Source organism: Theropithecus gelada, chromosome 8 (assembly GCF_003255815.1).
Source record: "Theropithecus gelada isolate Dixy chromosome 8, Tgel_1.0, whole genome shotgun sequence".
Classification (NCBI taxonomy): domain Eukaryota; kingdom Metazoa; phylum Chordata; class Mammalia; order Primates; family Cercopithecidae; genus Theropithecus; species Theropithecus gelada.
The window spans coordinates 128209541-128281629 of NC_037676.1; the positions used below are offsets into that span (position 1 = coordinate 128209541).

Below are 72089 nucleotides of genomic sequence, written 5' to 3' on the forward strand. Positions count from 1 at the left end.
TAAATTCTGCAAGACTTCACAGCATATAGTGGTAGAGTTGGCACACAAAACCAGGTCTCTCTGGCCCCAGTTACACATATTTCAACTTAACACACATTTAATCCAGTTGAAAAAGCAGATGTATGTGAAGAATGTGATTCATAGATTCATACCTGATATTTAGATTCCAGGTGCCTTTACCAGTGAGTCTAATCTATTCATTATAGCCGACCTGACAAGACTTGGAAATTAAGATATTTGTCTGAATTGGTTTGTGTCTTTGAAGAAAATGTATTTCTTTAATGGTATCACAAAGTCCAATTTTTCATGAAGTAAAAATTTCTATCAGCCAATTCATCCTCATTACGAAGTTAAAAAAATGTATATGCAGCTGGGTGGGGTGGCTTATGCCTGTAATCCCAGCACTTTGGGAGGCTGAGGTGGGCAGATGACCTGAGGTTGGGAGTTCGAGACCAGTCTGACCAACATGGAGAAACCCCATCTCTACTAAAAATACAAAATTAGCTAGGCGTGGTGGCACATGCCTGTAATTCCAGCTACTCAAGAGGCTGAGGCAGGAGAATTGCTTGAACCCAGGAGGTATAGGTTGCAGTGAGCCGAAATTGCGCCATTGCACTCTAGCTGGCAGCAAGAGTGAAACTCTGCCTCAAAAAAAAAAAAAAAAAAGTGTATGCTTGTATAATATATGTATGTGGGTATTTTGTTTCCCATATACACACATATAAGTCCAGTCTTGAAATTTGATATTTGTTCCTGAATTTTTCTTTTAGGATGGAAAGGAATTTCATTTTCTGAAGATACTGATTTAAAACGTTGGTTTTCAATTTGAGTTTATCTAGCAGCTTGCCTTGTGGCTTTGACTAAGACAATTAATTCCTGGGCCCTCCAGTTGTCCACCTAAAAAATGGGAAGGAAAGCTGTATTACTGTTTTTATATATATTTTTTTCTCATGGAAGTAAAGACTTACAAGTGGATTTTTAAAAAATATATTATATTTGAAGTTCTGGGGTACATATGCAGAATGTGCATGTTACACCTATCAACCCATCACCTAGATATTAATCCCCGCATGCATTAGCTATTTTTCCTGATGCGCTTCCTCCCCCAACCTCCCTGGGAGGCCCTGGTGTGTGTTGTTCCCCTCCCTATGTCCATGTATTCTCAATGTTCAGCTCCCAATTATGCGTGAGAACATGTGGTGTTCGGTTTTCTGTTCCTGTGTTAGTTTGCTGAGGATGATGGCTTCCATTATAAGTGGATTTGACATAACCAATTCTTTGTCCTTGAGTACCTTGTCCTCTCATGGCCTCTGTCACTTGCTATTCAACAGAGATAAATCAATCCTGCTCATGTAAACTCCATACCATACCTACTGTTTATGTCTGTATCTGTAGCATCGTCTTCATGGAGCATCCAGAACTCTCTTTTCCTTATAAATATTTATTTTCCAGAAATATCAGAATATACATAACAAGGAAAACCTAAGGCCATCTGAGATATACCTGTTTTAAGGAAGCTGGTGTAAGTGTCGCTCCAGAGTGCCCACAAGGTGGCAGCGTCTCAGAACATTAGGCCAGCGGAATTACTGGGTCCTGGCCTTGGCGGTTGAACTGGGCTTCATAGCTCAGTTATACTGAGATAATAGGGTCAAGTGTCTGCCAAGTGATAGCTACTGGGAGGTCCACCAGCCTCTAGAAGTCTAGAAAACCAATTTTTGATAGTATTTTCTAAAAAGCAGTAGCAACATCACTCTTCCATTTTAGAGTACTTTATTCAGAAAAAAAAAAAAAAGCTTTCAGAATGCTTTATTTCACTTAAGAATGTAAAACCTACATTGGTGAGAAAAAAAAAAAAAAAAAAAAAGGAGGGAGTGGACTCTTCCTTATATTTTCCTGTCATTCAAAGTCATTGATTCTCAACCTCGACTTTACATTAGAATATTTTGGGGAACTTTTAAATCACTCTCTGGGATAAGGGCCCAGAGATTAATTTTTGAAAGCACTGTAAGTGATTCTAAAGGGCATTCGAGGTTGAGAATCATCTTTTCAGTTCCTCTCCGTCCATTCATTCATTCACTCACCATTTATTGCATACTTCCTCATGTCAGCTTTGAGCAAGGAAATGGTGATGATGTAAAATGAGATTCTACAATTGCCCCCAAAGACCTTGCAAGTAAGTAATTCAATTTAATGGAAGTCAATTCAGCAAACATTTATCAAGCTCCTAGAACATGACAGGTACTGTGCTAGATACTGAAACGGCAGAGATGAGAGCAATTCCAGCTGCCTAGCATTTATATTCTAGTGGACAGTGTGTACAACTTAGTATCAGATGAGGCAGAATGTGGCATTATTCATATTTTACCTTTCTATAACATTTCACAGTAACACAAAACATTTTAACCAACTTATATAACTTAAGCTATATAACCCAATAATTCTTGAGATTTGCAAGCAGCTAGCTATCATTATCTGAAGTTCAGAGAGGAGACTAACATGCTTTGCCAATATGAAGCAGAATAAGTCATCATATCCAAGCCTAGGGACTCTACGATCAGTGCTTACTGCCTCATTTATGCTAGGCGTGGGGCTCAGAAAAGAGTGGTCGATTTTGAATGCATAAGTGAAGGTATTTGTCTTACGGTATATTTGTGCATTTGTCTTGGAGATTTTATTTCTGAGTGAGTAGAGAAGATCATTTCTGTCTACATATTTCCTGAGATACTTCCTCCACCTAATCAAAGGCCTTTTCTGCTCCAGTCTTAATGTATATATTCTTTCTATATGCTCTCCTTCTAACTTTCACCAAAATGGTGAGCTCTAAAATTGCTCTGGATGTCTATTTCTGTGAAGAGAAAACTGAAAACATTTAGTTCTATCAGCAGATCTGGTTGTCATCAACTGCTGTCAATCACAGAGAGCTTTAATGAGGGGAGTGAAAATTAGTCCAAATGTATGTAAAGAAGGCATACGAGTCTTATTTTTCAGAGATCTCCATTCTTTCAGCTAATAGAGTGTGAAGCCAAATGCCATCTGGATTAGGACTGGCACATGAGATAGTTGATCATGAACATGTTTTAAGAATTAACCTCATGATAGATTTGGAGAGTTGACTCGTGAGGGAGTCAAGCATGGGTGAATATCTTCCTTGTGTGGAGAACCAAAATGATATGGGCATCCTTTAGGGTCAATAAGCATAGGAAGATATTCCCGGGTAGCTTGTAGGTTTTATATTCCCACAATAGCAGAGAATCCACTCAGTGGTTGACTTCCAGATGATTCATGGCCTCTCTATTACACAGAAGACTCTTACTAAATATCCCACCATGGCACTGTGGAATTGTCTGTCCTTTCCCTAAATGCTCGGCTTTATTAGGACTGTCAGATTTAGGTGCCATAGCGTAAGAGAAGCACGAATCAATTGGAATATATCCAGCAGAAAACATTCATATGACGAATGTGAATATCATTTTAAAGAACAATTGAGAAGCTGTGAAGTTTTAACCTAAAGCAGCAGAGACCCAGAAATGCAAATGCAAGCACAATAAAGTCAAATGTGCAAACATCTATTTGTGCAAAAGGGGGTTACGCTTGTTCTGTCCAGTTCCAGAGAGAAGGAAAATGACCAGAGATGGAAGTGACAAGGGGGAAAATTCCAGCTTATCTTGATATGGAAGAACATTAGAATTGAGCAGTAGAAGCAGTTGCTTCACAAAACCCCTGTTTTCAGAAGTGTTCAAGAACACTATGTTAAGAATGTCAAAATTCAGCAGGAAAGCCCTTCAGTCGCAAGAGTCAGCAGACCCGGGAATTTGGGAGCCAACTGAGTAATTTTTGGACCCATGAGTTAGAAGAGAATGGCCTTGGCCTTATGCCAACAGGGAATACTTTGAGGACTCCCACTGTCCCTGTTTTGGGCCCTGAAATCCTTGTGTTAGTCATTTTTCTAGTTAGCAACTCTTTGAAGGCCTCAAAGACAGATGTGATAGCAGTCCTTTATCCAGGGGCTGAGACCGATCCCTGCCTAGTCCAACAGTTAGGACTTAGGAGAGGGGACTCTGGTAGATGTGGTCCAAATTAACAAGCATGGCAAAGGCTGATATGAAGCCTGGGGAGGAGGAGGTTCTGCAACTAAGAGCTGCGGGTGCCAAGTACCCACAGCTTGGCCCTAGTTGTCACTCCTGCCATTTGGAAGCTCACCTTTAAGAAGAGATGCTGACATCTTAGCAAGGCTGCAGTGTCCGCTGCTGCTCTCGGAGCTTCGCAATGCTGCCCAAGGACGACAAGAAGAAGAAGGACGCTGGAAAGTCGGCCAAGAAAGACAAAGACCCAGTGAACAAATCTGAGGGCAAGGCCAAAAAGAAGAAGTGGTCCAAAGGCAAAGTTCGAGACAAGTTCAATAACTTAGTCTTGTTTGACAAAGCTACCTATGACAAACTCTGTAAGGAAGTTTCCAACTATAAACTTATAACCCCAGCTGTGGCCTCTGAGAGACTGAAGATTCGAGGCTCCCTGGCCAGGGCAGCCCTTCAGGAGCTCCTTAGTAAAGGACTTATCAAACTGGTTTCAAAGCACAGAGCTCAAGTAATTTACACCAGAAATACCAAGGGCGGAGATGCTCCAGCTGCTGGTAAAGATGAATGAATAGGTCCAACCAACTCTACATTTGGAAAAATAAAACTTTATTAAATAAAAAAAAAGAAGAGATGCTTATGTCTATTAGACTTTTATCATGGTGCATCTGGAAGTTTAGCTTAAAGAAATGATAACTCAGAAGTGGGAGTGGACATATGAGAAAGGCCCATTAGGTAGAAGAAGGGTTAGACTCTCTTCACCCAGCACTAGAGGAAGGAAAATCACCAAGGGTGGATATGTTGAGGGGACCAGGTTTCAGTATAATCAATAGCTGGGGGGACTTTAGAACTACTGAACAGTGGAAATTGCTGCTTTACAATAAGTCCAGTCTGTAGAGATGTTTAGGGACAGGTTTTCACTTCAAGAGGAGGAGCCATCATTCATTCATCATTCGTCCTTATTGAGTAAGAATTGAGATTAAATAAACTCTAATGTAGGAATTTGGATAAAATGTATTTTCTTGAAATTTTGTGAAACTACAGAACACTATTTATTCAACATTCCTGGATGCACTAAAAATAATAGTTCTCCACAGGTATCTATAATTCTGATTGAATTGTCTGTGCCAGAAGACACTGTTATCTCAGCTGAGGGCAGAGACTATGTATTTATTTTTCTCTGAATCCCTAGCCCATAGGACACTGCCTACTATAGAGTAGGTATACAACAAATGTTTGTTGAGTGAATGTCAAATTAATTTTGTTAATTCTATTGCTCAAACTTGGACCGAGTCCCCTCTGGGTGTAAGGTATGGCTACTCAAAATATATTGATAGCTAACATTTATCAAATTCTTGTTATTGGCTAGGTGCCAGGATTTCATACACTATCTCATTCAATCCCTATGACCAACCCTCTTAAAAAGATCAAGTAGATGCTCTCACTACACCCTTTTTACCAATAAGGAAACTGAGGCATGCAGAGACCAAGTAGCTCCCCCATGGTTACACAGAGAGTGACTCGATGATACAAGATTTAAATTTAGGTTGTGTGACTCCGAAGCCAACACAGTTCATTATTACAGTATAGTCTCAGTAAAGGAGTGATCCTTAATAGGGTAAAATATTTTAAAAATATAGCTAACAATTATTGCATGCTTTCTATATGCCAGGTCCTAAGCATTTGTCCATTTATTCCTCACATTAGCCTCACAAGGTAGGTGCTATTATTGTGCCCATTTTACAGATAACAAATCGAGTCTAGGATTTTTGGATTTGGGCTTATCAGACTGTCAAACTTATCCTCCAAATGTTATATGATCTTCTTCCATTTTTAGGGGTACTGAAGGAACAAGTATCCCCCAAAATAGAAGAAGAACAAGACACTGAAGGAGCAAGAACATTTTGGGGGATACCGAAGGAACAAATCATGACTCCTCTTCTGTGAAGTGTGTGTGTTACTTTAAGAAAATTATATTTGGATTTGACCTGTCACTGGATCTCGGCTCATCCAACACTCTGTTAGGATAGGACCATTCCAAATGCTCTTTATGCATGCCTTCTGGGTATCAATTAGCTATGAGTTCAGAGGCAGGTTAGAGGTGACAAGGAAACTCACAAAGAACTGAAAAATTAGGATCAAATGGAGATGGGTTCGGGCGAGGCTCACTATTGCATTAGCTATAGGAATAGCTAATAAAGTCCCATATTTGGAGGTCACTTAACCTCTGCATAGCCTAGTTTCACCATCTATAAAATGGAGTAGCAGGAGTAATTATACCCCTTCCTTCTTATCCATTTTCTAATTAAAACTTGTAACTTTTTAAATGGGAAGAATCAGGTGTATTATAAGACAAATGGAATTAGGTGGAGAAAAACTCGTGCAAGCCTCATTTTGTGATGTAGCCTAACTTTGCTTTATGAAACTAAGTCTACCTCAAAAGGGCATTGAAGCCTCAGAATCCCACAAAATATGGCCCCTGACTCAGAGCTGGAAGAACTCAACCAGATAGATGGGCAGACTTAGATTGTCTTGGGTCTGGAGCTTATACAAATTTTGGACCCTCTTTAGGTAAAAGAATACAAAATTAGACACAAATGAGATTTTGTCACAGATTTTTAATGTGGATTAAATTAAGTCACATAAGAGGTAATTCACTCCTTTTAAAATACCTTCATCTAATCAAAATCAATCATACTTCTGAAATGATTCCTGATCTCATACATTAAGTTGAAATCAAAGGCTGTGGATCACGTTATAATATAACGAGCTTGGCTTTGTGGAAAGAGGCATAGCTTCACTCTTCCCCCATTGGTTTTATATATTTGAGGTCAAAAGCCTTCTTGCTGAGAAAAAGAGAAAAGGGCTGATAAGTGCAAGAGTGCATGTGTGCCTGCAACAGCAGTTTGGTGCAGGGAGTTCTGGAGGACAGCCAGGATGTGAGCCATGGCAGAAAATCAGGAGGAAGCTTGGCGTTCACCACATTAACCTTAGGCATCACCTGGGCAAGTCACTCATCAAGAAAACAATCTACCTCTCTTGGCCTAGGAATCTCTCTTGAGTGCTTCTAGGCTGCGAGTGTCAAATGGTTCTTTAGAGATGCTGAGCAGAAGAGGATTTTCCATTTCACCTTTTGGCCTTCCCTTCTACCTCTTTCAATGAGGACTTGTGCTGCCTCCTGCCGGAGTGTTGTAAGGAAGATTAATTAGCTAATATCGGTTAAGGGCCTTTGATGATGACTGCTAAGTGTTTGCACCATGTAATTGCCATTTTTTCCAAGGAAATACCCATATAGTTACTAATTAGGCATTGTTGGAGCACCTCATGCCCTATTATTTTACAGTTGTCTTGTAATTAACTGGCATCAGTTCCATTTCAAATGACATTTATTGCCCATTTCCCTGGTTTAATTTTTGGAAATTTTATGGGAAGCCTGGGCATTGTTTCTTATTCACTGCAACTTGAATAATTAACAAGGTAAATATGGCTTTGGGTGGTGATATTGTCAACAACAAGAGTTCTTTAGAGATTTTAATTAAGAACACTACTGCTGTACTTTATGTGAAAGTTTATTATGGTGTCTAAGCACTCTAAGCTCTCCTCCATTGTGGATTGTGGCTCATGTCTGAGTGTTTGTGCCTGTGTGTGTGTGTGTGCGCGCACGTGCTTGTGTGAATGTGTAATTTTTATGACAAATTATGTAACATGAGATATGAGAACAAAGTCCTCCTTTGGCTTACCCTTCTCAAAGGCACAAACTGGAGAAGCTGATTAATTAATTTTTTTGCCATTTTCTTGCTATAACCTAGAGACTTGAATTAACTCAAATCAAACATCACTTGTTAAATACTATAGTATCAGTTATTGGACTAGATGTGTTTCATGATTTCTTTAATCTTTACAACAAGTCAATGAGGTCTCTCACAATGACAAGATGAAGATTCAGAGAGGTTAAGTAAGATGTCCAGAGCCACAAAGGTAGTAATAGATAAAGATAGAGCTCAAATTCAAGTCAGCCACACACTGAAGCCTGGGCCCTTTCCGCGCTCTCTCTCAAGAAAAATTACTGAGCTTTCTACTTGGAAGTGAGTCTAGGTCACTCCAAAGGCCAACTCGTGCCTTTTCCAGGAAGTCTTGAATGATCATTTATGTAAGTGCATCTTCTCACCTCTACTCTGATATTACTTTCTATTGCTTTTCATAGTTTGACTTTTATTTAAGCTGTGTGCCAGTGGGAAGGACAATATAATGTGACACTTAGAAAAGCATGGAATTTGGAGACAACTGGAATGTATTCCTTATTCTGCCTTTTCCTATCTGAGTCATTTTGGACAAAATTCAGCACAGCTTAAGATGCATGTTGTTGATGTGAAGATGAAAGGAGAGCATGTGTGGAAAGTTCTCAGAATGTGTCATGGTACATGGGAAGCACACAATATATGGTGGCTAGTTGGATGGATAAAAACAGCATAAATGAAGGAATAAATGGCAGTGACCTTTGCTTGTTTATAGGATCACCTCTTCAACATTGCACTCTGTGTCAGTTCAAAATGTAATTTTAAAAATATAAAAATGAATCTCATAAAGACTTGAGGAAGTCAAGTATATCTGACTGAGTTCCAGACTGCCCCACTGTAGTAGAAAAACCTGACTAAATCACACTAATTATAATGGTGTATACAACTTCTTAAAAATAATGGCCACTAAGACCAGAATATGTTGATTATTAACGAGCTGAAATATGGGATCTATTGTGTTGTGAGTTCCTCCAATCTATTTCAGAATGAAATAGAACAATGGAGGCCAATAGGAGACCTGGACTTGAAATCACAGGGTTCTTATCAGAATTTCAATTCCAATTCTACCATGTGTAATTATCTATGTGACCTCTATACACAATAAGCAGTAAATTTCATGGAACTACCGAGACTCCAGGAAGCCGACTCTGAATTGGAAATATATTTGTGTAAAGTTTATTGGGGGTGTTTTCTGGAGCAGCATATGTCAGGGGGTCAGAGAAGCAGGATTGGGTCATACTGGTTGCAGGTGACTTCCCAGGCATTTCTGGAGTTGGAATAACCCTTCAGGGCCGAATTGAAGAAGGAATGCCAAGACTTTGAAGCCTTGCAGACTGTCCCCAGGAGAAGGGTGTAGCATTAGACAGAGGAGCTCTCTTTGGCCAAGAGAGGACATTTCCTGAGAAGAAACATGGCTGTGAGATATCAACAACCCATAATTCCAGCAGCTGTGGGCATGAGTTTCTCAGTTCTGGAATCTGAGTGCAGCACCACAGCATCCACTACAGTGGTGAAAGAAGCATTGGAACTCAGGAAACCTGACCCCTCATGACTTCATTGTAATTTCTTTCCTTGAAACTCAATGACTATTATCATTTTCACTTCACAGTTCAAAATATAGAACCTCAGAGTTAAGTAACTTACCTAACATGCCAGAGATTGTAGGTACCATGATATACCACTAAAGTCCATGCACATTCCCTAGGACCATACATCTGCCTACTTTGATAGCAAATGAAAAGTCACTCAATAGATTGCTAAATTGTTCAGCATTTAATCATTTGCTAAATCTCAGAAGATGCAAGGGGATTATGTGTGTATGTACTTGCACGCAATGTTTTAGAACAGGCAGATAGATATTAGCTGCTTCCCCCTGGAGGGTGGAAACACTCAAGACTTCAGAGGAGTAGCAGCAGAAAACCATTACAACACACTTCATATCAAGCAGATTTTGCGAGTCAAGTAATTGCTTGTAAACATAACACCATGCAATAAACCCAATATATATTATTTGGACTTCATAAAATAATTCCATATTATTTCTGTAAGTAATTTTTTGTATATCTCTGATGTTATGATGTACTCACTAGGGATATGGAGGTAAATGGAGCTTATAGATTGGTGATAGAGTTGTGTTGGATTTGGACTTGAATATTGCAAGAGGTTTCTGCAGATGTGGTCACCCAGAGAATATTATAAACAGACAGATAATAGTCTTAAAACTTAACCCACTCCATCATTGCAAATCTGAGATAAAAGGAGAGGAAGGAGGGAGGGGATTTACTGAAAGCAATAACTTATTTGCTCCAGCCTGGAAAATGTCCTACAACCTATGGAGCTGTACTAATGTGTGAATGGGCCTCAACATCAGTGCAAATCCCTGCAGGGTTAGTTGGTATAATCATTAGCCTACCCACTCACAGGATGCCAGCTTCTGGGCATCAGGAGCTCATGGAGGCACAGTAGCACCATGAGACTTGTCTTCAAAACAGGACTGGTCCATGCATCCACTTCTTCCTCCTCATAGACCCCATCTGCTGTGGGAAGTTAGGGCTTCACTCTGAGATTCTGTATTTTCAACTGTAAAGTGAAAATGATAATAGTCATTAAGTCTAACCATCTCCATTTTCTTAATATTTGCTCTCATTAGCCTGGGCCACCTCAGGATCTGTGTGTCTGCCTAAAGGCACAAACAGTTCTCCCAGGCCTCTCCCAACTAAAATGTGAGAGCAGAGTCCAGCAGGACACTGCATTTGCAAGTAGAGTGACATGGACATGAGTCATGATTCTATCACTTTGTAACCAGTAGGCTACTCAGTTTCTCTGGAGTTTGATTTCTTCATCTGCAAAATGAGGTTGGATGAGGGATAATAACCATTCACAATTGTGAGGAGCAAATGAGAATATTTGTGTTTTTAGAAGGAATTATATAAAAGTTCCATATAAATAATGATGTTGAGCTGGAGGGCTCTGCAGATGCATTTAGCCTGGGAAGAAGAAGATAAGCCTTTACTTGGAGGACAAGGCAGAATCACAGCTGCTGAATTTGTTCTGAAATGAATACAAGACACCTTTGTGAGCCACACTGACAAATTAGTCTGCCCCACTCCTCACGTGCTGGCTGTCAACTTGTGCCCCACTGCATCCTGTTCCCCATGTTCAAATTCAATGAAGGTCAGAGCAAACAGTCACCCATTGCAATTCTAGAAATCTGTTTTCTCCTATCCATTGCACATCTCAACCCATCACATTAGAATAACACAGTCAGATGCAATTAGCCTCAGACTATTCAATTACCCAATGGGTTTCCATATGTCATTAAGCATCGTCCTTGTGAGATCACAAGGGTGCTGCACACACAGAATGGTCATTTCTTCTACTTTGCACTTTCAGCAAATAAGACTTGAAGTCAGCTTGTCATGATAGTCTTGATTTAACATATCTAATTCCAGTAATTTAGAACTTTCATTGTATCTGAAAATGCTCAGGACCCATCACTGAGTGTCTATTTTGATTTCCCTGGAGGTTGAGAGGAGATGCCTTTCCAGGCTTCTGAGAAAACACATCCTTCTTGGGCCTTCATTTTCTTGCACAGGCTATTCTTCTTGCTATCAATATGTTTCCTTCTTATCTTAATTGGCAAATTCAGAACACAAGCTTCAAATTAGCCTCATGTGGAACTCACCTGTGCGTAAAGGTTTTCCTGAAGTTTGCAAAAGCAGAGAAAGTCACAGTCATGCCCCTTGTTCAAAACCCTTCTAAGCACATCAGCTCCAATTTCCAATTCTGCAGTTATTTGTTTAACTATATCCCTTTCCTGTAGACTGTGAAGTCCTTGAAGAATGGCACTGTACTTTGTTCATCTTTTTGATTCAGAACACTTAGTGTGAAATGAGCCTGAAATTATAAATTGAATAGATGAATAAATATACATGAATATAAAAATAGATACTGTTTTCAAATGTTTATTTTCAACAGAAATATTGAACTCATTGTCTTTTTGTGAGGTGACATTCATTTTTTGAACACCATGCAAAATTATGCTGGCTATTTTCCAAGGAATAAAACAATGGAAAATTATACCAGAAAGATGAGATTTCTTCACTTCCTCCTTTCTCCACTGTGGGTAAGTTTATGATTTTTTTTTTTTATTTCTGCGTTAGCTATGGGCTGCTATAACATGCATAATTATTTAGTGGACTACTAGACTTAATGATAAGGTCTGTCTGATATGCAGAATGATGTCTTGGAACTGTCACAGCTGAGTTGGGAGAAAGATATAGCTCAAGATGAATGGCTGAATTCAGATTAAATCATCACTCTTTGGGCATCTACTAAAGTTGGATATGGTCCTGAAAACATGACCTACATTATCTTAATAGCCAATTGACGCTAGCACTGCCGTAGTGCAGGTGTAGAAAGGGAGGCCCACAGAAGTGATTTAATTTGCTAGAGATGACCCAGCTATTAAGCATATGCTGAGTCCAGATGTCTAGTTTCACACAGACTGGGAATGGGCTAGGATTCAGAGAGGACATGGGAGTGCTTAGCTAGTGGATGTGTCTCCAAGATAGCCAAGTCCGTGCCAACCCTGAGGTTCTGTGATCTGTGTGGCTTGGTGATGACCTCTACTGGCTAAACTTCCTGGGCTGGCAAAATGCAGTGAGGTTGGAGATGGGGGGGAAGAAGGGCAAAGGATCTAAGTTTGAGTATTAGTCCAGTCACCTATTGGATGCATTGGGTATTTCTTGCTTAATGCCACTGTTCTGCCTGTGTCCTTCCATGGCTCCCCAGTGCTCTTTGCACAGAGATCATGACTCTGTCAGTTGCTGCATGGCCTGCCTCTCCTTCCCACTCCAGCCTCAACTCATTCCATACCCTGCTCCCTGCCTTGGGGCTGGGCATACCAGGAGGCTTCAGAGCCTGTTCTCTCTTGCCTTTGCAAGTGCTGTTTATTCTGCCTAGAATTCTCTTCTCATCTCTCTTGTGCCACCTGAAATAAAGCCTTTTCATCTTTTAGCTCTCAACCCAATCGTTTCTCAAGGCAAGCCCTTCTGCTGCCCCAGGGCCAGCTCACCTTCCGCTGTGAGTCCCCGTCTTCCTTTCCTTCAGAGTACCTCACTTGCTTTGCAGGTAGCATTCGCTAATGGATTCGGTAATTAATATTGGTCTTTCCTTTTAGACTGGAATCTCCATAAGAGCAGGGACAGCGTAGCGTGGCTGGCACAGATCGTGTTGTCTACTCACAGGCAGCTACTATCTAAACATTTGCTTGCCCTCTCCGAATCCCAGATAGCCTCCATTCTGTGTGAAACGAGATTATGGTGGTTGGCAAATCAAAATTTGTGATTCACTTTCAAAAAACTATTTGCCATTTCTTCAGAGTACAAACTCTAATTGGTCATAGTGAATGAATGGAGAAGGAAGGAGTAGACACAACTGGTCTTATCATTGCTTAGCTGTCTGTAAGACTTGACAGACTGGATTAAGAAAATGTGGCACATATACACCATGGAATACTATGCAGCCATAAAAAAGGATGAGTTTGTGTCCTTTTTAGGGACATGGATGCAGCTGGAAACCATCATTCTCAGCAAACTATCACAAGAACAGAAAACCAAACACCGCATGTTCTCACTCATAGGTGGGAACTGAACAATGAGATCACTTGGACTCGGGAAGGGGAACATCACACACCGGGGCCTATCATGGGGAGTGGGGAGTGGGGAGGGATTGCATTGGGAGTTATACCTGATGTAAATGATGAGTTGATGGGTGCTGACGAGTTGGTGGGTGCAGCACGCCAACATGGCACAAGTATACATATGTAACAAACCTGCACGTTACACACATGTACCCTGGAACTTAAAGTATAATAATAATAATAATAATAATAATAATAAATAAATTAAAAAAAAAAGACTTGAGCTGCAGAGTTCTTGTTATTATGTGAGTTTTTGACCTCTGGAGGAGAATTCCAGAGCTGGTCTACCTATCTAACTAGGAGCCCATGTTCATAGTAAAATCAATTCTTCATGTAGTATGGAGTTGCGGGATTGGTAAAAGCATTGACTTTGGAACCGGACTGCCGGGATTCTATCACTTATTAGCTCTGTGAATTTAAGTGACTTACTTAACCTGTCTCTGACTTAGTTTTGCCATCTGTAAAGTGGGGGCTATTACAGTATTTATGTTGTATGGTTGTTGTTAAGATTAAATAATTTATATTTATTTTACAAAGTGTTTATAATAGTTCCTGACATATAGTACATGCTATATAAGTAATTTCTATTATTTTTATTGTTTTTGGAGATGGCACATGCTATGCCTTTTCAAGTGCCAGCCCCTATAACCACTTCCTTCCTAGGCATCCTCCCATTTCCCCAGTAGCTATAGCTGTTTCTGCCTCCCTTCTAATCTGAATTGCTAAAAATTGAGGGTGTCTTACTCGTAATCTGTGTTGGCTTATGACAATATTGGTTGCTTTTTCCCTCTATTTCCCATTGCAAAGGCTTAGTTCTCCACTAGTAGGACATGGTCCTGTTGTCTCAATTATACTTGGGCTCTGCCCCAAGAAAATTTGATTGACCAGGTGCAATCAGGCAACAGGAGCAATGCTAGTGGGGGAGAGCTTGAGAAAGGTGGCTTTTGCTGGTTCATACCAGCAATGAACAGTCAATACAGTTCAGCTCCCCTGTGCTAAGTGGAGCTGCAAGTTTCAATGTGAGTCTGTGTGCTCAGTCACTCTCCCCTGATCTCTCAGTGGGCTCCTTAGCTGGCAAGCTGGCATTACACAAACAGGAATGCTAATGAAATGCCTTTCCAAGATGGGCTGCCAGGCAATTTAAACACAGAACTAGTTATTAAGGCTCTCTAATGGCATAAGAGAGTTGAGACTAAAGTCTGAGTTGGCTAAGGCAGAGAATGTTGTCTGGTATGGAAGACAGAATCCAGGCTGTACCAAGTAAGACATCAGTGACCTTAGGGAAAGTCCCTTCCTCTCTGTGGCCTTCCCCATGTGTTAAAGCAAAAAGCTCATTCATCCATTCAACACACATTTATTGAGCTTCTACTATGTTCCAGGCACTGCTGGAGAGATGAACTCTCAGATGCATTATGTTGAAATCATTTTGTGAAATACATGACTGAAAGTTCAAATATGGTGAACCTGGGGACAGGAGCAGATGGACTGCAATATCTTAATCTGTGTAATCAACACGTGGCAGAAAGCGTGGTGCATAAGATGAGCTCTGAAAATATTTGATGTTCTTTTAAAAATTCTGCTTTTGACTTTCTTACTTTCTAAAATGTTTGTATACTATTTTATTGATGTAGTTTTTCATATTGATTATTTTCTTCCTTCTATTTACTTTGGGTTTACTTTGCACTTCTTTTTCCAACCTTTGAAGGTGGAAACATGAACCACTCTTAGTCTTTTATTTTTATAAAGTTGTAAAATTTCCTCTAGCACTGCCTTAGCTGTGAATATTTTTTTATTTGCTGTATTTTTACTATGATTGTTTCAAATATTTTAATGTCCTTTGTGATTTCTTTTTCAACCTATGTGCTATTTGGAAGTGTGTTGTTTAATTTCTAAATATTTGCATATTTTATGTTTTTAGTTATTGAATTCTAATGTATTTCCTTTGTACTCAGAAATAGAGTTGGTAAGCACTGTGGTATTTCCTGCGAGCTCTCGAAGAGACTGGCTCTATATATGTACAACCTAGCTCTGGGCCAAGGATCCACTGAGATTTCCCCATCCAGCATTCTGAGGACTCTTGTCTGAATAGTGCCCTTCTCTTTGTTAATCTGCGTTGCAAATTCCAGTTTGCATTCGCAGCCCTCAACTTTAATCTCTGCCACCCCAGCTGAGCAACACTGCCGTGCTTTCCTTGCGCTCCATCTCCTCGTGACATGCAGATCCCTGAAAATTCCCTACGGCAGAAAGTTGAGAAACATTGATCTCACCACACGTGTTTGCTTTTTTGCTAGCATTGCAGTCCTCCTCCAAAAAATGCTTCACCTATTTTGTTCTGTTTCATAGTTGTTTACCTTTGTGAAGGGAGGAAGAACAGTCTAGGTAACACCCATACTCTGTTGCAGCCAAACCCAAAATATTACTTTTTAATTTAATCTTATTTAAGTTGTTAATATTGACATAACCAGGTGGGTTCTGGAAGTTTAGGTTTTAAAATGCATATTTTTAAATTTCCAAAGTGTGCTTATTTTATTTTTGCCAGGGCCATCTTTTAGGTTTTTAATGTAACTTTTCTTTGCCTATCTAATTGTGATTTATTTCTGTTTATACATTTTGAAGAAAAAATTATTAAATCATCTTTTTTGCCATTTGTGAGCTTCCATCATTTCGAGCAACTAAGTTGTGCCTGCAATTGCTATATAAAACCTCTTTCTAACAATATCTGAACAGTGCTTTTTACTTGATGTTTTTTAAAGACAACATAAAGAACTAGTTACAAATGACTAATTTAATACATAAGATCAACTGTGAATGACTTACTAATTGGTTTACTTAAGCACAATGTCATCATCTCACAGTGAAATGATATCCTGATAAATCTCTAACAGGTCGATGCCTCCCGTCTGTGCCCACTCAGGTGACAGTGAGTACTTTAGTAACATATTCTGGGTAATACTGCTCTCTTGTGCTTGATTAGATGTTCTTACTAATTCATGTCTGATTTTACACATTTTGCTGAATCTCTTCTGTGGTTCATGCTTGTCCATGCCAGGTGTGCCAAATAATTCTGTTTCAGATAAGTCACTACCTTGTATCTGTGTGGAAAGTGTAACTCCAGAGACTTCTCAAATTCTTCATTTGTAATTCCTTATAGAACACCAATTATGAACAGCTTTCATTTATTGCACTTTTACAAAAGCTATTTTTGTTTCTATTGCCTATTGCGTTCATCCATAAAAATGCTGAAATTTAAAGGACTTTTTTCCCTCCTTCAAAGTATACTCTGTAAAAATTACTTTGCTTAAGCTCTTGTTATCTGAGAATGGCTTCTCTCTATAGCAAGGAGAGGGGATTAGGCTGCTAGGGTTTGGATGAAAAAATAATACAAGTTTATGTTATCTTTTAAAAAGCCTGTTTCACTTGGTCAAAGGTTATTGATGCTATACTTAATTCCTGTGTCATATTGTAAAATAATTCCTAGATGTAATCATCTTAGGTTTTGCCTTTACTTATTTAATACTCATTTAAGATGGCAAAAATGATTTAGTAACATTTATTTTGGTTATTTGAAAGCTTTTTTTTCTTACTCATTGATTCTTTCACGTATTTCTAATAGATAAGACTGCTAGTGCAGTGAATTCTTGTAGATAAAGTATTATTCTATCTTCTATTCACTTGTATTGATTCATCCAGCGGATAGAATTTAAAATCACAAGTGCTACGATTTTAGGGAAAATAATCATCCTCCATACTCTGGAGGTTACAAAATAAACAAATTTCCAGTGCTCAAGTTGCTCAAAACATAGATAAAGGTCAGGCAAAGTTACATGTAAAATTAAATGACAACTCAAATTTTTTAAATGGAAAAAATTAAGGAAGTTTTGTAAAAAATTGATGGTTGGGCAAATAATGTAGACAGTTCATAGAAGAGACTGAAGATGGGAGTGGCTAAAAAAGCTTTTTATAGAGATTGTGTTGTCAATTGTATAACCTTTGTATACTTATTATACAGAGAAAAAACCCTTGCTGCTTAAACCCTTTGATTGTGTTTCTGTGCAAAGGTTTAGAAGGCTCTTTGTTCTTTGAAATACAACAGGCCATGCTGTCAAAGTTACCATCATATCTCCATCCTATTTAATTCACAACATCTCATCCCTCTGCTCTCTTTGTTCCAATAGAGAGCCTTGAGCTTTCTAGAGCCCCAACTTTCCACTTTCATTGTTGCCTCCTCACTCGCAAGGCTATCCAAGGTTCCCTTGAGGCCAACAACGGGATCAGCTCCATATTCTAATTCCAAACAAGCTTGCAGGCCACCATGAACTTCTATGTCCAGGTCACAAGTGCTGGGATAGGCTCCAGCCACCCATGACCCTGAACTGAAATAATCGGGTAAATAATTATCTTGTTTTTGTTAATCTTTCATATATATATATATATGAAAGACTATATGTATATATGAGAAAGATTTTTCATATATATGGAAGATTATATATATAAAATAATTTTCATATATTTTTAAAAAATATATATATATATAAAGTATATATGAGACAGAGAGAGCGAGAGAGTGCTCACATTTGTTTCAATGTTTACCATTAGAAGTGCTTTGGTTTTTGTTTAGAAGTTCGGTGATGTTTCTGCGACCAACAATATGCTGTAGGAACTTAACTTTGCTTGTATCAATGAACCTATTTTGTTATAAATCCTTTCACTTAAAGTCACAGTTTTCAAGAACCCGTGGATGACATTGAGGACTTGTTGTATTTTCAATTCATCCTCTTGTTTAATCCACATTATAGCTCCATGGAGTAGATACAGTAATTTTTATTTATATTTCACATATGAGACTCAGGTATTGAATAGGGGAAGGTATAACCCAAGACTTAGGACTTGGATTCTTAGGCTCTTTCTTTCACCCTCTACCTCATTTGGAGGTCTTAAAATTGGAAAACAAGACAAAGAGGATATAAAAGATACATCTTGTATACATCTTTTTTTTTAACATCAAAAAAATTGTCAGAAACAAAACCTTCATTTTTCAATGTGAAGGAAGTTTTTTTTTTGTGTGTGTGTGTTTGTTTTGTTTCCCCATGGTTTTGAGTTTCCCAACTTTCTTGCTTTCTCTCCTGGGCTAAAAATCCCACAAATTTCCTTCAACTGATTTCCAGCTCAATTATGCAAACTCAAGAGACTTGTGTAGCTTGAATGCATTTGAAGATAACCCTTAATTAGCGATGCTTGGGTGAAATCCTTAGGCACTGGTATCTCATTCGTTTTACTGGGGCTCTGGTATTTTACTTAAAGGATCAGAAGTGTGTAATAACAAGGTGAATTATGTGGTCATGACCTGAAACTCATTATAATCATCATAAAACTTTTGATTCTTTCCCCTCCCTTTGCCAAAGTCCTTGGAATAGGGGAATAACTTAGAATGTTAAACCACTGTGCCTCCAGATGTTTTTGACACAAATTCACTCCACAAATATTACCTATGCATGATCGTGAAGCAATGATACTTCTTTTCTTCTGTCTAGGATGTGGTTATAAGGCACTTTGTTCACTAACGTAGGACATGGATGGTTGGAGGTGTCAGAAACAGGAATGGTACCTGCCCAAGGAAGGAGGGAAAGCTGGGGTGGACAGATGGCTGGTATACCTGGGATCTGATAGGGAAGGGCTAGACAGGTGGCTGGTACAGCTGGGATCTGAGTTCAACAGAAAAGCACTGGAATCTACTCAGAGGAAATGATTGAAAAGCCTGTGGGTTAACAGCATCAGGAACAACTGTCCACAAATCATGAGGCCCCAGTTTCTGAGCTGAGTTGAAGGGCAGAGGAAAGGAAGTTAGGAAGGGCTAAAAAGAACAGGATAGTATTACAGGAGTTAGATGATTAAAACAAGAATTTAAAACAAGCTCAAGGAACATGTCAGAGATTCAGTTAACTGGAGTGGAGAATGAGATCCTGGCAGAACCAGTAACAAATATTTCTTTATTCTGTATCTATGTATTAGACGAAACCTGCTCTTATCACATCACAGGTAAGAATAAGTTTATCCATTAGATTCACAAGGGCTTTTTGAGTACTTATCATGTTTGTAGTAGGTGATGGGAATTCAGTAGATGAAACAGAAAGGCATCCTGCTCTCAGGCAGTTTATATCCTAATGGAAGGCGAGAGATAACAAACATAATAAATAGTTGAAGTTAAATAGAGACGACATTTAGTATGTAAAAGGTAATGTGTAATGTGAAAAACGGGGGTAGGGTAAACACTATTGAGAGTGCTAGGTGTTCAATCAAAATCAATGCAGACTTAGGTAAATGGAAACTTAAACAGCAGGGAGAACACTTCCATTTCAGAAATCTCAAGTGTCTCAAAATCAAACAGAAGGGGACATATCTTTTGGAGAGGGGGAGAGGTAAAACTGGCAGGGAAGTTTGTTGGGGCAAAAGGCAAGAGGGCAGTGTAAGAAGGTGGCAAAATCAGGTTGCTTCAGCAGAGAAATTGTTTTTCTTTGTGGTTGGCTGATTCTCGGAATGAGTGTTGAGGAGGATATTCTGCACCTGAGGTGCTTAGTGCTTATGTAAACTTGAGGGCAAGTCAAAACGTAGGGGCCTGCAGGGAGGGGAGAAGTCTTGCTGAAGTTCGGTCAAGCCAAAGTTCATGGGTAATGGTGAGCCCTTGGTCACCAAGGAGACTGTTTATGTGTCATGTTCAGTAGAGTGGTCCAGGAAGAGCTCATCGAGAAGGTGACATAATAGCAGAGTTGAAGTAAGTGAGAGAGCAAAGACTGGAAAGCTGTGAGGAAGCAAAACATACTTATACCAAGAGAAAGGCATTCTAGGCAGAGGGAAAGGCTAGTGCAAGTACTGAGGTGAGAGTGCAGCTGTTGTGTTTAAAGAATAGGATGACGGATTTTATTTCCCAAAGACTTCCCTGATAATATCTTCTATTCCACGTACTCCTTTGCAATGTGATGTTGCCATGTTACCATGAGGAAGTGGAGTTTATTACTCCATGCCCTCAAATTCTGGCAGGTCTGGTAACTGCTTTAACCAGTAGAATATGGTAGAAGTGTTGATGGGCCAGTTCTAAGCATAGTCTTTAACTGGCTTGGTAACTTCTACTTCCTGCCTCCTATAACACTTGCTCTTGGGACTCTGACCCTCAGAACACTGAATGCCATAGTTGCTGTGCTATGAGAAGCCCAAGGCATGTGGAAAGGCCATGGCCAGAGGCATGTAGGTACTCTGGTCCACAATCCCAGCTCAGCTCTCAGCATCAACTGTCAGTCACTGGAGTGATCAAGCTACTGTGGACGTCAGCCCATGGATCCTTCAGATGACTTGAGACTTAGCTGACACTGGACTGTAACCACACAAGAAGTCTTAAAGCACAAATGCCCAAGTTGAAGTCAGTCAATCCACAGACCCAAGAGAGAACACAACAAATCCTTTTAAGCCACTGAATTCTGGGGTGGCTTGTTATGGAACAATAGATGACTAAAATAAACGAAAAGAGGAACATGGTAGCTAGAGGAATGTGAGCAACAGGGAAATTAGCAGGAGATGAAGTCAGAGAGGACTTGGGAAGTTCAATTGGATATTTTCTTGTAACAACATTGAGTTTTGCTTTGAGTGAAAGCGAGAACTGTTCTGGGGTTATGAAAGAGGAGTGACATGATCTGACTTCCATTCTAAAAGGACCCCTCTGGCTGCCATGTGGGGAATAAACTGTGGATACTTTGGTAAAAATTCAGGTAAACAAGGTAAATAACACCTTGCTAGTATTTATGTTTCAGGTTGGACAGGTAGAGGGGTGGGAGGTGAGAAGGTGTTGCTGTCTGTAAATATTTTGAAAGTAGAGCACAACAGTATTTCCTCATGGATTGAGACATAAGAGAATGAGATTGCCAATAATGTTTCAGATACTAGAAAAGGATGTTTCCATTTTGAACTGAGATGGAGAATACTGTTGGAGGGCAGGCTCAAGGAGGCAGACCAGGGGTATATTCATTAGAAACACTGTTGGCCATCTCAGTAGAAACATCAAGTAGGCAATAGGACACCATAGCTTTGGAGCTGGCAAAGGTGTCAAGGTTGAAGGTGTAAATACAGGAGTCAGCAACACGTGGGATTTTTAAAGTCATGAACTAATGAGATCCCCTAGGGAGTGAATGTAGTTAAGAGAAGAGAAGAAGACTGACTGACCCCTAACACATTGCAGAGAAAGCAACTGGGAGAAGACAAAAAGTTGGCAAATTAGACTGAGAAGGAACAGTCAGTGACACAGGAGAAAAACCAAGACAAGGAATATTCTGGAAATCTAGCAAAGGAAGCATTTTTAGTAGGAAGAAGTCATCAACTGGATCAAAAGCATTTAGGTCAAGTAAGAAGAGAACTGAGAATTGACCCCTGTATTCAGCAATGTGTGGTCTTAGCAGAATCATCGAATTTCCTCGGTTTCTCCTCACGCACAACACAATATTTACTGAGCATTTACTACATGTCAAGTACTTCCCAGGCTTTGGGGATAGTAAACCAAATAAAATGTTCCCTCAAGGAGTTTACAACCATTCAATTGATTAAACCATATTTACTGCACAATTACTACGTGTAAGACACTGTACTAAATACTATGAGAGATATAAATATGGTGTAAGATATGTGTTTAACCTAATTGGAAACTTTAGACAGAAACACACAGACTTGTAAATTGCAGTATAAACAAAGCCAACAAGAAATGTCAAAATGAAGTATAAAGTTTCAATAAATGGCAGCATACAAGACTAAATGCTCTGTGATGAAAGGATAAGTAATCTAAATTGCAAAAATGTAGAAAAGCTTCATGAAAAGGCACACAAATAAAAAAGTGCAGGGTTGGGGAGCCTATGACATAGACATTGGAGGTCAATAAATGAGCAACTTTGAGGATAACAGAAAATGAATACAAAAAGTAAGTGAAACAACATGGGTGAACCTGAAGGACATTTTGCTAAATGAAATAAACCAGTCACAGAAGGAAAGATACAGTATGATTTGACTTACACGAATACCTAAAATAATCTCATAGAAGCAGAGAGTGGAAAGGTGGCTTCCAGGGGCTTGGAGGAGGATGAAATGGGGAGTTATTGTTCAATATACATGAAGTTTCAATTATGCAAGAAAAGTATGTTCTAGAGATTGGCTGTACAACATCATGCCTATGGTTAACGATACTGTACACTTACAAATTTGTTAAAAGGACAGGTCCTATGGTAAATGTTCTTACTGCCATAAATAACAACAAAAACTTAATAATTACGAATTTCTTAAAAAGTAAGTAGAGATACATCAAGAATGGATGGGGCCACTTGTATGACTTTGGAATTTGATCTTTTCTGTGCTATGGCAAGGGTGGAGTTTGGGGGATGAAGAGGTTTTAGACCTTTGGATGTATCATCGGGTTTCTATTTTAGGATAATTCAATCTAGTGGTGGAAGTTAAGATGGAGTGTGGATGGGGGTTGACAGGACTCAGAAATAATACCACTGACATGGGTTGCTACTTAGAATAATGTAGGTATTTTAAAGCCTTTTCAATCTCATAGAGGCTTTCCCTCTCCACTGATGGGTGTGTTCTTGTACATTTAGGGTGGGGTATGTGTGTGTTTAAAAAACATCTCTTTCTTGGCCGGGTGCGGTGGCTCAAGCCTGTAATCCCAGCACTTTGGGAGGCCGAGACGGGCGGATCACAAGGTCAGGAGATCGAGACCATCCTGGCGAACCCGGTGAAACCCCGTCTCTACTAAAAAATACAAAAAACTAGCCGGGCGAGGTGGCGGCGCCTGTAGTCCCAGCTACTCGGGAGGCTGAGGCAGGAGAATGGGGTGAACCCGGGAGGCGGAGCTTGCAGTGAGCCGAGATCCGGTCACTGCACTCCAGCCTGGGTGACAGAGCGAGACCCCGTCTCAAAAAAAAACAAAACAAAACAAAACAAAACAAAAAAACATCTCTTTCTTAATGCATTGACTTGTAGGTACTCAGTTTTTGCTGCCAGAAATGGAATCCATTCATTTCACACTCTAGCTGTCACTAGTATTTAAGAATTTAACTGCAGTGCTTGGGGTTTCCTTAGATTCTACAACAAAAAGAGCTTAATTTGTTTTAGTATTTACTTTTATCCTATTTTCTAGTGTCATAATTTTATTACTCACAAGCATTGATAAATCAGTGTCTTCTGTTATAATTTTCACCTCTCTCTCTCTCTTTCTCTCTCTCTCTCCTCTTTTAATGTAATGCTCTGAGCATGGTGCCTAGCACTTATCTCAAAAAATAATACTTTATTCTTATCTTCCCTATCTCTTTTTCAGTGTTTGGAAAAATTGTCCAGTAAATATGCCAAAGTAAGGTAGTTTTATTTTTAAGTAATTATTTACTTTTTGTATTGTTTTAAATCTCTTTTTCTTTTCCTATAACCTAGAACTCTCTCAACATTCTCTTTCATTTAAAAACATTTACAGAACACTTATTATATAGGTAACTGAAACATGAACAGGACCTACCCTCCATCCCACTGAAGGTCTCAATTTCCTAGGAGATTTGGACACTGGTTTAAATCATTGAAGATTGAATAAAATAACAAATGTTATATAAACACAACTAAATTGCTGGGTTTCTTAGTTTTTTATTCCAAATTTTATTAACATATTTCTCAGTGTTTGATAAATTGTTTAAATTCAAATGCATAAATTTCACTATTTTTTTCCAAAGTACTCTTAATATTACTGCTATTTTATCAAAAATTTATTTTATTTTATCTTTTCCTTGTTTTATTTGTGATTTTGTGTTGTTGTCTTCCTTCTCTCTTCTAATGGCTTTAAATATTTATTTAGTATGTATTTTAGTTTGACGGTGAGTTTATTGTGTTAGCATTTCCTTAGTAATAGTAATAGCATAAATTAATATTCTTTTTGCTGGGTGATTACTCAATTAATACTACTACTTTGTATTGTGTGCTTGTTTTTTTCTTTGTAAACATATCTTTGTAGGCTACAATTTATTGTGTTTTATTTTGAAATTTAGAGGAGATCTTTTTTAATAGAAACCACTACGATGTCCACAATAAATGGTTATTTCTGACACATGTTGGATTTTCCTTTTTATCTGACAAGTTTACTGTTGCTATTCCTAGAGTTCTTTTATGTTCTATTATGTATCTTATGTGTAATAGATGCTTTTAAACTCTTCCTCTTTTAAACTCATTTGAAAGATAACTGTAACTCATCTAATTTTCCTTATCCTTGAACATATTAACATTAATATGGGTTTTTAGGGTCAGTTGCAGTGGCTCATGCCTGTAATTCCAGCACTTTGGGAGGCTGAGGTGGGCAGATCACCTGAGGTCAGGAGCTCGAGACTAGCCTGGCCAATGTGGTGAAACCCTGTTTCTACTAAAAATACAAAAAAAAAAAAAAAAAAAAAAAAAATTAGCTGGGCATGGTGGTGGGTGCCTGTAGTCCCAGCTACTTGGGAGGCTGAAGCAGGAGAATTGCTTGAACCCAGGAGGCAGAAGTTGCAGTGAGGAGAGATTGTGCCACTGCACTCCAGCCTGGGTAACAGAGCAAGGCTCCATCTCAAAAAACAGAACAAAACAAAACAAAGCAACATGGGGTTTTAGGACTCTTCATATTTTCCCTCCTAAGTTTTTCTGTTTTAAAATTAGCAGAGTACTTCTACTCTTTGAGGAACAGGAATCTAGGCAGCCTCTTGGCCTACCCTCTGTTAGCAGATGATGTCAATTTTAGCAAATCTGGCTACAGGTGTTCTTACGTCCTTCCAACAACCTTAATGGACACGCCGGCTCCAGATCAATGGAAAATGGGGTTCGAAAATGGGGCTCAGTCAATGATAATTTAAACTGTTTTCCAGCTGTTCTATTTAACACCTAGAGGGCATGTTAATATCACTTCCATTCTGAGTTCCTTTTCAAGGTAAGTGTTATCTGCGGCATTGAATTTCACATTAGCCATATACTTTCACCCATAGACACAGTCCACGTGAAGGAATTCTGGAGAGACAACTGCCTGGCAGCAAAACGGACTGTGCCCTAATTTTACAAAAACTTCTTAGAGGTTACAGAGGTGAGAAAAAAAAAAAGTATGTGTTGCTAGCATGAAGGTTGGTCTAAATGTGAAGTAGCCTTGACATCTGGCAATTTGCAAAGATTTTGTACATTACAGGTACCGTAGTTCAAGGCTGGTCATAGGACCAGTGGACCAAGAAACAGGGATATGGTTTGGGGGGGCCAGGTAGATGCTCTCTAAGAGCAGTCAACTGTTATCAATTTTTTGAAAAGATCAACATCTAAGAGTAAGGCCAGGACAGTACATTTAAGAGTTAACCATGACTTTTCTCAAAAAACGTGACAAAAAAACAAGTCTGAGAAAGTACCTTTTTGTTCTCTTTGTGGTTTGGAGCTAAGAAGTGTAAATGGGTGGAGGTACGCTTGAGGTTTACATCTTCTTTTGTTTTTGCATAAAGATTTTAGTTCTTTATACTCTTGGGCACCTTTTGCTTACATACATCCAGCTCAGCTTTGCCCTGCATGGACAGCAAACCACAGCACATGAAAAGTGCCACCAAAAACAAAGTGAGGCTAATGTCACAGATATCACGAATTCCCCAAAACCTAAAAGGGATGCTTACATTTTCCTTGTCCTTTAGTCTAAAAGGTAGCTTTAGCCCAGAAGTTAATGGGACAAGTTATCTTGTCATGTCTATGAATAACAGAATAAAGTCCACAATAGAGTTTTGAAAAACTGTATAGATACAAAAAATAATAATAACCTCAGGACTATTTGTACAAAAGGGCAAACTACTGGTGTGTCAGCAGCTGTATTTCCTAATGTTACACTGTGCCTACAGTTCTAACTTGTAACTACTAAACAGGAAGGTATTTTTTCCTTTCTCTCAGTTCACTCACCTCCTGTAATTTATCTTACATTGATAGTGAGCAATTACAATCTCCGCAAAAATAAAATGATAGGCCCGTTAAATGTATGTTTTGTATAACCACAACAGAAGGAAGAATCCCTAGTTTCCCCAAGACCAAATATAATTTTATTCCAAGCTTCTCAAACTACCTGTGGGAAAAGGATAATTTTATCTTTTTTAATTTCTAATGCTGATTGTTTCATAAAATAGAATAAAAATCAATTACTACAAAAATTATTAAAAAGGCATAAAATGCAGCTCTTTTTTTATCATTAGATTCAACAGACCTGAAATTTCTTTGCCAAACGTCTATAAAAGTTTCTAAAGACTTACTCTCAATTTCAGTACTCATCTTGTCAGAGATAAACATTTGCAGACCTGCATTGGCCTGTTGATGGCCTTGGAATATAACCTTTCTACAGTTAAATATTCTGCGTGAATATTGTGATCAATATTTTTTTGAATGCCCATTAATTGAAATCTATGTATGTATGTATGTATGTATCTATCTATCTCTATCTATCTATCTATCTATCTATCTATCTATCTATCTATCTATCCATCCACCCACCTGTTTATCGTCTATCTATGATTTACCTATCCATCATCATCTATCTTTACTTTGTATATTATTGCTTACCTAGTTTGAGGTCAAATGCTTAAATGCTATGTTATTCTATTTTCTTTTCTAAATTTGTTTACTTGTGGCTACAAAAACATCTCTCACTAATGGATCCCAAACCAATTGCAAGAAAGCTGGGAAGAATGTGTGTGCTCTGTGTGTGTGTGTGTGTGTGTGTGTGTGTGTGTGTGTGTGTGATGTTGGTTATTTCTATAACAATTTACTGCAAAGTGTTAAGAACTTGTGGGAGAGTAGTCACTTGGCTCTGGTTAGTGAATGTTCTTTTTATGTTTTCTGACTGCAGATTTTTAAGTAAATAATAAAAGTCACATTAAAAAATGAATCTGTTTATATTTTAGGCTTCGTTTCCTTTATTTCTTAATATTAATCTTAAGGGTAATGTTTTGATGGCAGAAATGCTTTTGGATATTCTTGGTTATACCTCAAGGTTTTCACAATGAATAGCTTAACTGACCAATCTTTTTTCTTTTTTTAGATACTTTACTGCTGTTGATTTTTTCGTCATAGCGTTCATTTTTCAAAATTATGTTCTGCTTAGTTTGAATCTTAAATTATTTGTTACTTCTCATTTTTAAAGGTAAAGGACTTAGTTAACAATCTTTTTCAGTCCCTATGTCTTAATTCTGTTTTCTATGACCTGCAGAGACCAAAATTAGCATATCTGAGACCTACCACTCATTGTAATTGCTTTATTCTAGATTTGTGTTGATTTTCATCTAAACCCTTATCTTCTGAAAGTCTAAAAGGCAAAGTCGGAAGCTATTCATCTTCTTGTATCTTTAATATTACTTACCTTCCTCCTGGACTCACGTAAGATTATCCTTGCATTTGGAGGGAAGGGAAAAATATTTTTCTGTCTACTCTCTTCTAGATTCTCAGTTGAAGCTCTGCAACAAAAGATAGATTAATGAGCAAAGAACTAACAGAAGTTTACTAATGTGTATATCTCATATGTACATGAGAGAAACTCAGGGATAAGTAACTTAAAGGTTTGGTTAGAACTCGGACTTACAGAGCAAAGGAACAATAAATTTTTAGAGAAGTGACAAGACAGAGGAAAGGGACTTTTAACCTCTAGGAATAGTAAATTGTGGAAATGCAAATATATGAAAAACTAGTGGTAGACGAAGTGTAGTTGGTAAAGCTTATTCTGCGGATCCTTCTGGTACCATCCCATCTCCAGGCTGACAAGGATCTAAAGTTGTCTCTATGTAAAGGTGATTAACTTTCATCTTTCCTGGTACAGAGGTGAAGAGGTGCACTTTTGCAAATTTACTTGCTAATTTTAGGAAAACAGGTGGAGGGCAGAGCGCTGCTTCTTCCTTTTTTTTTTTTTTTTTTTTGGTATCTATATCTTCACAATTTTTTTACTCAAAATTATTATTATGCCAAAGTGGCATTTTTGCTACCCATGACATTTAAGGTCATAAAACTTGAAAATTAGAGGAAAATTGTTCTCTTCCAATATTGTTTCTAAGAAAAAAATCAATGGCAAATTAAAATTAACGTCCGTATGAGATTTCATATCTGGGATTTTAAAAGTAATGTGCAGTGAAAAATCACATCTCTAGTTATACAAAAATAAATGCAGATCATGGAATAAAAACAAGAGCTAAGGAATAAAGAGAAAAAGGAGATAAAAACACATATGAAAATCTCTTCTGAAACAGCACCTGGATTTGAGAAGAAAATTAAGTTGCTCTCTTGTATAGCACGGTAACTAAGACCATGGACTCTGGAGCCAGATATCTATGTTCAAATCTATCTGACACCATTAATGTAATTGTGATTGGGGTCAAATAACCTCCTTAAGTCTGAAATAAGTGGGGATATAAAGAATACCTTTCTTATGGTATCATGAGGAATAAATGATTTAATATATTTAAAGCATTTAGCATAGTGGCCGAGGAACCATAGGTATCAAGATGAATGTGACACACTTTATGTTCTTTGAGAGCTATCAGTAGCTCCTGTAAGCAAAATATAAAGCAGTGAAAGTTAAATGCTTGAAGATGGACAAATGATGGACAGATAGATGAGCATAGCAGTGTGGGTGTTAGAGTATCAATTCAATAAATAAGGAAACTGAGACCCAAAGAGTTTGTGATCTCTTGGTTAGCAAGATCACAGGCTGAGAATACAACTTCTTTTGCCATCTCCAAGGAGAGAACCAAGGAGGGAGGCTTTTTGTCCTCTGTGCAGCATAAGCTCAATTTCTTTACTTACTAGCTGCGTGGTCTTTGGGGAGTTGTTCAGCTGCCCTGAGCCTTAATTTCTGTATCTATGAAACAGAGATGATAGTAGTACTTACCTCTGAAAATTGCTGAGTATTAAATAAGATGATGTGTGTAAAGGGCTGTGCAGAGTGCCTGGTTTACAGCAAGCATTCAATAGATTTTAACCTCTATTAATAGTAACATTTTATTTCATCTCAATATTATTTGTGGAGAGTAGATTAGATACCTGGAGATACATAGTCAAGATTAGTACTATTTTTATATCAAAGTTTTGCTTCTGAATAGAGAATACAAGACAGGAGCAATCAGAAATAATAAATACGTAAATACTACAATTACAAGGCAAACTCTTCCCAGAAGAAGTAATTAATTGCAAAATGAAGTGACATGAGTTTTCCTCCTTTCCCTTTAAGCTCCCACAAGAGGCTATAAAATGCCTCAAAATATTCCAATGTATGTGCTTCAGAAAAAAAGAGAAGAAAAAAACCTGTGGACAATGCAGTTTATATAAAGTCCCTTGGGCAATTCCTGGCACCCAAAAGGTGTTCAATATAGGTTGAATTGCTTCTTTATGTAAATGTTTCTATGCCTTCTCCACAGATATCCAATATCCCCAAAGTATGTTTGTCAACCTCAAGGTCTGAGTAATGCCAAAAAAGAAAAAAAAAAGAACAAAAATACCCTGTCCGTTGTAGGGGAAAGTTATGGCATTCATTTGCACATAATTTGGATTAATAATAAAGAATCTAGAAATATATGCTTTTAAGGGCTGGTTTTAAAATGTAATAAGGCTAAGCCTCTGAAAGCTATCTTTTTTTTTTTGAAAGATGATTGTGGCCTGAATGATAATGAGTGTCACTGATAACCAAATAAGTTAGAGAACTCTTGGAAGCAAGACTTATGATGAGAAAAATCACAAGTAGTTCTAAGGTGCAGAGGTGCTATTCTGTGAGCCATTCAGTTGCTAATTCAACGTGAGTTCCCTGAGGCCTGGGGACACACAGCAACCTGTGTCAGGCCCTGGAGACAGCCCCTGAAGGGTGGGGCAGAACCCTGTTCAGGTGCCCAGGTTCCCATCAAAAGACGACACATACGCTCACAAGTCAACCAAATTACATTGTCCAAGGTCAATAAACATTCTGTAATGAGGAATTACAATGCAGAATGAGATTCAGGCCAGATGAGAGGCATAAGCAGTAACTTCTTTGAGTTATGGGGACAAGAAGGCACTGAGGAATGCAAGGACCAGGGAAGGTTTTATGGAAGAGGTGAGATCTTGAGCTGAAACTCAATGGATGCTCAGCAGCAGAAGATGCATGAAAGAGCTGAGTTGCCAGGACCATGAGAATAGTCTGCTATATAAGGTGAGCACACAAAATAATGTTCTGCACTTGGGAAACCTACTGGGGCATCTCTTAGAATTATCATGCTATGGCTTGATAAAATGTGGTAACTAGCGACCTAGACTCCTCAGGGAGGGTGATTTTAGTAGCCCCTCCAGGAAGGTCACCTACACTGACAGAGGCACTAGCCAAAGTTTCACAAGGAATCTAAAACAGTGTCAGAGAAGGGAGATGATGACCATCATTTGTGGCCTCAGCTCTAAATGCTACAACAGATTACTTTATTCCACTAAGTTTTCTGTTTATAAATTTTCTCCCAGAAATTGTGACTAACGAGAAAATGTAAGAATCTGTGACAGATGGGACAAACTTAACGTGCCCCACCTAGAGCATTTCAGGGCAGTGTTTCCAATGCTTGATTGTCTATTGGGAATAGAATAACCCAGCTCCTTTGTCTTAAGTCATGACCACCCTAGGGTATATTTTATACTTCAGAGCCTTCTGTAGAACAGGCTGCAGTTGGAGCTTCCTGAGAAATCACACGTCAGCTTGGCTTCTTCCCTTCCCTCTCCTGCTTCCTGCCTGCCTTCTTGTAAGAGAACATCCTTAATACATCATTTATACTGGGATCCCTGCATCAGGATCTGCTTCTGGACCTACAAGAAACATGCATTGGATGTGGATTGAGCAAAAGTTTAAAGGACAGAATCAGCACATTTAATTTGCTTGAGGTAACTGTTCTCATTTAGGTAGAAAAGGAGTGAATGAAAGTCTGAGAATGAGTTTGGAAATCCAGTTATTGGATGGTGTATTGCAGAAACTTAATGAAACTAAATAAATTCATAATTATTTTTTTGCCTGCCTATCAGCTGAGACAGCTTATTACACATGCAACAGCTTAGATTCAACTGAAATGCAATAGAGTTTGTGTTCTTTGTGCTACAAGAACCCATGACTTTCTACCTAAGGGCGCCCTCTGCCATGATAATATGCTTGACCTGATGTCAGGTGGGCTGAAATGCAGGGAATTAATACCCTCAGGACAGCTGTCAACTAATAGCCAATGGGAATTGTTAAATTAAATATTTCAGATGTCTTACTACTCAGGTGAGTCATCTCTGAGGCTGTTCTGCTCCATCTCCTGGAGACTGAGACCTTGTTTCCTACAATGACATTCCCCTTTAGCTTCTTTTTCTTGCCTCTCTCATTCTCCAGCCCCCTACTGATGTTTCTTGGGATCCCATTTCAAATCTATTTGCAATAATCCTGTGTCAGGGTCTACCTCTGGGGGAACCCAAATTAAACCATGCAGTTTCCACCTCAGAGCTTTCCTACTCCTTTGAGTGCCCTCTCCTGAGATACAGCATCTATAAGAGGCAATTTACCTATGGCACTACTCTGTAGTTTTGGGGTGTGCTTCTTCTGAAGTTATTCTACACTTTGTAACTCATATTTATGAATATAGTTAGTAAGGATACATACTTTTGTTTTTTAAATTGTGACTATGATCTTAACAATCTTGAGTGATATTGCAGACAATACATTTGGGATAAAGAAAACCAAGACTCATATTAAGGAAATCATAAACCATCCCAGAAGTGGTGTACAGCTGTTCTGCAAGTCACCAATTCAGGCAGTATCTATCAAGTCTTGGGCATGCTTAGGGTACTGTGTGAGAACCAATATAGTTGTGAGTGTGGATGTGACTTTGAGGAATACGTCCCATAGTCATGAAAGCAAAGAGGATGTTCACATTGGTTAATTAAAAAGGAATGAAACTGATTTCAGTATGCGGCTTGCTCAGAAGATGTCCCAAGAATTAGCTTTTAAGGAGGAATTCTCTCCTGGGTTTGAGTTAAAGAAGTCAATCCTGAAATAAGTGAATATCCAGACCCCCAGAGTGGCTGGTTACTATGTTCTAACATTCATTAGGTTTCATGAGATGTAACACAATTGATTAACATAAATCATTCTATTTCACATTCTACCTCTCAGAGTCTTCAGTTTTTGCTAATTGCTTTATGTGAGTTTGTCTTGTTTCTACAGGATTTGAGATGGGTTCTGTAAATCCAGTGTATTGTACAATTTTAAACATATACGGTGACTTCACCCACTTTTTAATTTCGCAAGAGTTTATTAAGTACTTATAGTGCTCTAGGCACTGCCTTCTGAGAACAGATGCCCACTCACTACTGCAACCCTATGTCTCCCCTTGCCATGAAAAAACAACAGAGAACACATGGTCTTGACCTGTAGGGAGCTCCTGGTCTAGCTGCAGAGACAGAAAAAGAAGGAGGAACTTGTTAAACAGTGTGGTAAGTGTTGTGACTGGAAAGGGTAGGGAATAGAGGAATTTCAACCAGACTCAGCTTCAAGGTGGTAGGGAAGGCTGGGGGCTGAAGTTGGGGCCTGGGATAAATTCAGAAGAGGTATCCTCTAAATTCTTATATACATACATTGGGACTTAGCCAGTTGGAGGGAGGGCATTGGAGGTGAAAGAAAAGGCGCAAGCAAAGTCTTAGACACGGAGAAGCTCAGGGGGTGTAGGAAAGCAGCTGGAGGTTCCGCAGAGCTGGAATGTAGAGTTGGCTAAGGGCTGGCAAGAAAAGGGGGTAACCTGGAACATGAAGGGCTTGAATATTGTGCTATGTAGCATAGGCTTTCCTTGAAGGGTAATAGGGAGAGACAAAAAAATTTTGAACAGGTTAGTAACAAAATCAGATTTTCACTTTTGTTCATTCTGGCTTCTCTGTGGAAACTAAATTGTGAGAAAAAAGAGTGGAAGGAAGGCGGCCATTTTGGAAGGTAGTACAGTAGCCTTGGAGGGATGAGGTGACACACTGATTGAGTCAGCGTGAGTGCAAATAGAGAGGTGTAGAAATGGGTGTTCACAGGGCAAGAAAGGCTATGTGTAAGAAGGTGGGGTGGGGTGGGGCAGGCAGGCATGGGAAGGAAGTGCATCACATGCAAGTAAGTGAGCTACGCTGCAAGGAGGTATGTCTCAGCCTCTTAGCCTTACTTGGGGTGGGGGGGTGGGGGTGGGAATGACCACAACCTCCTTCCTGTTTCTGGTTTTCCTGTCTGATGTTATCTCTGTGTGAAACTCTTCTAGAAGATCTTTGGTCAAGTGTGACAAGACCTACCACAAACTGTACCCTTTCATCTGCTGACAAAACCTGCTGACAAAGCAAAAAATCTACATCCTGTTCTTTGTCTCATAGCTGATTAGCTGAGATAATAACTCTGCTCTCCAAAGCTTACTAACAAAAACCACAACCACTACCGAGAAAAACATCTCCAAATGTTTTGGAAAGTTAGCAAACTGTGACGTCTGCAGTTTGCAAACTGAACAGTGTTAAACCACATCATTTGCATTTGTGTTTACCCCTCCCTATAAAAGCCAAACTGCCTAAGAGGCTGAGCCATTCCCATCATCTTCATATAAGAGTGGTTTCCCTATTGCAATAGCCTAAATAAAAGCAATCTTTTAACTTGTCTGTTTCTTTGACAGGATTGGTGCCATGACTCAAAATGGGACCATGCCTTCAGATCTCCATCTGCTCCACCCAGGTAATAAGGACACTTGGAGCCTTTATGCTCCATTTGTGACTGGCAATACGAGGACCTAAAGGTGAGCCCTATTCCTAATTCAGTGTTCCAGACTCTTGTCTGTTGGTAGCATGGTCGGAATTTAATTTTCATTGACTATGCAGTTGATCTCTAGTGCTGAATTTGTGTGTGTGGTGTGTGTGTGGTGTGTGTGTGTGGTCACTTGGTAATCTCTGTAAATGAATTAAATGGTTTGCAGATATTGTGTCTCTGTTAGGTCAGAAAGATGTCAGAAAATTGGGTTTGTGATTTTTGTTTGTTGTCTATTTTTTCTCTATTTTGAACTCAATCAGGAATTTCTACCCAGTGGAACAAAAAGAGCCCTTTATATAGAAACAGGTGAGTTATGTATTTCTGTGTTACGCCTGACCTATGGCTGAGATTTTAGAATTAAAATGATAAGTCTTCTAGATTGGTATGTATATTTATGTGTCTGTGGGTATGTAATATTTTCCTGCCTCCAGATGGTATTACTAAATTAGACTATCAAAATTTTTAAAGGTACTATTTTCTGATAGACTTAGAGCTTACTAAGGTCTTATATACATAAAATATTCAAAAATTTCTGGAAATTAAGATAATTGCATTTCTACTTTTAATATTCTTATATATACTAGCTCAAATATTCTAAGAATTTAAGTTCACATAATTTAGGTAAATTTTGGCAAATGAGACTAGCTTTATATTGTTGGTTTAATTAAAACAGTTATGTCTTCTGAGTTCTCAGTATTAGGTATTACACAAGCACACAATTTAATCTACTTGGGCACATTCTTCCTCAGCTTATACAGGTTTCTTGGTTTAATAATCTATCATTTTAGTTACTATATATTTATAATTATAAAAATACAAATTTTCACTTAGTTAAATTGAATCACTGTTTTGACAAATGTTAATTCAAAAGTAACTAATTACATTTTATAGTGTGTCATCTTGGCTCAAGACCAAGATTTTTTGATAACATAAAACTTTACACTGATGCCAAATTTGTAAATTAATGGGCATTCATTAGATACCTAGATTATCTAACTAGAATAAAATACTGAAGCATTAATTACTAAGTATAATTTTCTGCTTATAGACTTTTTGCCTATTATTTTTTATATAATACAGACAGTCTATATATTTGGGTGTGTTAATGAATATGTTTATTTTTTTTGCTACAGTGAGTTGTATTATAGGGATGTTTATTACTGCAAAAATTACGAGATGTATATTCCTAAGATGTTAGTCTCCTACGAAATAGTGTGTATGAAAATAGTTCACAATTATCCACTGAAAAAGACTCTTCCCTTGACCAAACTTGAGTCAGGCTCCTTGGAGCATTCTTCCTAAGTAGACTTTGACCTTGGTTTGCCCAGTCCAGTTTTAGCAAAGATTCCTGCTCAGTGAATTTATTAAGAATTTACTAATTCTTGATATTAGACCACTGGATATTTGATCAAGTTTCTCACTCTCCACTCTGGATATCTTAGTTTTAGAAAGTAGTTTTATTATTAATAGTTTTATTAATTAACAGTTTTATTATTAAAAATAATTTTATTAAGTCAGTTTAGCAAGAATCCCTCTACCTTGGATATCTAGTTAATTTTCCATCTGCTTACCACCTTGCTGTACTCCTTGGCTATAAATCCACAACTGTCTTTGCTGTATTAGAAGTTGAGCTCAGTTCCATACAGAAACCTCTCTCCCCTACTGCAGCAGTTTGAATAAGATCTATCTGGCAGTTTTAATACATATCCAGTAACTTTTCTTTTATACCACCTCCAAGGTTTCTCTATGCAATAGGAGTTACTGTAGTTAAAAGTTATAATCGAGGCTGGTCACGGTGGCTCACGCCTGTAATCCCAGCACTTTGGGAGGCCAACGGGTGGATCACGAGGTCAGGAGTTTGAGATCAGCCTAACATGGTGAAACCTCGTCTCTACTAAAAATACAAAAGTTAACTGGGCGTGGTGGCGTATGCCTATAATCCCAGCTACTCAGGAGGCTGAGGCAGGATAACTGCTTGAAATCAGGAGGCAGAGGTTGAAGTGAGCTGAAATTCCTCCACTGCACTCCGCCTGGGTGATAGAGTGAGACTCTGTCTCAAAAAAAATAAAAAAAAACAGTTATAACCAATATATATCAATGAGATGAATGAGACTCTAGTAGAAGTGACTGTGGCAGGAAGGAACATTTTGAGTGCAAGGTATGCAGGATATTTTTTTGTTAAGGAAAACAAGAGTAATTTTTTTCTGAAGTCAAATGAGTAGTTATTCCAGGATGAGAAATGGGAAAGTGTAGGGCAAAACCCTACAAAACCCTAACTAGATAAAGTTGTAGGAGGTTCATGGATAGGAAATTTTATTTCTTGTAATCACAGCTGGCTAAAGCTTAATGGGTTTATTTACAAAATTTTTAATATAAGCGTTAGTATCAAATATGCAGATGCAAAACTAGCATTTGTTTTATTCTCTATTAAAATATTTTATTTGGATTAGTGTATTCTCTTAATAAGAGTTTGTAAAATATTTTTCTTTACCTTCTGAGTAATCTACTTAGAAGATAAACATTCAGAATCTCATCAGAATAATTTTCTGTGCTTTGTACTGACTTTCTCGAGTCCTTGATTGTTTAAGAGAACAGTCTTCATATAAAAGAGATGAAGTTCTTTGCAATTACGTTACCTCCTATATCTACTCTAAAATTATTTTACATCATTTGATTAAATAGATAACCAAGTACTATTTCTCAGTAATCCATTATCCTACTTAATTAAGTATTCAAATTTCCTGACAACGTTTTATATTTTACCTTCTGAAAATCAAATCCTAAATGGTATCTTTTTGCACTGTCAAGGAAAAAAAAATGTACAAATCTGAAGTTAAGTGAGGAAAACATTACTAAGGGAGAATCTTACAATAGAATGATGCTCAAGATCTAAGCCAGGAAAGTCTCAGGCATGCGGTGAGCAAACATAGCTATTATATGCAGAGACCTTGGGAGAGATGCTTATGGAAAGTGGAAGGGAGTTTGATGCTAAGAGCTGGTATATGTGTGTGGGGATGGGGGCGGTGAGGGGGTCGGGGCGGTGAGGGGGTGGGAGACTGTGTGGAGGTGAGGGATGATGCTGAAACTTACTGGGCTACATCAAATATTGGTAGCAGAGAAGTTAAGGCATGAAGATTGGTTTATGGTTAGGCACATGGAGTGGGATTCTGGGTCTAAGACAGAGAAAACAAATTAGAATGCTGGAGGAGGTTCATATAGATTTGACCACCTAGTGGTTTAGGCAAACCAACCTAAAGTTGTGTCAAGGACAGAGTTTAATCGCCCTATCAATCCTCCACTCTTGTTCAAGAAAGGCTCAGAAAAAGTGTCCTTGAACAGAGAGACAAGGAGAATCTCAAGTAGGAGATGGCAGAGTTAAATAGTCCCAGGTCAGGATTGCTCAGTGTTGTTCCTGGAGGACTAGTTAAACCATCTGTTTGGCATGCTGGCAAAGGTCAGTTGTTTTAGTGTCCTTCAGATCAGGCATCTTAAAAGTTGGATGCCTAAAAGGAAAAAAGAGAAATGTTAATATAAAAGGAGATCTTAATGTGAGAAAGACAGAAGTTGAACCCAAGGGTATCCATTCCAGAAGGTTTCAAGAGGTTAGTGGATGAGCCCTTTTGATCATGTAGCATTGATCTTTGAATGTTTTGATGCTCTTGGTAATGCTGCCCAGAGTCTGGGTTACCTCTTCTATCAGAACATGCATGACCTGAGCATTTCCCCATTCTTTTTTTGTGGTCCAGTCAGGGCTTGTCCAGAGAAAAACAGAACCATGCATAATCTGCTAGCAATGATGGATCTTCATAGGTTTGTAACAAGTCATCAGACTTGAGCTTGCAGTAATTCTTCAGAGCCTGGGGGCCAGCCACAAGGCAACCTAGGGTCTCAAATGGGATCTGGATAGTAAGGTTTTCTCAGTGACTATAAATAATAAAAAAGGAGAAACATTGGAAGGTTACTTTAGGGGTTTATGACTAGATATTGAGAAAAATTGGAAGATTTGAAAATTTAGTAAAAGTGCACAATTTGTGCAAGATAACAGATTCAAGTACAATTTATTAGTAGTTACAAAAACTGGTTTTTCCATAGTGTGAGAGAAAGTCAGTTAAATCTCTACCAGAGAAGAGAGAGTCTGCATAACTATCAGTTACCTGCAGTTTACAAAGTGGCACTAAATAGCTCAAACACAAAGTAACAGGATCAGAATCTGATAATCAAGAAAGATGTGCTGTGATTTCCCATGGAAACACAAGTTTTCTTTCTACAGTTACTCCTCCTGTTTTGATCAAAGACAATCTCAAAGAAAGATTATTCTTGATCACAAATTAAAGTTGGTCTCATGAGATTCAGCCTGGTTATTTGCATAGGTGCAGCAAGAGTGGCAATTTACATATAGATCATATTATAGTTGCTTTGCTGGAAGTTTTCATAAAGAATGTCAAATTGGACTTTTCAAAGCCTCTTGAGGATAAGAAGCCAAGCCAACAACTCACATCAGATTACACATGCAGTACCTATCGATTTGGCAGGCATTCCTTTCTTCATGAGATCCCACAAATATCCTAAGATTCCAGAGCCTGCTGGGAAGTGATATTCCTTGCTCACCTACAAAGCTGCGAACCCTGCAAAACCAGGTTTCAAGCCAGTTTTCACGAGAGGAGCTTTGTAAGCATCGGCCCCATAAGGTCAACCTTAGTTCCTAAAAGTGTCTGGTCATATCTGATCAAATAAACGTCATTCTCAAATGTGACATCCAGGCAAAGCCTTGGTTGTATTACCAATGTTTTTGTGCCCTGTTAACAAAGAGGACAGACTCTTATGGAATCTATGCAAATAACCATATTGCCATGAAAATAAGAAGACTCAATGAGAATTTCCAGATTTTGAAAGGGTGAGTCAGGGAAGAAAAGAAAGAAGTTTCATTTCTGTTTACTAGAAATTAGCATAGTCTATGAAATTGTTATGAGTGATGAATACCTTTAAAAAAAGAGGAGGGGTTTTCTTATGTCCAGAAAATAGAATATTAGGCCGGGCGTGGTGGCTCATATCTGTTACCCCAGCACTTCGGGAGGCCGAGGCGGGTGGATCATGAGGTCGAGAGATTGAGACCAGCCTGGCCAACATGGTGAAACCCTGCCTCTACTAAAAATACAAAAATAGCCGGGTGTAGTGGCACTCCCCTGTAATCCTAGCTACTCGGGAGGCTGAGACAGGAGAATTGCTTGAACCTGGGAGGCAGGCAGAGGTTTCAGTGAGCCGAGACCATGCCATTATACTCCAGCCTGGGCAACAGGAGCAAAACTCTGTCTCAAAAAAAAAAAAAAAAAAAAAAAAAGAGAGAAAATAGGAAAATAGTACATTAAAGGAATAGCCCTATTCCAAAAAAGTCCCATAATTATCCATCATCAGTTCATTCACTCCTAAGTAATTAGTTCTTGTCCCACTTGATCACAGATTAGTAGTCTTATGAACCCATCTCTTTTTCAACTAGAGTTCTAGAATTCCTGACTCAGTTCATTGTTTTGGTCCCAAAGTTATTTAAACAACGTAATTAGAAACTTTTACACAAGAGTACCTAGCATAATCCTTTTCCATGTATCTCTGAGTCAGTCCTTTTTTGTTGAAACTAAGTCCTCCATAGATGACAAAAGACTTAAAATTGCCGTGGTTAACATGTTTTTGATAATTTTTGAAAGTAAAAGATCTGATGAAAGTTTGCTATAAAAATAATACAATTGGCAGAAAAATTTAATTGTCATTATGGCACTTAAAGTTGCCACAGAAAGTTTCAGAGAAAATATGTGTAAACGTAATAATTAATTTTATTTTCAAAAAAGGGTGGATATTACATCAAATTTATGAAAGTGGATGGGCATAATTTTTATAGAGAAAACATTTTCAGATATAACATGATTAACTGGGCGCAGTGGCTCATGCCTGTAATCCCAGCACTTTGGGAGCCCGAGGCAGGCGGATCTCAAGCACAAGGTCAGGAATTGGAGATTAGCCTGGACAACATGGTAAAACCCCGTCTCTACTAAAAATACAAAAATTAGCTGGGTGTGATGGCAGTCGCGTGTAGTCCCAGCGACTTGGAAGGCTGAGGCAGGAGATTCCCTTGAGCCTAGCAGGTGGAGGTTGCAGTGAGGTGAGATCATGCCACTGCACTCCAGCCTGGGCGACAGAGTGAGACTCCATCTCAAAAAATAAAATAAAATAAAATAAAATAAAAATAAAAGAAATACATGATAATCATGAGACATAATATGTCATGAATATATCAAACATACAGTTAGAGTATACCAAGAATGCATTTAGATTATCAAGCACAGAGATTCAGTATATTTGTATAAGTTTAGGAAAAAAATACTCAAGTAGAACAAAAATGTATTTTTATAATGTGGACAACTCAGAAGACATAGCTATCTTTATTTATTAAATCAATTATATCAAACTACTCTCACTGGCCAAAGGTTTATCTAAATTTGGTGAACTTGTATTTTTTTTAACATTTTGTTAAGCTTTTATAAAAATACTTTTTTCACACTGATGATGTTAGAAATTTGATTATCCTAATTTCAAGGAAGTTCAAGAATACTTATGTAGGCTCTCATTCATCTCTAAGTCAACCCAAAATGAGCTTATTTAAGGTGTAATATAATTTAATGTGGTAATACCATCTGGAGGTAGGAAAATATTACACAAACGAAATGTATGTGCACATGCACAAACACACATACATAAACATATAGGCAGACATAGCCAACTTACAGCTTTAATTTTTAAATTTTAGCCATGACTTAGGCATAATCACAGAAATGCAAAACTCACTGATTCATATAAAAAAACAGAGTATTGTCTGGGCACAGTGGCTCATGCCTGTAATCTCAGCACTTTGGGAGGCCAAGGCAGTCAGATCATGAAATCAGAAGATCGAGACCATCCTGGCCAACACGGTGAAACACACTGTCTACTAAAAATACAAAAATTAGCTGGGTATGGTGGCATGCACTTGTGATCCCAGCTACTTTGGAGGCTGCGACAGGAGAATCACTTGAACCTGGGAGGTGGAGATTGCAGTGAGCCGAGATCGTGCCACTGTACACCAGCCTGGTGACACAGCGAGACTCCATCTCAAAAAACAAACAAAGAAACAAAGTATCATCATTGCCTCGCCTTTATATTTTTATAAGGGTGATACTTTTGGTAGATGGACAAGTTGAAGTAACATGTTCAATATGAGAACTGAAGCATCTTCACCAATATTTGTGTAGGAGACCTATAAGCTACCCTTGGCTCTGGTGTATAATTCTAGGGAAGTTGTGGACTCAATTTTAAGGGAGGCATAGAGGAGAGACCAAGCAGTCATCTGGTGTCTTCAGAGTTCACCTGAGTGGCTAAAACATTCAGCCTGTTTCCAGTGAGCCTTTTTAGCCTCAGGCTGTTGCTCTCAGTGCCCCTGGGCTCCTCTAGAGCCTCCTATGAAGGGACAGGACTTAAAGCTCAAGTGATTATAAGGAATTGAGGGGCCAGAGTGGGAGAGGAAAGGTCTGGCAGGAGTGGACAGAAAGATGGAGGAGATAGAGGGTTGAAAGAGGAAGCTCCAAGAATTAAAGGGAGCTGAAGGGAACATGGAAGATGGTAGAAAAGAGAGATTGGGGGATAGGTGATGGAAGACACAGGTCACAGGAGGTGTTGGGGAAGGAAGACTGTCTTTGAAAGAAGCAATGGTCACTGAAAAGTTTTTGAGAGAGAGCATTTTTTTTTCTGCCTCTTTGTACCAAATGCCCACCACCATCAACAAAGCATCTATTGCTTCGATGAGCTCTTGGTGGTGCAGGATTCAATCACCCTTTGCAGAATGAGACAATTTAGAAAAATTCTACATTCTCCAAAGAGGCCATTGAAATTTAAGTTGTAAAATATTACCATTTTTTTCCTGAAGAAAGTGGGTGGAATTATTACCACAGTAACACAGAGCATACCCCACAGTTGAGGGGTCTGGAGAACAATAGCCAAATTGACAGTTTCTCATGAAAATGGAAGGGACACCTGCCAGTGCTAGAGGCCTTGGGATTTCAACTCAGGTATGATTCTCAGGAGAGAATGAGGGGCTTTCACCACACTCAAAAAAGGCAGAAGGGAAAGATAGAAAAACAGAAGAAAATGACAAAAATGAGAGAAATATAAGTCAACTTCTCACTGTGCTACAACAGACAGATGTCTGGAACACTGGATTAGAAATCATGACTTACCACTGTGGATCCTGATTTCCCCAGTCACGGAGAGGCACAAGGAGTCCAATAAGGCAGCACTGGGTGAAGAAAGCAGGAGCCAGGGGCAATGGGCATTTTGTCCAAGTCGTGGCATCATTATTGTCAAAGAAAAGAAGCTTAATCTGGACATTAGTCTAGAAAAACTTTCTGAAGAAGGGGAGTATTGCAATAAGAGTGGGGTAACAGCATAACAGAAAGATGCTCAAATCCTAATTCAGAGAAGGGATGAGTGAGCAAAGTTTTTAAGATACCTGTGGGAAGTTGAGGGGAAATTAACAAAACCCTGCTTAAATCTGGGGGGAGGGGAGGGAATTCTTAAAACTTAACAAACATCCTCAAACATTATATGAATAGGAGAATTGAGACAGGAAATGTTGGTTTGTGGTCAGGCACATGGGGCTGGGTCTGCACCCAAAATGGAGCAAACAAGTTAAAGTGAGAAATTAACATAAAGCAGAGGGCCTGTTAGTCCTGTGCAAAACAGCCAAAAGTTGTTTCAGCTAACAATCAAGCACAGTCTTCCTAGCCTCCTCAGTGCCCAAAATTGCCCTTGAGATTTCCCAGAGGATCTCTGAAAGTTGCAAAGATGTGTTCTTTTACTGTGGGAAAAGATGAGAGTTGGAAATAGTTAGGATGATTTGATATGTTATCATTGACAAGATGTCTAGGAAGTATTGTCCAATCAGAAGAGATGCTTAGATTTGCACAGGTTAAATTTGTATGGGTAAAATGTTATTACCATAAACATGTTTAAAACTGTATTCTACATAAGAAGTTTCTGGAGAATTGTGAATGTGTTTTTTTTTTTTTTTCTTAACACTTTTAAGATTACAGTGTTAAATGTTTATCAAGTTACATTTCTACAGCTAGCAGGATAACAAATGTGTTACTGGCACTCAGACTTCATCCAAGGGAACGTTTACTGGGAATTCCCAAGTACACCACAAGCCAAATAACTTCCAGCATTTCCCATCTTTGTACTTTCTTCATTCCCATCTTTGCCCAAGTCATCTGGTTTTTCATGGACCACCATTGTGTGGCCAATGATGGAGTGGCCTCCTGACAGTGAGATCACAGAATGTTCAATAGACACATTGCCGCACCATCTTTTCCAGCAGTCACATTGCCCAGGTGTTCAACATGCCTCTCTTGATCCTTTGGTCCACCATGTTTTGGAGATAGAGGATTAAAGTGAGGACCGGCACTAGTACAGCCTTGTATATTATTTGCAAACTGATGAACATGGAATCTGCTGTCCTTCAGGCAATCCTGTAATGTGTCCCAACACCACAACTTGTCCATTTTCCTTCTGCTTGAAATGGATAATTCTCTGTACCAGGCCTTCGCCCTTCAACATGCACTGATGGGGCCACCCTCCTGTCTGAGTTCTGAGGATTGCCAGGGAAACAGGAAATGCTGTAAGAGATGACAACACAAACCCCAGAATTGTTAATGTTTTCACTGTCCATGATATATTTCTATTTATCGGACTCCTGGTGTTGCTTTGCTTGATGTTAGATAAAAACAGTATAGTGTTATCAGTCATAATTCATTATATTTTCAAAATGTAACTTGGTTAAAACTTTACTTCTTTTATTTGGAACCAATATATGCTAGGCTGGTAGTTTTACACTGGGGATTCACTTCACTTATCTTTGCATTTTTATTAATACTCTAATGTTCAGAATCTACTTCAGATTTACTGACTCTACTTGATAACTGATATATTTTTAGTAAATTCTAATGAAGTGCTAGGTATTTGCGGCATCTAATGTTTCAGTATTTTTATGTTATATATGAAAATGTTTTCTTTGTAAGGTTATATATAAGCATTTTTATAAATTAGATATAACCTCTTTGAAAATATTGCTAATACATTGTATTTATAGATATTTTGTCTAAAATGTTTTTTGGATTGAATTTATTTTATTTTGTACAACAGAAACAACCAGATGTGTTTGTCAATTGTGTTATTCTTATAATGAACTCTATTCAGATTATTCACTTTTGAAAATTATCAATAGGCCAGGCGCGGTGGCTCACGCCTGTAATCCCAGCACTTTGGGAAGCCGAGGTGGGCGGATCACGAGGTCAGGAGATCGAGACCATCCTGGCTAACACCGTGAAACCTCGTCTCTACTAAAAATACAAAAACTTAGCCAGGCCTGGTGGCAGGCGCCTGTAGTCCCAGCTACTCGGGAGGCTGAGGCAGGAGAATGGCGTGAACCCGGGAGGCGGAGCTTGCAGTGAGCTGAGATCGCGCCACTGCAGTCCAGCCTGGGCGATAGAGCAAGATTCTGTCTCAAAAAGTAAAAAATAAAAATAAAATAAATAAAGAAAATTATCAATAATATGTACATGATAGCCATTTTTAGACTTTTATCATCTACTGATAGTTTTGTTTGTTCTGTTTTACACTGATGTTTCCATAAAATCCTTGCAATCAATTATAGGCTAAGGTTTTCTATCTTCAGCAAAAAAGAACAATCTTAGAGTCTGGTGGAAAAGGATCATGCCATACACTCTGGGGAACAGATTTCTGATGGCATTGTTCAAATGACTATGAAACCATACCATTGGACTGAGTCAGGAGTTGCAGACTTCTAATTGAGAAGCGGATGCATTCATGAAACAAGTAACACAAGATCAGGTGGAAGAAAAGTTAATTTTATAGAACTGAATGAGCAGATGGTTATGATTTTTATTTGAAATATTGTTGATGTTTTATTGTTCTATTTTCTGGAAATAACAATTTCTTTTCTTTTTCTCTTAAGCTATCACTCAAACAATTTTATAAACTATGCTAATTTCTTGTAAACAGAAATGAAACTTCTTTCTTTTCTTCCCTGACTCATCCATTCAAAATTTGGAAACTCTCATTGAATCTTCATGGCAATATGGTTATTTGCATAGATTCCATAAGAGTCTGTCCTCTTTGTTAACAGGGCACAAAAACATTGGTAATACAACCAAGGCTTTGCCTGGATGTCACATTTGAGAATGACGTTTATTTGATCAGATATGACCAGACACTTTTAGGAACTAAGGTTGACCTTATGGGGCCGATGCTTACAAAGCTCCTCTTGTGAAAACTGGCTTGAAACCTGGTTTTGCAGGGTTCGCAGCTTTGTAGGTGAGCAAGGAATATCACTTCCCAGCTGGCTCTGGAATCTTAGGATATTTGTGGGATCTCATGAAGAAAGGAATGCCTGCCAAATCGATAGGTACTGCATGTGTAATCTGATGTGAGTTGTTGGCTTGGCTTCTTATCCTCAAGAGGCTTTGAAAAGTCCAATTTGACATTCTTTATGAAAACTTCCAGCAAAGCAACTATAATATGATCTATATGTAAATTGCACTCTTGCTGCACCTATGCAAATAACAAGGCCGAATCTCATAAGACCAACTTTAATTTGTGATCAAGAATAATCTTTCTTTGAGATTGTCCTTGATCAAAAGGGGAGGAGTAACTGTAGAAAGAAAACTTGTGTTTCCATGGGAAATCACAGCACATCTTTCCAGATTATCAGATTCTGATTCTGTTTATTTGTGCTTGAGCTATTTAGTGCTTCTTTGTAAACTGCTAGTAACTCATCAATATGCAACCTTTGTAGCCAAGCTTTCTCTATCATTGTGGAAACTTCAGTTTGGTATTTACCTTGCACAGATTGTTAACCTGGCACAGATTGTCAACTTTTACTAGATTTTCAATTATTCCAGTTTCCTTCAGCATCTGGCTACAAACTAACAGCCTTAAAAACGATTCTATTTTTATTTCTTCCTCTAGACTTGTAGTCACTGAGAACTAAAATCTGACTGCCTAGATACTTATTAGGACTCTAGGTTGCCCTGTTGCTGGTCTTTATCCCCTAGGATTTGAAGAATCACTGCAAGTTCAAGTCTGAGGATTTGTTATAAGCCTAGAAGAACTTATTACCATTCCAGCTAAACATTCATGGTCCAACTATCTCTTTGGATAAGCCACTTTTTGGACTGCTTAGAAAGTCTGGCAAAACGCTCAGGTCATGCATGCCCTTATTGGAGAAGTAACCAACACTGTGGACATCATTACCAATATGATCAACATCTTGTCTTCAAAAACTCAGTAAGTGGTGGGAAAGTGAATATACAATTGCCAAGCCATACGTAAATATACAACTTTGACTATAACTTCTGTAACAACCAGTCTGTGAAGCCCAACCACAACCTCTTCAACATCAGTAAGGACCTGGTCAATAATTGCCAGATTCCCTTTTGCTTGTATTTCTAACTTAGAACCAATCATAGGAAGCCAAATATGCACTCCTAACAAATCACATAGGATGATCCACTTCTAGTTAGCCTGTTTCTGATTTCCCCATGCCAACAGCCTCCAATTAGGCATACCTAATACCTTCCCTTTTTCCACTGTACAGCTTTCCTATCACTTTTCCTGCATTTTAGTCTCTGCCAAACATAAATGATTGGTGACTCTTTTTGTTTAGCAAACTGAATAAATAACATTTGTTCTCATTTGAGTGATTTTTATTTATTTCACAGTTTTCTTTGAAATTCCATCAAGATAAGATCTGCTCTGCCTATCACCACAGACCCTAGCCTTCAACTGGGGCAGAACCCCTTGTGCCTTATTGTTTGCCACTTATCAAGTCCACAGTGATGTTGTCGAGTCAGCACCAGGTCTGAACTCACTCTCTTTGTGGTGAGTTCTTTGACTATTTATTCTGTGTTTGATACCCTGGTTTTGTTATTCTTTACCATTTGTTTGCATTTTTGGCAAAACAAAGCCCTTCTTTTCATCCCTTTTTTGCCCTCATTTGTGTTACTCTTTTGTGTTATGCTCCCTAAAAGTGTAGTTTGTCATAAGGAGAATCACAGGGTAGAACACTGGCATGGGTCTTTTAAGACTATTGTTAGTGCCAGTTTCAGAGACCAGTGAGTTTTAGTTCCTAACTCAACTACCATCTTGTCCTCCATTCTGCCTAACAACATTTGCTTCACTGTTGTGGATCTTTGTTTGGCCTTTCTTGAGTGTGCCTGTAGACTGTAGATCAGGATATACCCTTTTGCCTTCCTCTGGGTAGAACAACAATATACCTAGACATTCATACCTCAGTGGTTCACTGAAGCCCCCTCCTATTTTCCCCAGATCCTCAATCCAAATTTACATGATTCATAAATTTCTTTTGTGATTCTCTTCTGATACAATATGTAGATGATCTCTTACTTTGTTCACTAAACAAGGAGACCTATAAAAAGGATTCCACTTAATTGCTCTCAGCCCTAGCAGAAAAATAACATAGTATTTCGAAGATATATTATAAATTTTCCAGAGCACAGCCCATTATTTGTGGCATGACCCATTTAAGGAGGAAAAAGCATTATCTCCTTTTAGATTATCAAAACTCTTTCTAGACCCTTTTCAAGGTGGCAACAGAGAGCTCCTCTAGATATGACTAGATATTACAGACAATGGGGACCAAATTTTTTCTGTGATTGCAATATCTCTTTACAAATTGGCTAAATCCCGGTCTCTGATGTGGGAGCTCAAACATGAGCAGGTGTTCTGTAATCTGAAGACAGCCCTTCAACAGCCTCCTTCCTTAGTCATCCCTAACTATTATATAAAAAGTCATTCCATTAATTTGTGCATGAGTGTTATGGACATGCCCTTAGGGTTTTAGCTTAGTTTCATGGGATTCATGAAAATCCTATTTATCACCATAGCCTCAATTTTGACTCAGCTGTGGTGGCTTATCCTTCTTGACTTAAGACAACAGGTAACAGCTACAAAACTTTTCAATGCTTGTGCTAAACTAGTTCTAGGCTCTCTGCTTGACCTCATGGTTCCTCATGTAGCATAGACATTACTATTGACTGAGTATATGTAACACTTTTTAGCCAATTTACTAGCATCTAATACTCTATCTTTCTCTCACATTACTATTTATCACTCCGACACACTGAGTCCTACTGCTCTCCTGCCCCACCTAAGTGCAACATCATGATTGTCTAATTTCGGTTAGGGAACTTTATTTGCCTCACTCTGATACATTAAAGATCCTCCTGGGAAACCTGATCTAATTGGTGAATCATATCTCAAAACTGAAACTAGAAGTTAGTAAACAGGATGTGCCATCAATAATTTAAGAAGATAGGTTTTAGAATATAGTCCTCTACTAGAATTAAAATCATCCCATATTGCAGAACTTCTTACACTTACTAGTGTTTGTCAACTAGCTAAATTCCAGAGAGAAAATAAATAGATAGATGAATAGGTGGATAGATAGCAGATAATGCTTTTGGAGTAGTACATGACTTTGGTATGCTTTCATGACAAGGGGGTTTCTTATCTCTGCTTGGACCTTTCTAAAAATGGACAATAAGTGAAGTAACTTTTACATGCACTCCTACTACCTACAGAGATGACTATAAATGTTGGAACTTATGGAAAGAGAGACCACTTAAAGGAAATACTCAAGCAGATCATTATACTCAACAAGCTAAACCCTCAAAGGATAAATCTCTGGTGAAACTGTGAAAACGAAGAGTGGAAAAATTCTAGTTGTACTCTTCATTGATATAATCTCTGAAATGCTCAAGGTGGTTGCTTATGGCACCAGATCATTTCAAGTGGATATTAACTAAATTTCTTCATGAAACTACTCGTCATGGAATATAAAAATTGGTTAGTATTTTTAATCACCGTTAGTGAGAAAACTTTAAAAAGAAGTTGAGGCTATTTTCAGGTTATGTGTCACCTGTCAGCAACATAATCCTGGAAAAAATTATAAAGATTAAACATGGCCAGGACCCAATGTCTCACTTTGAATATCTTCAAACGAATTTTATCCAGCTTACAACCTCTGTGAGATTTAAATTGTTTTAGTTTTTGTATATCTATTTTCAGGAGTGGCTATAGCATGTCCTTGCTAAAAAGCTATAATCCTTATAGACACCAAAAAAGCTGCTGGATTTTGTGTTTTCAAACTGGGACAGCCCAAATTTTGTATCAAGTGATTGAGCACTCCCTTAACAAAAACCATTATAAAAGAACTCTGTAAAACAATATTTCTTACTCAAAAAACAATATTGTCTTTACCACCCACAATCTTCTAGAAAGGTTGAATAGACCAACTACATTTTAAAATTAAAATTAGCAAAACTTTTAAAAATCTTTAAGCTCCCTAGGCCAAAGATACTCCCCCTAGCTCTCAGGGCCATACAGACCACTCACTCAGGAGCACATTGGTTATCTCCCTATGAATTGGTAACCGGAAGGCCTATGCATTTAGGGATTTTACGTCTGTTGCTAGACTTCCTAGTGCATGGTGGCATGGCAAAATATTGTAAGTGGCTCACGTACTATACTCTGTCCTATCTAAAGGATTAAGGATACCCTTGCAGAACGTTTTCCTAAAGTACATTTTTTTCTGATCTTCGAACAGTATACTTCATCTATTGGAAGAGGCATCAGAGGAAAACTTCTCTTGTTCTCATTGGAAGAGACCTTGTCAGGTATTGTCAACAACAAAAACAGTAGTGAGTCAATGTTTGGTGATTCAGATTTTTGTACAATTGGAAGACTGCTCTAACAGGGACTTCAATATGAGGATGCTCGGTGATCCTGTAGATACAGCTGATCTTTGAAAGCAATGACTGACCCAAGACCTTTGGAACAAGCAGATGACTTCAGACGGTGGACAGATTCTGCTCAAGATGCTGGAACCAAGACCTCTTTCTAATTTCTGTTTTGTTTATCTACTTGCTCATAATCATTTTTGTTCTTATTTTCTATAGACCATTGCTTGTCATCTACTCATAATAGACCTTTCCTCTTTATTATAATTGTTAGGTCACAACATACTGATCCTAATGTTGTTCCTAGTTTATCCCAAACAGTAGTCACTGCTCTTAGTCATACTGATGGCTAGATTTTTTATTCATCTCCTGATCCTATTATAAAAGCCTCTGGGAAATTCCTGCCTTATCAAATAAGACCATAAGAAATTATAATTGACAGTTTTTCTACTTGCACCTTCATGGAAAAATGATCTTAAACAAATCAGTCTGTGACTTTACTAATATCCACCTTTCCTAGAAAAAAAACTCAATTGTTATAATCTATTGATCAGATACTATGTAATTCTAATTTTAAATTCAACAACTTTCTGAGGGCAATGGGCTAAATACTTGCTATCTGAAAGAGACAAATAGAAATCCAAATATGTAACCTCTCTGGTTAGCTGGTAATTTCACACCAGTGCTGCTTGTATCAAAAGATTTTTTTTTCACCAACCTCTTGCAACCCACTCAATCCACTCGACTTGTCGCCCTCAGGGTGTGACTCCTGGCTATTTGCTTTAATTCAATCTTTTACATTAACATTTCTCTTTTTCATTTCAGGAATGCTTGTTTAAGACACCTGCACTTCAGGATTCTAAAATAATTGACCTTTTCTAACACTTCTCATCAGATGGTTCAATTTATTTTGCAGAAGGAACACCAACAAAAGCCCTGGAGAGACTGTTTATTAGATCCTGCTTCATCCCACTCAGGAGGTTTATATTTGTCTTTTATTTGCTCAGCAATCTATTATATTTGTTCATCTTGGACAAAAGAAGAGTCTGACACTGTGGAACTTTACCTGAGCTCTGTGTTCCTGGAAAACAGTGACACTGATGATTAAGAAATCCCTCCATCGTTTGTGTTCCTGAGAAAGACTTACTTCAGTGAAAACGTCCTGCTTCATATGACTTAGATAAGTCTTCCTGTCTACTTTTTCTCATGACTCCAGTAAGATTCATGTGTACAGGTGTTTGTGGACAACTGATTTTTGATGAAGGTGCCAAGATCATTCAAGGGGGAAAGCAGTCTTTTAAACAAATGGTTCTGGGGAAACTGAAGAGCCAAAAGCAAAATAATTAAGTTGAATTCTTACTTTACAATATCTTTTTGAAAAATTCAAAATGGACTGAAGATCTAAATATAAAAACTCAAACTATAAAAACTTAGAAGAAAATATAGGAGTAAATTTTCATGACCTTAGATGCAATAATAGATTTTTAGATATGTCACCAAAAGCACAAGCAGCAAAATAAAAATCTAGCAATCGAGCTTTATCAAAATTAAAAACTTTTGTGCTTCAAAGAATATTATCAAGAAAGTCAAAAGACAACCAACAGACTATAGAGATACTTGCAAGACATATATCTGATAAGGAATTTGTATGTAGAATATATAAGGAACTCCTCAAATCAATAATAAAAAAAGACAAATAACCTAATTTTATCAGTGATAAATAATTTAAAGACACATTCTTTCAAGAGAGATAAATAAATGGCCAACACATATATAAAAAGATGCATGGCATCACTACTCATCAAGTAAATACAAATCCAAACCACAATGAGATAAAGTAGTATACCCACAATACCCACAAGGACAGTTAGAATCAAAACATCAGATAATAATAAGAGTTGACAAGAAGGTGGAGAAATTTGAATCCTCATAGACTGTTGCTGGAAATGTAAAATAGTGCAAGAACTTTGGAAAACAATCTGGCAGTTTCCTCAAATGATAAGACATAGATTTACCATAAGACTCAGAAATTTCCCACCTATGTATATAGTCAAGAGAAATAAAAACACAAAATGTAAATAAATGTTTACAGCTCTAATATTCAATACTCATAAAAGCTAAAAGTTGAAATCAACCCACATGCATATCAACTGATGAGTGAATAAACAAAATGTGATATATTTATATAGTAGAATATTATTTGCCCATAAAAGAAATCAAGTAGTTATACATGCTATAACATGAATGAACCTTGATTACATTATGTTAAGTGAAGATGTCAATCACAAAAGGCCATGTATTTTATGACCTATTTATATAAAATGTCCAGAATAAGCAACCTATAGATTTTATCATCTATAGGTATAGAAAGTAGGTTAATAATTGCGTAGAGATGGGAAGGATTAGTGGGTAGTGTGGGAAATGATAGCTAAACGGTAATTTTTTTGAGGTAAAAAAATTTTCTAAAACTATGATGATAGATTCAAAATATATGAATATACTAAAAGCCACAGTATTATATACTTTAAATGCATGAATTGTATGGTATGTGAATTGTATCTCAATATACTTGTTAAAAATAAAAGAAAACAAATGACCCATGTTTGCAGGTGTTAAGCTTTTTGATTGCCTGCTTTCTGAATACAGTAAATTTGAACCATTTTCAAGCTATCTTTGTCCTTTTTAATTCAAACTGCCAGTATTTTTACTGATGAACATTCTCTTAAAAGCTCTGTGAATTTTCCATGAATCTGATAGGCGACTTTCTCTATGCCTCAAAAAACATATCCATAATTATTTTTTAAGTAAAGCCTCCATCTACTTCTGTTGTCTGTGAAAATGCACAGATCATTAGAAATCCTTTTTGTCTGAGAGGGTCTACCAGGCACAGTCTTCAATGTCTAAAGTCTTAATAAAGGGTTTTGTAGTTATCCATTGCTACGTAACGAATCATTTCAAAGCTTAGTGAATTAAAACAATCATTATTTTAAAAAAATTTTAATCATTTTATGGGTCAATTAGGAGAGTCTTGTACAGATTTTTTCTGGATTCACTCATGTGATTCATTATAGCTAGAGATTTGACTAGACTGGCAGGTACAAGATGACCTTTCTGGCCACTGATTCTGTTCTTCGGCTGGGATAGCATGGTTTTTCTCCACATGGCCTCTCATCTTTCAGTAGGTGAATTAAGATTATTTTCATGACTCACTCAGGGAAGTGTTCCAAGAGAACAAAATCAGAAAATGCAAAGCCTCTTAAACCTAACCTCAAAAGTTGCATTTTCAAGGGGGCCAGCCAAGATGGCCAACTAGAAGCAGCAGCGATCAGAAGCTCCCATCAAAAAGAACCATAAGAGCACACGAATTCTGCATTAGCAATTGAGGTATCCTTGTTCTGCCATCAGAACTGACTAGGTGGCTGGTGTGACCCACGGAGAGGAAGGAAGAGCAGTGTGGTGCAGTGGCCCACCTGAGAGCCACATGAGGCAGGGGAGCCACCATCCCCAAGCCAAGGGAGGCGGTGAGTGAGCATGCTACTCAGCCTGGGAAAACGTGCTTTTTCCATGGAACTGTGCAATGGATCGGAAGATCCCACTCGTGAGCCCACACCACCCGGGCCTAGGGTCCCAACCACGAAGCCCTGCAGATTCCCAATAGCCACGGATATAGAATCTGCTTAAGCCTTTCAAGCTCCCATGGGGAGGGGTGACCAGCACCACAGCTGCAGCTGCCTGCTGCCTAAGCTGTTTGAGCTCCTTGCAGAAGGGGTGACAGCCGACACTGGGACTGATAGCCTCCTAATGCACTAAGCTCCCAGGGTGGGGAAAGGCAGCAGTCATCTCTATAGCTCCAGTCTGCACTTTTCCCCTGCTGGAGCTGGGAAGGCTGGATGACTTGGTCCCAAGAGGTATCCCCCACAGCCCAACACATTGGCTGTGACATACTGCAGACAGAGTGCCTCTTCAGGCCTGACCTTGACCCATTTCTCCTCACTAGGTGGGGCCTCCCAAGAAGAACTCAAACAACTCCAGCCAGGGGCTCAGAACCTCCCTGGGCCTGAGCCCCTAGGGGGAGGGGTGGCTGTGGTCTCTGCAGACTAGCAGACTTAGGCTTTTCTCCTGCTAGTTATGAGGAATCCAGGCAACACAGACGAATGGGTTTCTCCCCAGTAAAGCACATCCCCTCTCCCAAGGGATAGTCAAAGTGCTTCATTAAACAGGTCCTGCTCCCTGTGCCACCCAACTGGGTGAGACCCTCCAACAGGGGTTGTCAGACAACCTATACAGAAGCATTCCTACTGGCATCAGATTGGTGCCCTTTGAGGTCAGAGATCCCAGAGGATGGAGCACGCATCCATCTATACTGTTCTCCAGCCTCCTCAAGTTACGTTTCCAGGAGCGGGAATGAATGAGATGAATAGGGCCTGAAGTGAACCCCCAGCAAACTCCTGTAGCCCTACAGAAGAGGGACATGACTGTTGCAAGAGAAATGAACAGAAAGCAGTAACAATAGCATCAACAGCAAAAAAAGTCCCCACAAAAACCCCATCCAAAGGTCAGCAGCCTCAAAGATTGATATAGACAAATTAGTGAAGATGAGAAAGAATCATTGAAAAAACACTGAAAACCCAAAAGGCCAGAATCCCTTTTCTCCTCCAAATGATCACAAAGTCTCTCCAGCAAGGGTGCAGAACTGGACGGAGGATGAGATGGACGAATTGACAGAAGTAGGCTTCAGAAAGTGGATAATAACAAACTCCACTGAGCTAAAGGAACATGTTCTAACCCAATGCAAAGCAACTAAGAACCTTGATTACAGGAACTGCTAGCTAGAATAACCAGTTTACAGAGGAACAGAAATGACCTGATGGAGCTGAAAAAAACAGCACAAGAGCTTCATGAAGCATATGCAGGTATCAATACCCAAACTGACCAATGAGAAGAAGGGATATCAGAGTTTGAAGACTGTCTTGCTGAAATAAGGCATGCGGTCAAGATTAGAGAAAAAAGAATGAAAAAGAATGAACAAAACCTCTAAGAAATATGGGACTATTTAAAAAGATTGAACCTATGATTGATTGGAGTACCTGAAAGAGATGGGGAGAATGGAACCAAGTTGGAAAACACACTTCAGGATATCATCCAGAACTTCCCCAACCTAGCAAGACAGGCCAACATTCAAATTCGGGAAACATGGAGAATACTAGTGAGGTACTCCACGACAGGATCAACCCCAAGACACATAATCATCAGATTCTTCAAGGTCAAAATGAAGGAGAATAGCATAAACACCTCTATGCAAATAAACTAGAAAATCTAGAAGAAATGGATAAATTACTAGACACATACCCTCCCAAGACTAAACCAGGAAGAAGTTGAATCCCTGAATAGACCAATAACAAATTCTGAAATTGAGACAATTAAGAGCCTACCAACCAAAAACAGCCCAGGACCAGATGGATTCACACCCCAAATCTATCAGAGATACAAAGAGGAGTTGGTACCATTCCTTCTGAAACGATTCCAAACAACCATAAAGGAAGGACTCATTTTATATGGCCAGCATCATCCTGATACCAAAACCAGGCAGACACAACAACAACAACAAAAACTTCAGGCCAATATCCCTGATGAATATAAATACAAAAATCCTCAATAAAATACTGGCAAACTGAACCCAGCAGCACATCAAAAGTCTTATCCACCATGATCAAGTTGGCTTCATCCCTGGGATGCAAGGCTGGTTCAACATATGCAAACCCAATAAACCTAATCCATCACATAAATAGCACCAATGACGAAAACCACATGATCATCTCAATAGATGCAGAAAAGGCCTTAGATAAAATTCAACATCCCTTCATGTTAAAAATTCTCAATAAACCAGGTATTGATGGAACATATCTCAAAATAATAACTGTTTATGAAAAATCCACAGCCAATATAATACTGAATGGGCAAAAGCTGGAAGCTTTTGTATAGTGTATAGTAGGTTTCAAAATTACATATAACTCACTATAGTATGACTCTGTGTATGTAATAAATTATATATCACATTTTGCTAAAGCATATGTGATATAAATATTTATCAAGTGAAAGTAAGGAAATCATAATCATAAGCATAGGATTTGGCTGGAATAATGATTACCTTAGGCCAAGGTTGTATGCTACTTTAAAGTTCTGCATTTTCTATATTGTTTTGGGCTCATATTTGCTAATTACATTGACAAAAGAAACAGAGAAAGAAGAAAGATAGTTGTAGACCAAAGATGAGCACATAGCATAAGACAAAACTTGCTCTGAATCTCTGATCCATGAATGTAAAAGATAATAGTAGTCTGTTGTGTGAATATCTGGTGAGATGGATTTGTATGCAGCATTTCCCAAATTTGCTTGCTCTTGAATCATTTGTCCACAGATACGCTTTGGGTAGTACTGAAGAACTTAACATTTCATTGACAGATAAGGACATTTGAGTTGTGAGATGTAAAACAAACTTGTCTTTGTTTCTGATTCCATACTTAATATTTTTCTTTCTTTTGTTTCAGTGGTTTTAAAAATAATTTTATCAATTAGTAAGAATTCAATAACATTTAATAAAGACTGGATACTTTACAAGGTCCTTAATACTATTAATAAAAAATCATAAAAGCCATATTCTAGCATCTGAAGGTGAATTGTCTAATATGGTGTCTATGAGCCACCCAGCACTATTAAGCACTTGCAATGTGGAGAGTGTGACCAAGAAACTAAATTTTAATTTTAATTATTTTCCATTAAATATAACTTTATTGCTTTGGTAGAAGTATAATTTCACTTAAACTATTATAAACCTAGCATCCAAATTGTGATGTGCAATAAGCATAGAATGCTCACTGGATTTTGAAGACAGTATGAAAAAATAGTAAAATATCTCATTAACAATTTTTATATTTATTAGATGTAGAAGTAATAATTTTTGATATATTAGGACAAATAAAATATTAAAACTAATCTCATCTGTTCTTACTATTTTTAATGTGGCTGCTAGAAATTTCAAGTTCCATATTTGGCTCATATTTATTTCTATTTGACAGCACTACTCTAGAATACTTTTATTTCTTGGTTAAAATACAAAGTCCAAACTTTGAAGCACTCTACCTGCTGTGTGATCATCAGAAAGAAGAAAATCATCTATGGCTTTCTGACTTTTAAATTGTTATTGGTCATTGACTCTTCCCAACATGTGAGGTCACAGCCCTGGAACGTGAGGTCTGTTCACACCACTGCAAGTGAGGCTAAGGTATTGGAGGCCAAAGAGGTGCCCTTTCTTTGTGACAGTATAATCCAGACAGATCGGACTTATGACCTATCAGAGGCCTCTGCTTGTTTCAATCTTGAAACTACTTATTTCTTGTTTGGCTAAAAGGTGATGGAGATTATACAGTAATGAAACTTTATCAGTTTTTTCCAGAGCAGAACATTCTCCTCTAGGGCCACAAAAATGCTTGTTTAGATAGGCCAATTATGAGAAAAGCATGAAGCATAGAAGGGAAGAATATAACTGAAAAATGTGAGAGCTCAAAAAGCAGTCCAATAATTTGTCTGCAGCTCAACCTACTCAAAGAGGAGCTCCGAGCCCTCAAACACGTGAAGGAATGACAGGAGAAACAGTCCAAAAAGGAGTGTGTGTATGTGTGTGGTACACACAACATGCGTAATTTTAAAAGATTGTACTTTCCAAACAAGAACCCACACTGAGATGCACACAGTAAATGCATGCATTTCTCCATCTAACAAACATTTACCCAACACCTGACTCAAGCTGACCGATTGGACATAGATGGACAAGGAAAAGAGGAATAAAGAATAAATGCTAGTTTCTGGCCTGGGCAACCTGGTGGTGCTATTTACTGAGATGCAAAAGATTTGGATCCCAGTAGGGTTCACTTGGGTTTCTTTGAGTTATGGAGACAGAATGAAGGGAGCTATTGTGTCCATGTTAGTTTTGAGAACCCTATAATATGTACAAACTGAGGCAATGTAGAGTCCTGGCCCCACCCTGGACCAAAATATATAAAAATTTCTTGAGTGGTGTTCTGGCTTTGGTATTTTTTTAAATTCCTCAAATGACCTTGTGGTGCAGTCAGACACAACTGGAACAGTTTGAGTCAGATGTTGGGTAAATGTTTGTTAGATGGAGAAATGCATGCATTTACTGTGTGCATCTCAGTGTGGGTTCTTGTTTGGAAGGTATGATCTTTTAAAATTATGCATGTTATGTGTACACACACAAATACACACACTCCTTTCTGGAGTTAGAATATGGCTGAATAAATAACCAGGTTTTGAAGGGAAAGAAGATCCATTTCATTTGGACCAGTGAGAATTTAGGAATCCTACATGCTAGCCTCAGCTCTGTAACCTTGGAGAAGTGCCTTTCCCATTGCAGCCTTAGTTTCCTTACCCTTGAGATGAAGAGATTGGACTAAATGAGTTATCTATTGGTCAACTGCTTCCTAAATGACTAGGGGTCCTCAGTCTTTGGCAATATACTCTGAGTGGCTACTGGTTAAAATACAGGAGTTAGACCCCAACGCCTCCATTTCCTAACATTGACTCTGGACACGTCACGTAACTTCTCTTATGACCGATTTCCTTAGAAGAAGTGCCTCACAATACCTACCAACTTGAATCATTATAAAGATTAAACAAATTAGCATCTATAAAGTACTTAGCACAATGATTTCATCTGAAAGTTGCTCATTAAAAGTAAACATTATTATGTTCTTTTACGTTTTCTTGTTTATTTATTTACTTTTATTTTTCCTTAAGTTATTGGGGTACGGGTGGTATTTGGTTACATGAGTAAGTTCTTTAGTGGTGATTTGTGAGATTTTGGTGCATCCATCACACAAGCAGTATACACTGCACCCTATTTGTAGTCTTTTATCCCTCACCCCCTCCCATCCTTCCCTGCAAGTCCCCAAAGTCCATTGTATAGTTCTTAATGCTTTTGCGTCCTCGTAGCTTAGCTCCCACATATCAGTGAGAACATACAATGTTTGGTTTTCCATCCCTGAGTTACTTCACTTAGAATAATAGTCTCCAGTCTCATCCAGGTCGCTGCAAATGCTGTTAATTCATTCCTTTTTATGCTGAATAGTATTCCATCGTGTATACATACCACAATTTCTTTATCCACTCATTGACTGATGGGCATTTGGGCTGGTTTCACAATTTTGCAAATGCGAATTGTGTTCCTATAAACTATGCGTGTGCAAGTATCTTTTTAAAAAAATGACGTTTTTTCCTTTGGATAGATATCCAGTAATGGGATTGCTGGATCAAATGGTAGTTCTACTTTTAGTTCTTTAAGGAATCTCCACACTGTTTTCCACAGTGGCTGTACTAGTTTACATTCCTACCAGCAGTGTAGAAGTGTTCCCTGATCACCACATTCATGCAAGCATCTACTGTTTTTTATTTTTTTGATTCTGATCATTCTTGCAGGAGTAAGATGGTATCGCATTGTGGTTTTAATTTGCATTTTCCTGATCATTAGTAATGTTGAGTATTTTTTCATGTGTTTGTTGACCATTTGTATATCTTCTTTTGAGAATTGTGTATTCATGTCCTTAGCCCACTTTTTGATGGGATTGTTTGTTTTTTCTTACTGATTTGAGTTCATTGCAGATTCTGGATATTAGTCCTTTGTCAGAATGGGAGAATTGTGAAGATTTTCTCCCACTCTGTGGGTTGTCTGTTTACTTTGCTGACTGTTCCTTTTGCAAAAGCTCTTTAGTTTAGTTAGGTCGCAATTATTTATCTTTGTTTTTATTGCATTTGCTTTTGGGTTCTTGGTCATGTAATCCTTGCCTAAGCCAATGTCTAGAAGGCATTTTCCAGTGCTATCTTCTAGAATTTTTATAGTTTCAGGTCTTAGATTTAAGTCCTTAATTTATCTTGAGTTGGTTTTTGTGTAAGTGAGAGATGAAGATCCACTTTCATTCTCCTACATGTGGCTAGCCAATTATCCCAGCACCATTTGTTGAAGAGGGTGTTTTTTTCCCACTTTATGTTTTTGTTTGCTTTGGCAAAGATCAGTTGGCTGTATTTGGGTTTATTTCTGGGTTCTCTATTCTGTTCCATTGGTCTATGTGTGTATTTTAATACCAGGGCCATGTTATTTTGGTGACTGTGGCCTTACAGTGTAGTTAGAAATCAGGTAGTGTGATACCTCCAGATTTGTTCTTTTTGCTTAGTATTGCTTTGGCTATGCAGGCTCTTTCTTGGTTCCATATTAATTTCAGAATTGTGTGTGTGTGTATTTTTCAATTCCGTGAAGAATGATGGTGGTGTTTTGATGTGGATTGCATTGAATTTGTAGATTGCTTTCGGCAGTATGGTCATCTTCACAATATTGATTCTACCCATCCATGAGCATGGGATGTGTTTCCATTTATTTGTGTCATCTATTATTTCTCTCAGCAGTGTTTTGTAGTTTTCTTTGTAGAGGTCTTTTGCCTCCTTGGTTAGGTATATTCCCAAGTATTGTATTATTTTTGCAGCTATTGTAAAAAGGGTTGAGTTCTTGATTTGATTCTCTGCTTGGTTGCTACTGGTATATAGAAGGGCTACTTCTATATGATTTGTATACATTAATCTTGTATCCAGAAACTTCGCTGAATTCTTTTATCAGTTCTAGGCGCTTTCTGGAGGAGTCTTTAGGGTTTTCAAGGTAAATGACCATATTGTCAGCAGTGACAGTTTGACTTCCTCTTTACCGATTTGGATGCCCTTTATTTCTTTCTTGTATCTGATTGCTCTGGCTAGGACTTTCAGTACTATGTTGAAGAGGAGTGGTGAGAGTGGGCATCCTTGTCTTGTTCCAGTACCCAGAGGGAATGCTTTCAACTTTTCCCCATTCAGTATTATGTTGGCTGTGGTTTTGTGATAGATGGCTTTTATTACATTGAGGTATGTCCTTTGTATGCCGATTTTGCTGAGAAAAGATAAAATTGATAGACGAATAGCAAGATGAACCAATAAAAGAAGGGAGAAAATCCAGATAACCTTTTACATTTTCTGTTTTATCTTAGCAAGCCAGAGTTCCAGGGGAATCAATAAAGAGCACGTGGAAGTTATATTTAGTTGATTTTACATGTTTGTGTAATTTCTCTGTAGGCTTTCATGGCCATATTTTTCCCTCCTGCTTACAAAAACATTCACAATCATCAGAGTTAAATAGCATTCATTTTTTCACCCTCAGAATCTGTAATATTTCACATGAATAGTGGAATTCTCCCTAGGAGTTTTCCAAAGCATTTTTAGCACAAATCTTTATTTATTAAAGGGTAAAATACACCTCCTGTAAGAATACATTATTTCATTTGGAGAATACAACAGCAGTAATTGTTTTTATTCACTTGTAACAATTTCACCATCCCAAAATTTACCCACAAAGGCATATTTCAGTCTGGAAGTCCCACTGCCAGACAACTTGCTTGCACATTTTGAGAGGAGGGGTCACAAGGAGGGAGTGGACATTTATTGTGATAAGCCCTGTGCTATGCTTTTAAAATTACTTTTAATAGCCACACACCATTTTAAATACATAAATGTTTTTTCATCCTTTGAAAACCAATTGTAGGAATATCTGGGTGCATGAAGGTTCTTCAGCTTCTTGTTAGATGCACAGATATATATTTTGTACCTTTTTGTATGTCTAAAATATTTCAGAATGCCTTTTCTTTTGGCAACAGTTTCTGCTGCATGACTTCAGCCTTGCAAAGAACTATTTTGCTGGTTGGTGCTATGTGCAACCCATCTTGTGTCTTATTTTAGTTTTTCACACATATTTATGTTGAGTGATAAACACTAAGTTGGTTGCATTTTTAAACAAGTTTTTTCAGTGTTCTTGCCCCAAAGATACAATTCCCAAGTCAAGAAAAGTTAAGGAGGAAAGAGAGTTTTGTTAATGTGAGTATAGAAATAAAAAAACAGTTATCACTAAATCTTTAGATCAGTAGTCTATGTGAGGCTTCTTGCTTTTATGAGAAAAGAAAGAACTAAGAAAAAACACCCTTGGCTTTTTTCCCCTTTAAGTGTTATTTTTCCTCTTGCCTCATTTGTTCCTTCCTGCAAATAGATACATTGCTTCCCTTTTCACTTGTAATTTCTTGACTTAATTTCTTACTTCTCTTTCCAATCATTTAAAATTGCCTTCAGATGGGATATTCCAGTTTTCAATGACTGAATAGGAGGATTGTAATCAATCCATAGGTGGTGAGAGCTGAAAGACATCTTAGAGATCATCTGTAGAGTGGTTCTCAAACTCGATGGTGCATCAGTATTATTCTGAGAGGTTGTTACGCTGCTGGGTCCCATGCTCAGAGTTTCTGATTCAGTAGCCCGGACATGAGACCTGATAATTTTAATTTCTAGTACTTTCCTAGGTGAGACTGATGCTGCTAGACATGCTTGGAAAACCTCTGATCAGTGATTCAGGAGAATTTTATTTTATTGAAGAATTCTTACGTAGCACTTTCAATGGATCAGATAATAAAGTCATTTAATTATCATAGCAATGCTATAATTTGACACCATCCTTATTCCCATTTTATTGTTGAGGAAACTGAGAGAGATAAAATAATTTGCTCAAGGTAACAAGGCCAGTGAGCAGCAGAGCTTTGGTTTAAACCCAGCAGGCAACCTCCAAATTTGAGTTGTCACCCCTATCCTCTGCTGCCTTCCTGCTGAGTTTCAATAGCACAAACAGGATGTGAGTATGGGAGGTTGTGGAGGTGACAGAGAAGGGAGTAATTATATTTAAATGTGAGGGTCTTAAGAAAGTGGTAGAAAATAATTTGAGGGTGTTGAAAGCATTTTCACTAGGTTGTAAAGAAAACATAAATTTTGACATGCTGAGACAGCAGGAGGAATATTCTAGGCTCAGGAAGAATATTCTAGGCTCTGGAAGAAAACCATACAATATAACAAAATGAAGAAAAGTGCATGAAATATTATGAGAATGAGGAGTCTGGCTTGATTGAGCCAGAGTTTGCCTAGATATGTTGAGCAAGAAATGAAGCTAGAACATATTGGGACATGAAAGGAAAATATCTTAAACCCCCAAATCACTAAGCTAAAAGAAAAATTCAGGTTGGGAACTGCTTAGGGTAACCTGCTTCCCATTCTATTCAAAGTCACCCCTCTACTAACTGAGATAAATGCGTATGTGATGCCTCCTCTGGAAAGGCTAATCAGAAACTCAAAATAATGTAGCCACTTGTCTGTCACTTACCTGTGACCTGGAAGCCCCTTCCCCGCTTCAAGTTGTCCTGCTTTTGCTTCCAGTTGTCCTGCCTTTTTGGACCAAACCAGTGTTCATTTTACATATGTTGATTGATGTCTCATGTCTGCCTAGAATGTGTAAAACCAAGCTGTGTGCTCTGACCACCTTGGACACATGTCGTCAGGACCTCCTGAGGCTGTTATGAGTGTGCATCCTCAACCTTAGCAAAATAAACTTTCCAGATTAACTGAGACCTGTCTCAAATTTTCTGGGCTCACAGAGAGAATAGATCAAAAGGGCCTTGACTACGTACCAAGATTAGTTTCAATTTTTCCTGTGATAAGAGATGGACGACGAGGAGTCACTGAGGTGCTTTAAGTATGAATGGAACAAAGCTCACTGTCATTTTGGCATCAATGTGGAGAATGGATGGAGGAGGAGGTATTAGAAGACTGCACAAGATTCCAGTTGAGGGATGATGTAGCCTTGGACTCAGGTAACAAGTGAAAGAATGGAGTTGAGAGGGGTTGGGTTTGAGAATTATTAAGGAGGTTGAATCTAAAATTTTTAAACATTGATCAAATAGAAGCAGATGATACAGAAAGAAGGAAAAAGAGGCAAAACTAAGGCAGACAAACATTTATTGGTTTGGATATTCGTTCTAGGCACTATAACAAGCATTACTAACAAAAGGATAAATAAAATTGCAGGTTTAGAGTTTGCCCAGAAGGCAGGGAAGACTCCAAGGCAGCATCAGCAATAACTCCTTCAGTTAAATCCACAGTGGCAAGGTGCTGATTCAGAGTGTAATTCTCTGTGCTGAAGCTTGGTTGAATGAAACAGCTTTGGATTCAGGATCATTTCCCACCAGGAAAAAAATAGAATGAACTAACCACAGTCAGCATGTCCCACAAGAGACAAATGCCACCACAGCAACCACACTTTGATCTGGTAAACAGGCCTGACATTTAGGCATCTATTGCTCCTTGTGTACTACTAAGTCTAACTTGAGACTCAGAAATCATTAGCAGAGTGAGTGCTTTTAATGAGCTCTAGGAGAAAAATATGGTTTAAAAAATACATTACCTGCAGTTAAGCATTACCACGGATGTTAATGTTAAAATTTATGGGAAAAGTGCTTGAGGAAAGCCTGAGCCATTATAAAAGCTAGACAGAATTTCTATTCTAGAAAAAAAGTTAGATCATTTTTTAAAGTGTCCATGCTAGAGTTTATTAAGACCTCATAATAGACTTTGTCTCATACTTAGGTTTCCCTCTGCACCCCCATCCCCCCGCCACCCTTACTTCCCCATGGTGGTTAAAGACTAGGCTAAGAACAGGCAATGAGGCCATGCTGTGACCTGGTAAGTGCATCCACTGTCTCTTTTTCTGCAAATGGTGCTGCTGGCCAATGTGGAGAAGTGTCTCCCCAATCATTAAACAAACTAAGGGCAGTCGACCCTAATGTATCCATTAAACCCATTCATTTATTTAATTATTCACTTAAACATTTTAATTCAACATTTATACTTATTCAACACTTACTTAGCTAGGTAAGTCATGTAATATATTGTCCACAGCAGACTTCTTTTGAGAGACAAAGGGAACATTATTAATAATTGCTTTTGTTACCTGTTGCTGTGGAAAAAGACTCCAAAACTTAGCGGCTTAAAGCAGGCATTATTATTATCACCTATGATTCTCTCTGTGTTTATCAGGCTTGGCTCAAGGGGTGGTTCTCACTCGTCTTCTTTTGTGTGGTTGTTGGCTGGGAGTGGTATTGAGAGGTGACAACATGCTAGCAGCCCTCACTCTCCGTGCCTCCTCGGCCTTGGCATCCACTCTGGCAGCGTTTGAGGAGCCCTTCAGCCCGCCATGGCACTGTGGGAGACCCTCTCTAGGCTGGCCGAGGCCGCAGCAGTCTCCCTCTGCTTGCGGTGAGGTGTGGAGGGAGAGGCGCAGGTGGGAGCCAAGGCTGCACCAGCCCGAGTTCCATGTGGTCGTGGGCTCGGCAGGCCCCGCACTGGGAGCAGCCGGCCGTGGCCGCTGGCTGTGGGCATTGAGGGACTTAGCACTTGGGCCAGCAACTGCAGAGGGTGTGCCAGGTCCCCCAGCAGTGCAGGCCTGCTGGAGCTGTGCTCCAATTTTCGCCAGGCCTCAGCTGCCTCCCCACGGGGCAGGGCCCGCCATGCCTGAGTCTCGCACTCCACCCCCTCCCCACCGTGGCCTCCTGCGCTGCCTGAGCCTCCCTGACCAGTGCCCCCCGTGGGCTGCAGCGTCCAGTCCCATCGACTGCCCAAGGGCTGAGGAGTGCGGGCTCGCAGGGCATGGGACTGGCGGGCAGCTCCGCCAGCCCTGGTGCGGGATCCACTAGGTGAAGCCACCTGGGCTCCTGAGTCTAGTGGGGACTTGGAGAACCTTTACGTCTAGCTCAGGTATTGTAAATACACCGATCAGCACTCTGTGTCTAGCTCAGGGATTGTAAACACACCAATCAGTACTTTTTGTGTAGCTCAAGGTTTGTAAATACACCAATCAGTACTCTGTATCTAGCTAACCTAGTGGGGACTTGGAGAACTTTTCTGTCTACCACTGTGTCTAGCTACAGGATTGTAAATGCACCAATCAGCACTCTGTCAAAATGGACCAATCAGCTCTCTGTAAAATAGACCAATCAGCTTTCTGTAAAATGGACCAAGCAGCAGGATGTGGGTGGGGTCAGATAAGGAAATAAAAGCAGGGTGCTGGAGCCAGCAGTGGCAACCCACTGGGGTCCACTTCCGGATTGTGGAAACCTTGTTTTTTTGTTCTTTACAATAAATCTTGCTGCTGCTCACTATTTAGGTCCACGCTGCCTGTATGAGCTGTCACACTCACCACCAAGGTCTGCAGCTTTACTTCTGAAGCCAGCAAGACCACGAACTCGCTGGGAAGAATGAACAACTCCAGACGCACCACCTGTAAGAACTATAACACTCACCAGGAAAGTCTGCAGCTTCACTCCTGAAGTTAGTGAGACCATGAACCCACCAGAAGAAAGAAACTGTGGACACATCTGAACATCTGAAGGAACAGACTCCAGACACACCCTCTTTAAGAACTGTAACACTGACTGCGAGGGTACCTGGCTTCATTCTTGAAGTCAGCGAGACCAAGAACCTACCAATTCTGGACACAGTATCATCTGAAGACTCACCTGGGTTATATCTCTATAATGACCCTCTCATACGGCAGGAATTTGGTGTTGGCTATCAACTGGGACTAAGCACCTATGTGTGACCTTTTTGTGTGGCTTGGATTAACCACAGCGTGGCACTGGGTTCTGAGGAAGGATATCCGTACCAACAAGCATTCTCTATAAGAAGCACAGGTGAAAATCACAAGTCCTCCAAAAGTGATGCTTGGAACTGGCACAGTATCACTTCCACAAAATTATATTGACCAAAGGACAGCCTGGCGTCCACAGGATGAATAGACAATGCTTCCTGATGGGAGAATGATACTTTCATACAAGAGGAAAGGAGTTGGTGGTGGTGCTCACAGAGGGGAGCTACCTCAATAATTACATTAGGAAAAAAATACATAACCCAGGATTACCCCAGGGACTGCCATCCAACCTCACTCTCAGTCTCCTTTTCTGTAAAATATGGGTAATAATAAGGTAACTTTCATTGACCTGCAGTAAGGATTGAATGAAGTAATCCTGGTGAAACCTGAGGTCCTATGTCTGGCATAGAGTGGCAGGTGCCGGATGAGCTCTGACTGTTTTGTGGTCCTGTGTTGATTATACTATTCATTCTCTTCATTGCTGTTTTCCAGATTGGGCCCTTGTTATCTCTCAGCTGATAGTTATAAAAGTTGTTGGACCAGACTTTGTTTCTATTTTCTATTCTTGTCCATCTGCCTGTCAGATGATCAGCAGTATGTCTTACTCGGCCCTGTTCCTACCATACCCCTCCCCTCCTCTCATGACTCCAGCATGTCCTAACAAGGGTGCAAAGTACAAATTAGCTTTCCTGGCATTATAAGCCTGTACTTCAAACGAACTGACCAAGCTATTCTTGCTACAAATGGGCCCTCCTCTGCCGCCTGCTTGGTTCCAGGCTGCCTTTTCTTCCAAGAATGCCCTTTCCCACGTCCTGTGTGCCTAGCTCCCCATCCTTCAAGGCTTATCTATAAGCTGACCATACTCTCTCATGTGCCTCTTCATCTTATCCATACGTGTGGTAAAGCACTGGGGAAATTCTACGTTGCATATAATGACTGGAATACATGGATGCTTCAGGACTGGAGGGAGAGGAGGAGAAAAAGGAGAGAGAATGAAGTAGAATATTTTCAAAATGTTAACTTTTTTTTTTTCCCAATTCTGTCATCATTTGGTTCTCTTTAAACTGTTCATTAAGTGCCTCCAATAAAGGATATGGCAGCATTGAGATGGTTTTGAGATTCAAGATCTTAAAACTTAGTTGCCAATAAATAAAAATCCGAGGCATAAAGAATAAAACTGGAATATGTGAAGACAAGAGAAAGGCTTCTATAATGAGAGCAGATAATTTCCCCAGGCTTCGTTGAGGGGAAGGAGGGAGTAGAATGTGCGAAGGTTGAGGGGAATGTGTGGCCCCAACTGAGGGACCAGAACTGAGCAGACTTTCTTGGAGAAGTAGAGTAAGCAGCCACAGAGAGCTTGGCTTCTCATGAGTGAGTGCTGTTCTTGTTGCATCTTGAGGGGCTGCACTGATGATGCCATCACTAGTGTCCATAGCACAGCTGGACATCGCCTGTGAACTGTTGGGTAGGAGCGGTTCCCATGTCTGCCTTAGGCCTTTGCTTTGTCCTTGCCTTGTTTACCCTGTGGAACAACCATCCTCACTGCCTTCGTCCTTCACTAACAAAAGAGAAGATGGGTCCTGGTTATTAAGAGATTAAGAGGTGGAGAATATATGGAAGGAAAAGTCCCTGAAACTGTGATATGGTCAGAGCAGAGCAGATACAATCTGAGAAATCTCAAGCTCAAACAGGGGCCAGTCTCAGTCCTGCACCATTGTTATTGTCATAAATAATAATCCACAGATACTTATGGAATATAAGGCCATCTCTGAAGGCACATGCAGTGTTAACTGAAATTCTGCACAAGAGGTGTGTTTCTTCAGTTTATTTATACAGGCAATCCTTTATTAATATCTCTATAGGGTGGGCATGGTGACTCATGCCTCTAATCCAGTCTCTTTGGGAGGCTGAGGCAAGAGGATTGCTTGAGACCAGGAGTTTGAGACCAACCCGGGCAACACAGAACACCTGTCTCTACAAAAAAAAATTTTTTTTAAATTAGTCAAGTGTTTGGTGCAGGCTTATAGTCTTAGCTACTCAGGAGGCTGAGGCAGGAGGATCACTTGAGCCTAGGAGTTTGAGGTTACAGTGAGTTATAATCGTGCCACTTCATTCTAGCGTGGGCAACACAGAAAGATCCTGTCTCTAATATAAGTATATATGCCGTGTGTGTGTGCGCGCACACACAGGTGTGTTTGTGTGTGTGTGTGTGTATTCATGAAAATTTATTTTATGCTTTGGATTATTACCCAATACTACTTTATTTATTTTCGTTGTTGATGTGGTTTCAGTTTTGGCTGTTGGGAACTTTTTCAGTTGACTCCTGGGTCCCTTTGATATACACCCATTGTTTTTGTTTTGAGCACTTCCTTTCTTTCTGGCAATGTGCCCCCTCCTCACCTTGTATGTTCTCTAGAATGAGCCATTTCTTTAAGGTTCCCTGGTCCCTTTCTTTGGAGAATGACATTAAAAGAACAAATATTGGTACCAAGTGGACTTCGTCTTTTTATTTAGGAAGGGGAACTCTTTCCAGAAGACTTTATTTCTCTCTCATAAGCTGACCCAGAAAATCAAGTATTTGGCTCCTTCAACCCTTGTGATTGAGGAGAGCATTGTTGTGAATAGATGGTAAGTGAACCAACCTATGAGATTTGCCCCTATTAGGGAGGCAACTACTTCATGTGTAATTTTTCAAACCAAATCACGATAAACACTTTTCCTGCTTACTTGGAAATTTGGGAACCTCCATTATTGTAAAATTTTATGTTGCTTTTTCATCTCTATAAGTTCATACTGATGAACTACATATATATATATATGTGTGTGTGGGGGGGTGTGTGTATAGATTTTAGCCATTTATAATAATAATAATGGTGATATCTAATGTCTGTGAAGCGCTTATGATATGCAAGGGACTATATTAAGTATTTTGCAGGCATTATCAGATTTGATCCTCAAAAATCCTTATGAGCTATGCACTGTTACTATCCTCAGATGCGGTCACTGAGGCCTAGTCACATTAGTGACTTGCCTAAGGCTAATACCCAGCAAGTAGTGAAGCTGAAATTTGTATCCAAGCAAACTTTCACAAGACTTTCAGCCTCAATTTCTCTGTTATTGCCTTGGTCATTTATAAGGGAAGATATTGCATATGAGGGCATTGCATCTGCAGAATCTGTTGAAAGACACACTGTTAGATGCTCATGTAAACACATAAGAGCTGGTATGTGCCCTACAAATTATGCAATGTTGATGTTTTTAGACTGAGTGCTGTGGGATAAGTTGTGTCCTGGCCTCCAAATTCATACGTTGAAGCCTTAACTTCCAGTAATTTAGAACGTGACTTTATTTGGAGATAAGGCCTTTAAAGAGATAATTCAGTCAAAATGAGGCCTTTAAGATGGACCCTAATGAAATTTCGCTGATGTCCCTATAAAAAGAGAAAATGTGGACACATAAAGAGACACGAGGGGTGCACAAGCACAGAGAAAAGACAAGGTGAGGGCACAGCCATCTGCAAGCCAAAGAGACAAGCCTTGGCAGGAACTAAATTCACCGACATTTTGATCTTGGACTTCTAGTTTCTAGAACAGTGTGAAAATAAATTTACGTTGTTTAAGCCATCTGACTATGGCATTTCGTTATGGCGGCGTTAGTAGGCTAATATACCAATAATGCCACAAATGATATCCCCTAGTCAGATTCAGCCAGATGCTGTTCACATGTGAGTCATCTACTCAGAGTGGTTTGTTTATAAGAGCTATGAAAACTCAGGCTTGACTCCAGGAAACGATGAGATCGCAATTCATAAGTAGCATAAACTTATTGGAAAAGCCAAGTACCCATTGGCTAGTAGCAGAAAAAATAAGGTTATGTCCATGACACAAATGCCTGTAAGGAGCAAATCATATGACAAGGGAATAATATTTGAATTAGGCTACATTAAAAAATGAAAAAAAAAATAGATGCCAGAGGAATACAACTTATTTCAAGTGAGGCTTTTACTTAGGTCCTGGTAGAGCTGCCCCTGATTTTGTATTGTGGGTTTCAGGACTAACTGAGAGGAAAACCCATGGGGCACCCACATTCTGTATATTTTTGGTGGTCCATCATCACACTGTAATGCGCTGATGTGAGAGAACATGCTCCTGATTTAACAGCCTGAGTCTGAATCCTGGCTTGACTGGACCTGCCACTTTGGGTAAGATATCCTCTCCCTACCTCAGTTTTCCCATCTGTGAAACAGGGTGATAATTGTTCTCACCTTGGAGGATTTTGTATTATGAGGGAGAATATGTTGTTAAGTGCTTGGAACAGTAGTTAATACAAATTCGTTTTATTATACATTTTATTTATAAAATATCTGAATCATTCCTGTATATTTATAATAAAAATTTTATGATAAATTAGCTTCCTAGGTAAGTGACACTGCAGTCTTCACATGAATCTCTTCTATTAGAATATGCTGAACATGACTTTATTTCGCCTTTGCTTGAAGATGCCATCATCATCATGAATATCACAATCTCTAATTTTAAACATGCAGTTCGGTCCCTTCTGACCCACCAGGGCATAACCTCCAATTGCCTTTCTAACTTCACTGATTTTCTCCACCTATCAACACTCCATGATACTGACAGTCTAAATTGCTTGTGTGTGTGTGTGTGTGTGTGTGTGTGTCTCCTATCTCTACACAATCCTCTGTCATCTTCACAGAATTTTATGTAAACCTTCTTCTCTGCTTTAAATATTTTATCTTCTGCCAACCTTCTTCTGATTGTACTTCTTTGTACTCATCACTGAAGACTCATCTCGGCCAGGCACGGTGGTTCATGCCTGTGATCCCAGCGCTTTGGGAGGTCAAAGCGGGTGGATCACGAGGTCAGGAGATCAAAACCATCCTGGGCAACATGGTGAAACCCTGTCTCTACTAAAAATACAAAAAATATTAGCTGGGTGTGGTGGCGCATGCCTTTAATCCCAGCTACTTAGGAGGCTGAGGCAGGAGAATCGCTTGAACCATTGAGTCGGAGGTTGCAGTGAGCCGAGACTGTGCCACAACACTCTAGCCTGGTGACAGAGTGAGACTTCGTCTCAAAAACAAACAAACAAACAAACAAGACTCATTTCAGTATCACTTTTCCTAATCTTCTAGCTCCTGATATTCAGTATTAGCTGTATCTTCCCTGGGCTTTTCTGGACGTCTGTGCAATGACATT

The 72089-nt window shown here is 38.9% G+C and overlaps 1 protein-coding gene, 1 long non-coding RNA gene and 1 pseudogene across 3 annotated transcripts; 1 reads left to right on the forward strand and 2 right to left on the reverse strand.

Moving 5' to 3' along the window:
• The first annotated feature begins 4214 nt into the window (after nucleotides 1–4214).
• Nucleotides 4215–4700, forward strand: LOC112630483 (annotated as a pseudogene). Its single transcript, XR_003120878.1, has one exon. The product of XR_003120878.1 is annotated as a 40S ribosomal protein S25 pseudogene (transcript).
• Nucleotides 4701–11742: 7042 nt separating this feature from the next.
• Nucleotides 11743–42952, reverse strand: LOC112630564. Its single transcript, XR_003120892.1, has 4 exons — nucleotides 42669–42952; nucleotides 37662–37913; nucleotides 27982–28075; nucleotides 11743–11767 (listed from the first exon to the last, which is right to left on the reverse strand). It is a non-coding gene; the product is annotated as an uncharacterized LOC112630564 (long non-coding RNA).
• Nucleotides 42953–43608: 656 nt separating this feature from the next.
• LOC112630615 (superoxide dismutase [Cu-Zn]-like) lies at nucleotides 43609–44341 on the reverse strand. Its single transcript, XM_025395027.1, is given in 3 exon segments — nucleotides 43609–43784; nucleotides 43787–43938; nucleotides 43940–44341. Coding segments are annotated over 3 exon segments (624 nt in total). The 5' UTR covers nucleotides 44236–44341.
• Nucleotides 44342–72089: the final 27748 nt, after the last annotated feature.